Source organism: Cnephaeus nilssonii (genome assembly GCF_951640355.1).
Source record: "Cnephaeus nilssonii genome assembly, chromosome: 15".
Lineage (NCBI taxonomy): Eukaryota > Metazoa > Chordata > Mammalia > Chiroptera > Vespertilionidae > Cnephaeus > Cnephaeus nilssonii.
In genome coordinates this window covers 71,271,717-71,343,805 of record NC_137086.1, presented here as the reverse complement: position 1 = coordinate 71,343,805, position 72,089 = coordinate 71,271,717, and positions in this window count along the sequence as shown.

Here is a 72,089-nt window from a genome sequence, read left to right as displayed (position 1 = left end):
TACACTAGAAACTTACATTTTGATGTGCTTTCCACTTGTTCTCTCATAAGTCTGTGATATTCATTAGTATTTGCTCTGAATTACTACTGCTTTCTTGCAGTGTCCTATAATGAGCCTTCTTATCTACTTGTGGGACTTCACCACATGTAGAAGCAACTTTATACACTCTTCTCTGAACTTGCGAAGCTATATACACTTGTCTTTCAACTGTTTTACAGTTGAATACTACTTTTCAGTGAACTCTGGTGGTTTCAAACACTGGTTTCAAGTGAACTACCTCTATTTCAAGGATTTCTGCAGTGTACAACATCCTCTCTAGACGAGAGACTTACATTTTGATGTCTTTTACACTTGTTCTCTCACTATTCTGTGATATTCATTATTATTTGCTCTGAATGACTACTGATTTCTAGCTGTTTCCTATAATGGGCCTTCTCCTCTACTTGTTGGACTTCACCACATGTACAAACAAGCTTATACACTCTTCTCTGAACTTGCGAAGCTACATAAACTTGTCTTTCAACTGTTTTACACTGAAATACTACTTTTCAGTGAATTCCAGTGGGTTGAAACACTTGTTTCTTGTGAAGTAACTCTATTTCAAGGTTTCTGTAGTGTATAACATCCTTTCTAGACTAGAAACTTACATTTTGATGTCTTTTACACTTGTTCTCTCATAAGTCTGTGATATTCATTAGTATTTGCTCAGAATGACTACTGATTTCTAGCTGTTTCCTATAATGGGCCTTCTCCTCTACTTGTGGGACATCACCACATGTAGAAACAACATTATACACTCTTCTCAGAACTTGAGAAGCTATACACACTTGTCTTTCAACTGTTTTACAGTTGAATACTACTTTTCAGTGAATTCTGGTGGTACAAAAGACTGGTTTCATGTGAACTAACTCTATTTCAAGGATTTCTGCAGTGTACAACATCCTGTCTAGACTAGAGACTTACATTTTGATGTCTTTTACACTTGTTCTCTCACTATTCTGTGATATTCATTAGTATTTGCTCTGAATGACTACTGATTTCTAGCTGTTTCCTACAATGGGCCTTCTCCTCTACTTGTGGGACTTCCCACATGTAGAAGCAACTTTATACACTCTTCTCTGAACTTGCGAAGCTACATAAACTTGTCTTTCAACTGTTTTACAGTTGAATACTACTTTTCAGTGAACTCTGGTGGTTTCAAACACTGCTTTCATGTGAACTAACTCTATTTCAAGGATTTCTGTAGTGTAAAACATCCTGTCTAGACTAGAGACTTACATTTTGATGTCTTTTACACTTGTTCTCTCACTATTCTGTGATATTCATTAGTATTTGCTCTGAATGACTACTGATTTTTAGCTGTTTCCTATAATGGGCCTTCTCCTCTACTTGTGGGACTTCACCACATGTACAAAGAAGTTTATACACTCTTCTCTGAACTTGCGAAGCTACATAAACTTGTCTTTCAACTGTTTTACAGTTGAATACTACTTTTCAGTGAACTCTGGTGGTTTCAAACACTGGTTTCATGTGAACTAACTCTATTTCAAGGATTTCTGCAGTGTACAGCATCCTTTCTAGACTAGAAACTTACGTTTTGATGTCTTTTCCACTTGTTCTCTCATAAGTCTGTGATATTCATTAGTATTTCCTCAGAATTACTACTGATTTCTAGCTGTTTCCAATAATGGGCCTTCTCCTCTACTTGTGGGACTTCACCACATGTACAAACAACTTTATACACTCTTCTCTGAACTTGAGAAGCTATATATACTTCTCTTTCAACTGTTTTACAGTTGAATACTTCTTATCAGTGAATTCTGGTGGTTTTAAACACTGGTTTCATGTGAACTAACTCTATTTCAAGGATTTCTACAGTGTACAACATCCTTTCTAGACTAGAGACTTACATTTTGATGTCTTTTACACTTGATCTCTCAGTATTCTGTGATATTCATTAGTATTTTCTCAGAATTACTACTGATTTCTAGCAGTTTCCTATAATGGGCCTTCTCCTCTACTAGTGGGACTTCACCACATGTACAAACAAGTTTATACACTCTTCTCTGAACTTGCGAAGCTACATAAACTTGTCTTTCAACTGTTTTACAGTTGAATACTACTTATCAGTGAATTCTGGTGGTTTCAAACACTGGATTCATGTGAACTAACTCTATTTCAAGGATTTCTACAGTGTACAACATCCTTTCTACACTAGAAACTTACATTTTGATGTGCTTTCCACTTGTTCTCTCATAAGTCTGTGATATTCATTAGTATTTGCTCTGAATTACTACTGCTTTCTTGCAGTGTCCTATAATGAGCCTTCTTATCTACTTGTGGGACTTCACCACATGTAGAAGCAACTTTATACACTCTTCTCTGAACTTGCGAAGCTATATACACTTGTCTTTCAACTGTTTTACAGTTGAATACTACTTTTCAGTGAACTCTGGTGGTTTCAAACACTGGTTTCAAGTGAACTACCTCTATTTCAAGGATTTCTGCAGTGTACAACATCCTCTCTAGACGAGAGACTTACATTTTGATGTCTTTTACACTTGTTCTCTCACTATTCTGTGATATTCATTATTATTTGCTCTGAATGACTACTGATTTCTAGCTGTTTCCTATAATGGGCCTTCTCCTCTACTTGTTGGACTTCACCACATGTACAAACAAGCTTATACACTCTTCTCTGAACTTGCGAAGCTACATAAACTTGTCTTTCAACTGTTTTACAGTTGAATACTACTTATCAGTGAATTCTGGTGGTTTCAAACACTGGATTCATGTGAACTAACTCTATTTCAAGGATTTCTACAGTGTACAACATCCTTTCTACACTAGAAACTTACATTTTGATGTGCTTTCCACTTGTTCTCTCATAAGTCTGTGATATTCATTAGTATTTGCTCTGAATTACTACTGCTTTCTTGCAGTGTCCTATAATGAGCCTTCTTATCTACTTGTGGGACTTCACCACATGTAGAAGCAACTTTATACACTCTTCTCTGAACTTGCGAAGCTATATACACTTGTCTTTCAACTGTTTTACAGTTGAATACTACTTTTCAGTGAACTCTGGTGGTTTCAAACACTGGTTTCAAGTGAACTACCTCTATTTCAAGGATTTCTGCAGTGTACAACATCCTCTCTAGACGAGAGACTTACATTTTGATGTCTTTTACACTTGTTCTCTCACTATTCTGTGATATTCATTATTATTTGCTCTGAATGACTACTGATTTCTAGCTGTTTCCTATAATGGGCCTTCTCCTCTACTTGTTGGACTTCACCACATGTACAAACAAGCTTATACACTCTTCTCTGAACTTGCGAAGCTACATAAACTTGTCTTTCAACTGTTTTACACTGAAATACTACTTTTCAGTGAATTCCAGTGGGTTGAAACACTTGTTTCTTGTGAAGTAACTCTATTTCAAGGTTTCTGTAGTGTATAACATCCTTTCTAGACTAGAAACTTACATTTTGATGTCTTTTACACTTGTTCTCTCATAAGTCTGTGATATTCATTAGTATTTGCTCAGAATGACTACTGATTTCTAGCTGTTTCCTATAATGGGCCTTCTCCTCTACTTGTGGGACATCACCACATGTAGAAACAACATTATACACTCTTCTCAGAACTTGAGAAGCTATACACACTTGTCTTTCAACTGTTTTACAGTTGAATACTACTTTTCAGTGAATTCTGGTGGTACAAAAGACTGGTTTCATGTGAACTAACTCTATTTCAAGGATTTCTGCAGTGTACAACATCCTGTCTAGACTAGAGACTTACATTTTGATGTCTTTTACACTTGTTCTCTCACTATTCTGTGATATTCATTAGTATTTGCTCTGAATGACTACTGATTTCTAGCTGTTTCCTACAATGGGCCTTCTCCTCTACTTGTGGGACTTCACCACATGTAGAAGCAACTTTATACACTCTTCTCTGAACTTGCGAAGCTACATAAACTTGTCTTTCAACTGTTTTACAGTTGAATACTACTTTTCAGTGAACTCTGGTGGTTTCAAACACTGCTTTCATGTGAACTAACTCTATTTCAAGGATTTCTGTAGTGTAAAACATCCTGTCTAGACTAGAGACTTACATTTTGATGTCTTTTACACTTGTTCTCTCACTATTCTGTGATATTCATTAGTATTTGCTCTGAATGACTACTGATTTTTAGCTGTTTCCTATAATGGGCCTTCTCCTCTACTTGTGGGACTTCACCACATGTACAAACAAGTTTATACACTCTTCTCTGAACTTGCGAAGCTACATAAACTTGTCTTTCAACTGTTTTACAGTTGAATACTACTTTTCAGTGAACTCTGGTGGTTTCAAACACTGGTTTCATGTGAACTAACTCTATTTCAAGGATTTCTGCAGTGTACAGCATCCTTTCTAGACTAGAAACTTACGTTTTGATGTCTTTTCCACTTGTTCTCTCATAAGTCTGTGATATTCATTAGTATTTCCTCAGAATTACTACTGATTTCTAGCTGTTTCCAATAATGGGCCTTCTCCTCTACTTGTGGGACTTCACCACATGTACAAACAACTTTATACACTCTTCTCTGAACTTGAGAAGCTATATATACTTCTCTTTCAACTGTTTTACAGTTGAATACTTCTTATCAGTGAATTCTGGTGGTTTCAAACACTGGTTTCATGTGAACTAACTCTATTTCAAGGATTTCTACAGTGTACAACATCCTTTCTAGACTAGAGACTTACATTTTGATGTCTTTTACACTTGATCTCTCAGTATTCTGTGATATTCATTAGTATTTTCTCAGAATTACTACTGATTTCTAGCAGTTTCCTATAATGGGCCTTCTCCTCTACTAGTGGGACTTCACCACATGTACAAACAAGTTTATACACTCTTCTCTGAACTTGCGAAGCTACATAAACTTGTCTTTCAACTGTTTTACAGTTGAATACTACTTATCAGTGAATTCTGGTGGTTTCAAACACTGGATTCATGTGAACTAACTCTATTTCAAGGATTTCTACAGTGTACAACATCCTTTCTACACTAGAAACTTACATTTTGATGTGCTTTCCACTTGTTCTCTCATAAGTCTGTGATATTCATTAGTATTTGCTCTGAATTACTACTGCTTTCTTGCAGTGTCCTATAATGAGCCTTCTTATCTACTTGTGGGACTTCACCACATGTAGAAGCAACTTTATACACTCTTCTCTGAACTTGCGAAGCTATATACACTTGTCTTTCAACTGTTTTACAGTTGAATACTACTTTTCAGTGAACTCTGGTGGTTTCAAACACTGGTTTCAAGTGAACTACCTCTATTTCAAGGATTTCTGCAGTGTACAACATCCTCTCTAGACGAGAGACTTACATTTTGATGTCTTTTACACTTGTTCTCTCACTATTCTGTGATATTCATTATTATTTGCTCTGAATGACTACTGATTTCTAGCTGTTTCCTATAATGGGCCTTCTCCTCTACTTGTTGGACTTCACCACATGTACAAACAAGCTTATACACTCTTCTCTGAACTTGCGAAGCTACATAAACTTGTCTTTCAACTGTTTTACACTGAAATACTACTTTTCAGTGAATTCCAGTGGGTTGAAACACTTGTTTCTTGTGAAGTAACTCTATTTCAAGGTTTCTGTAGTGTATAACATCCTTTCTAGACTAGAAACTTACATTTTGATGTCTTTTACACTTGTTCTCTCATAAGTCTGTGATATTCATTAGTATTTGCTCAGAATGACTACTGATTTCTAGCTGTTTCCTATAATGGGCCTTCTCCTCTACTTGTGGGACTTCACCACATGTACAAAGAAGTTTATACACTCTTCTCTGAACTTGCGAAGCTACATAAACTTGTCTTTCAACTGTTTTACAGTTGAATACTACTTTTCAGTGAACTCTGGTGGTTTCAAACACTGGTTTCATGTGAACTAACTCTATTTCAAGGATTTCTGCAGTGTACAGCATCCTTTCTAGACTAGAAACTTACGTTTTGATGTCTTTTCCACTTGTTCTCTCATAAGTCTGTGATATTCATTAGTATTTCCTCAGAATTACTACTGATTTCTAGCTGTTTCCAATAATGGGCCTTCTCCTCTACTTGTGGGACTTCACCACATGTACAAACAACTTTATACACTCTTCTCTGAACTTGAGAAGCTATATATACTTCTCTTTCAACTGTTTTACAGTTGAATACTTCTTATCAGTGAATTCTGGTGGTTTCAAACACTGGTTTCATGTGAACTAACTCTATTTCAAGGATTTCTACAGTGTACAACATCCTTTCTAGACTAGAGACTTACATTTTGATGTCTTTTACACTTGATCTCTCAGTATTCTGTGATATTCATTAGTATTTTCTCAGAATTACTACTGATTTCTAGCAGTTTCCTATAATGGGCCTTCTCCTCTACTAGTGGGACTTCACCACATGTACAAACAAGTTTATACACTCTTCTCTTAACTTGCGAAGCTACATAAACTTGTCTTTCAACTGTTTTACAGTTGAATACTACTTATCAGTGAATTCTGGTGGTTTCAAACACTGGATTCATGTGAACTAACTCTATTTCAAGGATTTCTACAGTGTACAACATCCTTTCTACATTAGAAACTTACATTTTGATGTGCTTTCCCCTTGTTCTCTCATAAGTCTGTGATATTCATTAGTATTTGCTCTGAATTACTACTGCTTTCTTGCAGTGTCCTATAATGAGCCTTCTTATCTACTTGTGGGACTTCACCACATGTAGAAGCAACTTTATACACTCTTCTCTGAACTTGCGAAGCTATATACACTTGTCTTTCAACTGTTTTACAGTTGAATACTACTTTTCAGTGAACTCTGGTGGTTTCAAACACTGGTTTCAAGTGAACTACCTCTATTTCAAGGATTTCTGCAGTGTACAACATCCTTTCTACACTAGAAACTTACATTTTGATGTGCTTTCCACTTGTTCTCTCATAAGTCTGTGATATTCATTAGTATTTGCTCTGAATTACTACTGCATTCTTGCAGTGTCCTATAATGAGCCTTCTTATCTACTTGTGGGACTTCACCACATGTAGAAGCAACTTTATACACTCTTCTCTGAACTTGCGAAGCTACATAAACTTGTCTTTCAACTGTTTTACACTGAAATACTCCTTTTCAGTGAATTCCAGTGGGTTGAAACACTTGTTTCTTGTGAAGTAACTCTATTTCAAGGATTTCTGTAGTGTATAACATCCTTTCTAGACTAGAAACTTACATTTTGATGTCTTTTACACTTGTTCTCTCATAAGTCTGTGATATTCATTAGTATTTGCTCAGAATGAGTACTGATTTCTAGCTGTTTCCTACAATGGGCCTTCTCCTCTACTTGTGGGACTTCACCACATGTAGAAACAACATTATACACTCTTCTCAGAACTTGAGAAGCTATACACACTTGTCTTTCAACTGTTTTACAGTTGAATACTACTTTTCAGTGAATTCTGGTGGTATAAAAGACTGGTTTCATGTGAAGTAACTCTATTTCAAGGATTTCTGCAGTGTACAACATCCTGTCTAGACTAGAGACTTACATTTTGATGTCTTTTACACTTGTTCTCTCACTATTCTGTGATATTCATTAGTATTTGCTCTGAATGACTACTGATTTCTAGCTGTTTCCTATAATGGGCCTTCTCCTCTACTTGTGGGACTTCACCACATGTAGAAGCAACTTTATACACTCTTCTCTGAACTTGCGAAGCTACATAAACTTGTCTTAAAACTGTTTTACAGTTGAATACTACTTTTCAGTGAACTCTGGTGGTTTCAAACACTGCTTTCATGTGAACTAACTCTATTTCAAGGATTTCTGTAGTGTAAAACATCCTGTCTAGACTAGAGACTTACATTTTGATGTCTTTTAAACTTGTTCTCTCACTATTCTGTGATATTCATTAGTATTTGCTCTGAATGACTACTGATTTCTAGCTGTTTCCTATAATGGGCCTTCTCCTCTACTTGTGGGACTTCACCACATGTACAAACAAGTTTATACACTCTTCTCTGAACTTGCGAAGCTACATAAACTTGTCTTTCAACTGTTTTACAGTTGAATACCACTTTTCAGTGTATTCTGGTGGTATAAAACACTGGTTTCATGTGAACTAACTTTATTTCAAAGATTTCTGCAGTGTAAAACATCCTGTCTAGACTAGAGACTTACATTTTGATGTCTTTTACACTTGTTCTCTCACTATTCTGTGATATTCATTAGTATTTGCTCTGAATGACTACTGATTTCTAGCTGTTTCCTATAATGGGCCTTCTCCTCTACTTGTGGAACTTCACCACATGTAGAAGCAACTTTATACATTCTTTTCTGAACTTGCGAAGCTACATAAACTTGTCTTTCAACTGTTTTACAGTTGAATACTACTTTTCAGTGAACTCTGGTGGTTTCAAACACTGCTTTCATGTGAACTAACTCTATTTCAAGGATTTCTGCAGTGTACAGCATCCTTTCTAGACTAGAAACTTACGTTTTGATGTCTTTTCCACTTGTTCTCTCATAAGTCTGTGATATTCATTAGTATTTCCTCAGAATTACTACTGATTTCTAGCTGTTTCCAATAATGGGCCTTCTCCTCTACTTGTGGGACTTCACCACATGTACAAACAACTTTATACACTCTTCTCTGAACTTGAGAAGCTATATATACTTCTCTTTCAACTGTTTTACAGTTGAATACTACTTTTCAGTGAATTCTGGTGGTATAAAAGACTGGTTTCATGTGAACTAACTCTATTTCCAGGATTTCTGCAGTGTACAACATCCTGTCTAGACTAGAGACTTACATTTTGATGTCTTTTACACTTGTTCTCTCACTATTCTGTGATATTCATTAGTATTTGCTCTGAATGACTACTGATTTCTAGCTGTTTCCTATAATGGGCCTTCTCCTCTACTTGTGGGACTTCACCACATGTAGAAGCAACTTTATACACTCTTCTCTGAACTTGCGAAGCTACATAAACTTGTCTTAAAACTGTTTTACAGTTGAATACTACTTTTCAGTGAACTCTGGTGGTTTCAAACACTGCTTTCATGTGAACTAACTCTATTTCAAGGATTTCTGTAGTGTAAAACATCCTGTCTAGACTAGAGACTTACATTTTGATGTCTTTTACACTTGTTCTCTCACTATTCTGTGATATTCATTAGTATTTGCTCTGAATGACTACTGATTTCTAGCTGTTTCCTATAATGGGCCTTCTCCTCTACTTGTGGGACTTCACCACATGTACAAACAAGTTTATACACTCTTCTCTGAACTTGCGAAGCTACATAAACTTGTCTTTCAACTGTTTTACAGTTGAATACCACTTTTCAGTGTATTCTGGTGGTATAAAACACTGGTTTCATGTGAACTAACTTTATTTCAAAGATTTCTGCAGTGTAAAACATCCTGTCTAGACTAGAGACTTACATTTTGATGTCTTTTACACTTGATCTCTCAGTATTCTGTGATATTCATTAGTATTTTCTCAGAATTACTACTGATTTCTAGCAGTTTCCTATAATGGGCCTTCTCCTCTACTTGTGGGACTTCACCACATGTACAAACAAGTTTATACACTCTTCTCTGAACTTGCGAAGCTACATAAACTTGTCTTTCAACTGTTTTACAGTTGAATACTACTTATCAGTGAATTCTGGTGGTTTCAAACACTGGATTCATGTGAACTAACTCTATTTCAAGGATTTCTACAGTGTACAACATCCTTTCTACACTAGAAACTTACATTTTGATGTGCTTTCCACTTGTTCTCTCATAAGTCTGTGATATTCATTAGTATTTGCTCTGAATTACTACTGCTTTCTTGCAGTGTCCTATAATGAGCCTTCTTATCTACTTGTGGGACTTCACCACATGTAGAAGCAACTTTATACACTCTTCTCTGAATTTGCGAAGCTACATAAACTTGTCTTTCAACTGTTTTACACTGAAATACTCCTTTTCAGTGAATTCCAGTGGGTTGAAACACTTGTTTCTTGTGAAGTAACTCTATTTCAAGGATTTCTGTAGTGTATAACATCCTTTCTAGACTAGAAACTTACATTTTGATGTCTTTTACACTTGTTCTCTCATAAGTCTGTGATATTCATTAGTATTTGCTCAGAATGACTACTGATTTCTAGCTGTTTCCTATAATGGGCCTTCTCCTCTACTTGTGGGACTTCACCACATGTAGAAACAACATTATACACTCTTCTCAGAACTTGAGAAGCTATATACACTTGTCTTTCAACTGTTTTACAGTTGCATACTACTTTTCAGTGAATTCTGGTGGTATAAAACACTGGTTTCATGTGAACTAACTCTATTTCAAAGATTTCTGCAGTGTAAAACATTCTGTCTAGACTAGAGACTTACATTTTGATGTCGTTTACACTTGTTCTCTCACTATTCTGTGATATTCATTAGTATTTGCTCTGAATGACTACTGATTTCTAGCTGTTTCCTATAATGGGCCTTCTCCTCTACTTGTGGGACTTCACCACATGTAGAAGCAACTTTATACATTGTTCTCTGAACTTGCGAAGCTACATAAACTTGTCTTTCAACTGTTTTACAGTTGAATACTACTTTTCAGTGAACTCTGGTGGTCTCAAACACTGCTTTCATGTGAACTAACTCTATTTCAAGGATTTCTGCAGTGTACAGCATCCTTTCTAGACTAGAAACTTACGTTTTGATGTCTTTTCCACTTGTTCTCTCATAAGTCTGTGATATTCATTAGTATTTCCTCAGAATTACTACTGATTTCTAGCTGTTTCCTATAATGGGCCTTCTCCTCTACTTGTGGGACTTCACCGCATGTACAAACAACTTTATACACTCTTCTCTGAACTTGAGTAGCTATATATACTTCTCTTTCCACTGTTTTACAGTTGAATACTTCTTATCAGTGAATTCTGGTGGTTTCAAACACTGGTTTCATGTGAACTAACTCTATTTCAAGGATTTCTACAGTGTACAACATCCTTTCTTGACTAGAGACTTACATTTTGATGTCTTTTACACTTGATCTCTCACTATTCTGTGATATTCGTTAGTATTTGCTCAGAATTACTACTGATTTCTAGCTGTTTCCTATAATGGGCCTTCTCCTCTACTTGTGGGACTTCACCACATGTACAAACAAGTTTATACACTCTTCTCTGAACTTGTGAAGCTACATAAACTTGTCTTTCAACTGTTTTACAGATGAATACTACTTATCAGTGAATTCTGGTGGTTTCAAACACTGGATTCATGTGAACTAACTCTATTTCAAGGATTTCTACAGTGTACAACATCCTTTCTACACTAGAAACTTACATTTTGATGTGCTTTCCACTTGTTCTCTCATAAGTCTGTGATATTCATTAGTATTTGCTCTGAATTACTACTGCTTTCTTGCAGTGTCCTATAATGAGCCTTCTTATCTACTTGTGGGACTTCACCACATGTAGAAGCAACTTTATACACTCTTCTCTGAACTTGCGAAGCTACATAAACTTGTCTTTCAACTGTTTTACACTGAAATACTCCTTTTCAGTGAATTCCAGTGGGTTGAAACACTTGTTTCTTGTGAAGTAACTCTATTTCAAGGATTTCTGTAGTGTATAACATCCTTTCTAGACTAGAAACTTACATTTTGATGTCTTTTACACTTGTTCTCTCATAAGTCTGTGATATTCATTAGTATTTGCTCAGAATGACTACTGATTTCTAGCTGTTTCCTATAATGGGCCTTCTCCTCTACTTGTGGGACTTCACCACATGTAGAAACAACATTATACACTCTTCTCAGAACTTGAGAAGCTATATACACTTGTCTTTCAACTGTTTTACAGTTGCATACTACTTTTCAGTGAATTCTGGTGGTATAAAACACTGGTTTCATGTGAACTAACTCTATTTCAAAGATTTCTGCAGTGTAAAACATTCTGTCTAGACTAGAGACTTACATTTTGATGTCATTTACACTTGTTCTCTCACTATTCTGTGATATTCATTAGTATTTGCTCTGAATGACTACTGATTTCTAGCTGTTTCCTATAATGGGCCTTCTCCTCTACTTGTGGGACTTCACCACATGTAGAAGCAACTTTATACATTGTTCTCTGAACTTGCGAAGCTACATAAACTTGTCTTTCAAGTGTTTTACAGTTGAATACTACTTTTCAGTGAACTCTGGTGGTCTCAAACACTGCTTTCATGTGAACTAACTCTATTTCAAGGATTTCTGCAGTGTACAGCATCCTTTCTAGACTAGAAACTTACGTTTTGATGTCTTTTCCACTTGTTCTCTCATAAGTCTGTGATATTCATTAGTATTTCCTCAGAATTACTACTGATTTCTAGCTGTTTCCTATAATGGGCCTTCTCCTCTACTTGTGGGACTTCACCGCATGTACAAACAACTTTATACACTCTTCTCTGAACTTGAGTAGCTATATATACTTCTCTTTCCACTGTTTTACAGTTGAATACTTCTTATCAGTGAATTCTGGTGGTTTCAAACACTGGTTTCATGTGAACTAACTCTATTTCAAGGATTTCTACAGTGTACAACATCCTTTCTTGACTAGAGACTTACATTTTGATGTCTTTTACACTTGATCTCTCACTATTCTGTGATATTCGTTAGTATTTGCTCAGAATTACTACTGATTTCTAGCTGTTTCCTATAATGGGCCTTCTCCTCTACTTGTGGGACTTCACCACATGTACAAACAAGTTTATACACTCTTCTCTGAACTTGTGAAGCTACATAAACTTGTCTTTCAACTGTTTTACAGATGAATACTACTTATCAGTGAATTCTGGTGGTTTCAAACACTGGATTCATGTGAACTAACTCTATTTCAAGGATTTCTACAGTGTACAACATCCTTTCTACACTAGAAACTTACATTTTGATGTGCTTTCCACTTGTTCTCTCATAAGTCTGTGATATTCATTAGTATTTGCTCTGAATTACTACTGCTTTCTTGCAGTGTCTTATAATGAGCCTTCTTATCTACTTGTGGGACTTCACCACATGTAGAAGCAACTTAATACACTCTTCTCTGAACTTGCGAAGCTACATAAACTTGTCTTTAACTGTTTTACACTGAAATACTCCTTTTCAGTGAATTCCAGTGGGTTGAAACACTTGTTTCTTGTGAAGTAACTCTATTTCAAGGATTTCTGTAGTGTATAACATCCTTTCTAGACTAGAAACTTACATTTTGATGTCTTTTACACTTGTTCTCTCATAAGTCTGTGATATTCATTAGTATTTGCTCAGAATTACTACTGATTTCTAGCTCTTTCCTATAATGGGCCTTCTCCTCTACTTGTGGGACTTCACCACATGTAGAAACAACATTATACACTCTTCTCAGAACTTGAGAAGCTATATACACTTGTCTTTCAACTGTTTTACAGTTGCATACTACTTTTCAGTGAATTCTGGTGGTATAAAACACTGGTTTCATGTGAACTAACTCTATTGCAAGGATTTCTGCAGTGTACAACATCCTTTCTAGACTAGAGACTTACATTTTGATGTCTTTTACACTTGTTCTCTCACTATTCTGTGATATTCATTAGTATTTCCTCTGAATGACTACTGATTTCTAGCTGTTTCCTATAATGGGCCTTCTCCTCTACTTGTGGAACATCACCACATGTAGAAGCAACTTTATACACTATTCTCTGAACTTGCGAAGCTATATACACTTGTCTTTCAACTGTTTTACAGTTGAATACTACTTTTCAGTGAACTCTGGTGGTTTAAAACACTGGTTTCATGTGAACAACCTCTATTTCAAGGATTTCTGCAGTGTACAACATCCTCTCTAGACGAGAGACTTACATTTTGATGTCTTTTACACTTGTTCTCTCACTATTCTGTGATATTCATTATTATTTGCTCTGAATGACTACTGATTTCTAGCTGTTTCCTATAATGGGCCTTCTCCTCTACTTGTGGGACTTCACCACATGTACAAACAAGCTTATACACTCTTCTCTGAACTTGCGAAGCTACATAAACTTGTCTTTCAACTGTTTTACACTGAAATACTACTTTTCAGTGAATTCCAGTGGGTTGAAACACTTGTTTCTTGTGAAGTAACTCTATTTCAAGGTTTCTGTAGTGTATAACATCCTTTCTAGACTAGAAACTTACATTTTGATGTCTTTTACACTTGTTCTCTCATAAGTCTGTGATATTCATTAGTATTTGCTCAGAATGACTACTGATTTCTAGCTGTTTCCTATAATGGGCCTTCTCCTCTACTTCTGGGACTTCACCACATATAGAAACAACATTATACACTCTTCTCAGAACTTGAGAAGCTATATACACTTGTCTTTCAACTGTTTTACAGTTGCATACTACTTTTCAGTGAATTCTGGTGGTATAAAACACTGGTTTCATGTGAACTAACTCTATTTCAAGGATTTCTGCAGTGTACAACATCCTGTCTAGACTAGAGACTTACATTTTGATGTCCTTTACACTTGTTCTCTCATAAGTCTGTGATATTCATTAGTATTTGCTCAGAATGACTACTGATTTCTAGCTGTTTCCTATAATGGGCCTTCTCCTCTACTTGTGGGACTTCACCACATGTAGAAACAACATTATACACTCTTCTCAGAACTTGAGAAGCTATATACACTTGTCTTTCAACTGTTTTACAGTTGCATACTACTTTTCAGTGAATTCTGGTGGTATAAAACACTGGTTTCATGTGAACTAACTCTATTTCAAAGATTTCTGCAGTGTAAAACATTCTGTCTAGACTAGAGACTTACATTTTGATGTCGTTTACACTTGTTCTCTCACTATTCTGTGATATTCATTAGTATTTGCTCTGAATGACTACTGATTTCTAGCTGTTTCCTATAATGGGCCTTCTCCTCTACTTGTGGGACTTCACCACATGTAGAAGCAACTTTATACATTGTTCTCTGAACTTGCGAAGCTACATAAACTTGTCTTTCAACTGTTTTACAGTTGAATACTACTTTTCAGTGAACTCTGGTGGTCTCAAACACTGCTTTCATGTGAACTAACTCTATTTCAAGGATTTCTGCAGTGTACAGCATCCTTTCTAGACTAGAAACTTACGTTTTGATGTCTTTTCCACTTGTTCTCTCATAAGTCTGTGATATTCATTAGTATTTCCTCAGAATTACTACTGATTTCTAGCTGTTTCCTATAATGGGCCTTCTCCTCTACTTGTGGGACTTCACCGCATGTACAAACAACTTTATACACTCTTCTCTGAACTTGAGTAGCTATATATACTTCTCTTTCCACTGTTTTACAGTTGAATACTTCTTATCAGTGAATTCTGGTGGTTTCAAACACTGGTTTCATGTGAACTAACTCTATTTCAAGGATTTCTACAGTGTACAACATCCTTTCTTGACTAGAGACTTACATTTTGATGTCTTTTACACTTGATCTCTCACTATTCTGTGATATTCGTTAGTATTTGCTCAGAATTACTACTGATTTCTAGCTGTTTCCTATAATGGGCCTTCTCCTCTACTTGTGGGACTTCACCACATGTACAAACAAGTTTATACACTCTTCTCTGAACTTGTGAAGCTACATAAACTTGTCTTTCAACTGTTTTACAGATGAATACTACTTATCAGTGAATTCTGGTGGTTTCAAACACTGGATTCATGTGAACTAACTCTATTTCAAGGATTTCTACAGTGTACAACATCCTTTCTACACTAGAAACTTACATTTTGATGTGCTTTCCACTTGTTCTCTCATAAGTCTGTGATATTCATTAGTATTTGCTCTGAATTACTACTGCTTTCTTGCAGTGTCTTATAATGAGCCTTCTTATCTACTTGTGGGACTTCACCACATGTAGAAGCAACTTAATACACTCTTCTCTGAACTTGCGAAGCTACATAAACTTGTCTTTAACTGTTTTACACTGAAATACTCCTTTTCAGTGAATTCCAGTGGGTTGAAACACTTGTTTCTTGTGAAGTAACTCTATTTCAAGGATTTCTGTAGTGTATAACATCCTTTCTAGACTAGAAACTTACATTTTGATGTCTTTTACACTTGTTCTCTCATAAGTCTGTGATATTCATTAGTATTTGCTCAGAATTACTACTGATTTCTAGCTCTTTCCTATAATGGGCCTTCTCCTCTACTTGTGGGACTTCACCACATGTAGAAACAACATTATACACTCTTCTCAGAACTTGAGAAGCTATATACACTTGTCTTTCAACTGTTTTACAGTTGCATACTACTTTTCAGTGAATTCTGGTGGTATAAAACACTGGTTTCATGTGAACTAACTCTATTTCAAGGATTTCTGCAGTGTACAACATCCTTTCTAGACTAGAGACTTACATTTTGATGTCTTTTACACTTGTTCTGTCACTATTCTGTGATATTCATTAGTATTTCCTCTGAATGACTACTGATTTCTAGCTGTTTCCTATAATGGGCCTTCTCCTCTACTTGTGGAACATCACCACATGTAGAAGCAACTTTATACACTATTCTCTGAACTTGCGAAGCTATATACACTTGTCTTTCAACTGTTTTACAGTTGAATACTACTTTTCAGTGAACTCTGGTGGTTTAAAACACTGGTTTCATGTGAACAACCTCTATTTCAAGGATTTCTGCAGTGTACAACATCCTCTCTAGACGAGAGACTTACATTTTGATGTCTTTTACACTTGTTCTCTCACTATTCTGTGATATTCATTATTATTTGCTCTGAATGACTACTGATTTCTAGCTGTTTCCTATAATGGGCCTTCTCCTCTACTTGTGGGACTTCACCACATGTACAAACAAGCTTATACACTCTTCTCTGAACTTGCGAAGCTACATAAACTTGTCTTTCAACTGTTTTACACTGAAATACTACTTTTCAGTGAATTCCAGTGGGTTGAAACACTTGTTTCTTGTGAAGTAACTCTATTTCAAGGTTTCTGTAGTGTATAACATCCTTTCTAGACTAGAAACTTACATTTTGATGTCTTTTACACTTGTTCTCTCATAAGTCTGTGATATTCATTAGTATTTGCTCAGAATGACTACTGATTTCTAGCTGTTTCCTATAATGGGCCTTCTCCTCTACTTCTGGGACTTCACCACATGTAGAAACAACATTATACACTCTTCTCAGAACTTGAGAAGCTATATACACTTGTCTTTCAACTGTTTTACAGTTGCATACTACTTTTCAGTGAATTCTGGTGGTATAAAACACTGGTTTCATGTGAACTAACTCTATTTCAAGGATTTCTGCAGTGTACAACATCCTGTCTAGACTAGAGACTTACATTTTGATGTCTTTTACACTTGTTCTCTCACTATTCTGTGATATTCATTAGTATTTGCTCTGAATGACTACTGATTTCTAGCTGTTTCCTATAATGGGCCTTCTCCTCTACTTGTGGGACTTCACCACATCTACAAACAAGTTTATACACTCTTCTCTGAACTTGCGAAGCTACATAAACTTGTCTTTCAACTGTTTTACAGTTGAATACCACTTTTCAGTGTATTCTGGTGGTATAAAACACTGGTTTCATGTGAACTAACTTTATTTCAAAGATTTCTGCAGTGTAAAACATCCTGTCTAGACTAGAGACTTACATTTTGATGTCTTTTACACTTGTTCTCTCACTATTCTGTGATATTCATTAGTATTTGCTCTGAATGACTACTGATTTCTAGCTGTTTCCTATAATGGGCCTTCTCCTCTACTTGTGGAACTTCACCACATGTAGAAGCAACTTTATACATTCTTCTCTGAACTTGCGAAGCTACATAAACTTGTCTTTCAACTGTTTTACAGTTGAATACTACTTTTCAGTGAACTCTGGTGGTTTCAAACACTGGTTTCATGTGAACTAACTCTATTTCAAGGATTTCTGCAGTGTACAGCATCCTTTCTAGACTAGAAACTTACGTTTTGATGTCTTTTCCACTTGTTCTCTCATAAGTCTGTGATATTCATTAGTATTTCCTCAGAATTACTACTGATTTCTAGCTGTTTCCAATAATGGGCCTTCTCCTCTACTTGTGGGACTTCACCACATGTACAAACAACTTTATACACTCTTCTCTGAACTTGAGAAGCTATATATACTTCTCTTTCAACTGTTTTACAGTTGAATACTTGTTATCAGTGAATTCTGGTGGTTTCAAACACTGGTTTCATGTGAACTAACTCTATTTCAAGGATTTCTACAGTGTACAACATCCTTTCTAGACTAGAGACTTACATTTTGATGTCTTTTACACTTGATCTCTCAGTATTCTGTGATATTCATTAGTATTTTCTCAGAATTACTACTGATTTCTAGCAGTTTCCTATAATGGGCCTTCTCCTCTACTTGTGGGACTTCACCACATGTACAAACAAGTTTATACACTCTTCTCTGAACTTGCGAAGCTACATAAACTTGTCTTTCAACTGTGTTACACTGAAATACTCCTTTTCAGTGAATTCCAGTGGGTTGAAACACTTGTTTCTTGTGAAGTAACTCTATTTCAAGGATTTCTGTAGTGTATAACATCCTGTCTAGACTAGAGACTTACATTTTGATGTCTTTTACACTTGTTCTCTCACTATTCTGTGATATTCATTAGTATTTGCTCTGAATGACTACTGATTTCTAGCTGTTTCCTATAATGGACCTTCTCCTCTACTTGTGGGACTTCACCACATGTAGAAGCAAGTTTATACACTCTTCTCTGAACTTGCGAAGCTACATAAACTTGTCTTTCAACTGTTTTACAGTTGAATACTACTTTTCAGTATATTCTGGTGGTATAAAACACTGGTTTCATGTGAACTAACACTATTTCAAGGATTTCTGCAGTGTACAACATCCTGTCTAGACTAGAGACTTACATTTTGATGTCTTTTACACTTGTTCTCTCACTATTCTGTGATATTCATTAGTATTTCCTCTGAATGACTACTGATTTCTAGCTGTTTCCTATAATGGGCCTTCTCCTCTACTTGTGGAACATCACCACATGTAGAAGCAACTTTATACACTATTCTCTGAACTTGCGAAGCTATATACACTTGTCTTTCAACTGTTTTACAGTTGAATACTACTTTTCAGTGAACTCTGGTGGTTTAAAACACTGGTTTCATGTGAACAACCTCTATTTCAAGGATTTCTGCAGTGTACAACATCCTCTCTAGACGAGAGACTTACATTTTGATGTCTTTTACACTTGTTCTCTCACTATTCTGTGATATTCATTATTATTTGCTCTGAATGACTACTGATTTCTAGCTGTTTCCTATAATGGGCCTTCTCCTCTACTTGTGGGACTTCACCACATGTACAAACAAGCTTATACACTCTTCTCTGAACTTGCGAAGCTACATAAACTTGTCTTTCAACTGTTTTACACTGAAATACTACTTTTCAGTGAATTCCAGTGGGTTGAAACACTTGTTTCTTGTGAAGTAACTCTATTTCAAGGTTTCTGTAGTGTATAACATCCTTTCTAGACTAGAAACTTACATTTTGATGTCTTTTACACTTGTTCTCTCATAAGTCTGTGATATTCATTAGTATTTGCTCAGAATGACTACTGATTTCTAGCTGTTTCCTATAATGGGCCTTCTCCTCTACTTCTGGGACTTCACCACATATAGAAACAACATTATACACTCTTCTCAGAACTTGAGAAGCTATATACACTTGTCTTTCAACTGTTTTACAGTTGCATACTACTTTTCAGTGAATTCTGGTGGTATAAAACACTGGTTTCATGTGAACTAACTCTATTTCAAGGATTTCTGCAGTGTACAACATCCTGTCTAGACTAGAGACTTACATTTTGATGTCCTTTACACTTGTTCTCTCATAAGTCTGTGATATTCATTAGTATTTGCTCAGAATGACTACTGATTTCTAGCTGTTTCCTATAATGGGCCTTCTCCTCTACTTGTGGGACTTCACCACATGTAGAAACAACATTATACACTCTTCTCAGAACTTGAGAAGCTATATACACTTGTCTTTCAACTGTTTTACAGTTGCATACTACTTTTCAGTGAATTCTGGTGGTATAAAACACTGGTTTCATGTGAACTAACTCTATTTCAAAGATTTCTGCAGTGTAAAACATTCTGTCTAGACTAGAGACTTACATTTTGATGTCGTTTACACTTGTTCTCTCACTATTCTGTGATATTCATTAGTATTTGCTCTGAATGACTACTGATTTCTAGCTGTTTCCTATAATGGGCCTTCTCCTCTACTTGTGGGACTTCACCACATGTAGAAGCAACTTTATACATTGTTCTCTGAACTTGCGAAGCTACATAAACTTGTCTTTCAACTGTTTTACAGTTGAATACTACTTTTCAGTGAACTCTGGTGGTCTCAAACACTGCTTTCATGTGAACTAACTCTATTTCAAGGATTTCTGCAGTGTACAGCATCCTTTCTAGACTAGAAACTTACGTTTTGATGTCTTTTCCACTTGTTCTCTCATAAGTCTGTGATATTCATTAGTATTTCCTCAGAATTACTACTGATTTCTAGCTGTTTCCTATAATGGGCCTTCTCCTCTACTTGTGGGACTTCACCGCATGTACAAACAACTTTATACACTCTTCTCTGAACTTGAGTAGCTATATATACTTCTCTTTCCACTGTTTTACAGTTGAATACTTCTTATCAGTGAATTCTGGTGGTTTCAAACACTGGTTTCATGTGAACTAACTCTATTTCAAGGATTTCTACAGTGTACAACATCCTTTCTTGACTAGAGACTTACATTTTGATGTCTTTTACACTTGATCTCTCACTATTCTGTGATATTCGTTAGTATTTGCTCAGAATTACTACTGATTTCTAGCTGTTTCCTATAATGGGCCTTCTCCTCTACTTGTGGGACTTCACCACATGTACAAACAAGTTTATACACTCTTCTCTGAACTTGTGAAGCTACATAAACTTGTCTTTCAACTGTTTTACAGATGAATACTACTTATCAGTGAATTCTGGTGGTTTCAAACACTGGATTCATGTGAACTAACTCTATTTCAAGGATTTCTACAGTGTACAACATCCTTTCTACACTAGAAACTTACATTTTGATGTGCTTTCCACTTGTTCTCTCATAAGTCTGTGATATTCATTAGTATTTGCTCTGAATTACTACTGCTTTCTTGCAGTGTCTTATAATGAGCCTTCTTATCTACTTGTGGGACTTCACCACATGTAGAAGCAACTTAATACACTCTTCTCTGAACTTGCGAAGCTACATAAACTTGTCTTTAACTGTTTTACACTGAAATACTCCTTTTCAGTGAATTCCAGTGGGTTGAAACACTTGTTTCTTGTGAAGTAACTCTATTTCAAGGATTTCTGTAGTGTATAACATCCTTTCTAGACTAGAAACTTACATTTTGATGTCTTTTACACTTGTTCTCTCATAAGTCTGTGATATTCATTAGTATTTGCTCAGAATTACTACTGATTTCTAGCTCTTTCCTATAATGGGCCTTCTCCTCTACTTGTGGGACTTCACCACATGTAGAAACAACATTATACACTCTTCTCAGAACTTGAGAAGCTATATACACTTGTCTTTCAACTGTTTTACAGTTGCATACTACTTTTCAGTGAATTCTGGTGGTATAAAACACTGGTTTCATGTGAACTAACTCTATTTCAAGGATTTCTGCAGTGTACAACATCCTTTCTAGACTAGAGACTTACATTTTGATGTCTTTTACACTTGTTCTGTCACTATTCTGTGATATTCATTAGTATTTCCTCTGAATGACTACTGATTTCTAGCTGTTTCCTATAATGGGCCTTCTCCTCTACTTGTGGAACATCACCACATGTAGAAGCAACTTTATACACTATTCTCTGAACTTGCGAAGCTATATACACTTGTCTTTCAACTGTTTTACAGTTGAATACTACTTTTCAGTGAACTCTGGTGGTTTAAAACACTGGTTTCATGTGAACAACCTCTATTTCAAGGATTTCTGCAGTGTACAACATCCTCTCTAGACGAGAGACTTACATTTTGATGTCTTTTACACTTGTTCTCTCACTATTCTGTGATATTCATTATTATTTGCTCTGAATGACTACTGATTTCTAGCTGTTTCCTATAATGGGCCTTCTCCTCTACTTGTGGGACTTCACCACATGTACAAACAAGCTTATACACTCTTCTCTGAACTTGCGAAGCTACATAAACTTGTCTTTCAACTGTTTTACACTGAAATACTACTTTTCAGTGAATTCCAGTGGGTTGAAACACTTGTTTCTTGTGAAGTAACTCTATTTCAAGGTTTCTGTAGTGTATAACATCCTTTCTAGACTAGAAACTTACATTTTGATGTCTTTTACACTTGTTCTCTCATAAGTCTGTGATATTCATTAGTATTTGCTCAGAATGACTACTGATTTCTAGCTGTTTCCTATAATGGGCCTTCTCCTCTACTTCTGGGACTTCACCACATGTAGAAACAACATTATACACTCTTCTCAGAACTTGAGAAGCTATATACACTTGTCTTTCAACTGTTTTACAGTTGCATACTACTTTTCAGTGAATTCTGGTGGTATAAAACACTGGTTTCATGTGAACTAACTCTATTTCAAGGATTTCTGCAGTGTACAACATCCTGTCTAGACTAGAGACTTACATTTTGATGTCTTTTACACTTGTTCTCTCACTATTCTGTGATATTCATTAGTATTTGCTCTGAATGACTACTGATTTCTAGCTGTTTCCTATAATGGGCCTTCTCCTCTACTTGTGGGACTTCACCACATCTACAAACAAGTTTATACACTCTTCTCTGAACTTGCGAAGCTACATAAACTTGTCTTTCAACTGTTTTACAGTTGAATACCACTTTTCAGTGTATTCTGGTGGTATAAAACACTGGTTTCATGTGAACTAACTTTATTTCAAAGATTTCTGCAGTGTAAAACATCCTGTCTAGACTAGAGACTTACATTTTGATGTCTTTTACACTTGTTCTCTCACTATTCTGTGATATTCATTAGTATTTGCTCTGAATGACTACTGATTTCTAGCTGTTTCCTATAATGGGCCTTCTCCTCTACTTGTGGAACTTCACCACATGTAGAAGCAACTTTATACATTCTTCTCTGAACTTGCGAAGCTACATAAACTTGTCTTTCAACTGTTTTACAGTTGAATACTACTTTTCAGTGAACTCTGGTGGTTTCAAACACTGGTTTCATGTGAACTAACTCTATTTCAAGGATTTCTGCAGTGTACAGCATCCTTTCTAGACTAGAAACTTACGTTTTGATGTCTTTTCCACTTGTTCTCTCATAAGTCTGTGATATTCATTAGTATTTCCTCAGAATTACTACTGATTTCTAGCTGTTTCCAATAATGGGCCTTCTCCTCTACTTGTGGGACTTCACCACATGTACAAACAACTTTATACACTCTTCTCTGAACTTGAGAAGCTATATATACTTCTCTTTCAACTGTTTTACAGTTGAATACTTGTTATCAGTGAATTCTGGTGGTTTCAAACACTGGTTTCATGTGAACTAACTCTATTTCAAGGATTTCTACAGTGTACAACATCCTTTCTAGACTAGAGACTTACATTTTGATGTCTTTTACACTTGATCTCTCAGTATTCTGTGATATTCATTAGTATTTTCTCAGAATTACTACTGATTTCTAGCAGTTTCCTATAATGGGCCTTCTCCTCTACTTGTGGGACTTCACCACATGTACAAACAAGTTTATACACTCTTCTCTGAACTTGCGAAGCTACATAAACTTGTCTTTCAACTGTGTTACACTGAAATACTCCTTTTCAGTGAATTCCAGTGGGTTGAAACACTTGTTTCTTGTGAAGTAACTCTATTTCAAGGATTTCTGTAGTGTATAACATCCTGTCTAGACTAGAGACTTACATTTTGATGTCTTTTACACTTGTTCTCTCACTATTCTGTGATATTCATTAGTATTTGCTCTGAATGACTACTGATTTCTAGCTGTTTCCTATAATGGACCTTCTCCTCTACTTGTGGGACTTCACCACATGTAGAAGCAAGTTTATACACTCTTCTCTGAACTTGCGAAGCTACATAAACTTGTCTTTCAACTGTTTTACAGTTGAATACTACTTTTCAGTATATTCTGGTGGTATAAAACACTGGTTTCATGTGAACTAACACTATTTCAAGGATTTCTGCAGTGTACAACATCCTGTCTAGACTAGAGACTTACATTTTGATGTCTTTTACACTTGTTCTCTCACTATTCTGTGATATTCATTAGTATTTGCTCTGAATGACTACTGATTTCTAGCTGTTTCCTATAATGGGCCTTCTCCTCTACTTGTGGGACTTCACCACATGTACAAACAAGTTTATACACTCTTCTCTGAACTTGCGAAGCTACATAAAGTTGTCTTTCAACTGTTTTACAGTTGAATACTACTTTTCAGTGTATTCTGGTGGTATAAAACACTGGTTTCATGTGAACTAACACTATTTCAAGGATTTCTACAGTGTACAACATCCTTTCTACACTAGAAACTTACATTTTGATGTCTTTTACACTTGTTCTCTCATAAGTCTGTGATATTCATTAGTATTTGCTCTGAATTACTACTGCTTTCTTGCAGTGTCCTATAATGAGCCTTCTTTTCTACTTGTGGGACTTCACCACATGTAGAAGCAACTTTATACACTCTTCTCTGAACTTGCGAAGCTACATAAACTTGTCTTTCAACTGTTTTACAGTTGAATACTACTTTTCAGTGAATTCCAGTGGGTTGAAACACTTGTTTCTTGTGAAGTAACTCTATTTCAAGGATTTCTGTAGTGTATAACATCCTTTCTAGACTAGAAACTTACATTTTGATGTCTTTTACACTTGTTCTCTCATAAGTCTGTGATATTCATTAGTATTTTCTCAGAATTACTACTGATTTCTAGCTGTTTCCTATAATGGGCCTTCTCCTCTACTTGTGGGACTTCACCACATGTAGAAACAACATTATACACTCTTCTCAGAACTTGCGAAGCTACATAAACTTGTCTTTCAACTGTTTTACAATTGAATACTACTTTTCAGTGAATTCTGGTGGTATAAAACACTGGTTTCATGTGAACTAACTCTATTTCAAGGATTTCTACAGTGTACAACATCCTTTCTAGACTAGAGACTTACATTTTGATGTCTTTTACACTTGTTCTGTCACTATTCTGTGATATTCATTAGTATTTGCTCTGAATGACTACTGATTTCTAGCTGTTTCCTATAATGGGCCTTCTCCTCTACTTGTGGAACATCACCCCATGTAGAAGCAAGTTTATACACTCTTCTCTGAACTTGCGAAGCTACATAAACTTGTCTTTCAACTGTTTTACAGTTGAATACTACTTTTCAGTGAATTCTGGTGGTATAAAACACTGGTTTCATGTGAACTAACACTATTTCAAGGATTTCTGCAGTGTACAACATCCTGTCTAGACTAGAGACTTACATTTTGATGTCTTTTACACTTGTTCTCTCACTATTCTGTGATATTCATTAGTATTTGCTCTGAATGACTACTGATTTCTAGCTGTTTCCTATAATGGGCCTTCTCCTCTACTTGTGGGACTTCACCACATGTAGAAGCAACTTTATACACTCTTCTCTGAACTTGCGAAGCTACAGAAACTTGTCTTTCAACTGTTTTACAGTTGAATACTACTTTTCAGTGAACTCTGGTGGTCTCAAACACTGCTTTCATGTGAACTAACTCTATTTCAAGGATTTCTGCAGTGTACAGCATCCTTTCTAGACTAGAAACTTACGTTTTGATGTCTTTTCCACTTGTTCTCTCATAAGTCTGTGATATTCATTAGTATTTCCTCAGAATGACTACTGATTTCTAGCTGTTTCCTATAATGGGCCTTCTCCTCTACTTGTGGGACTTCACCGCATGTACAAACAACTTTATACACTCTTCTCTGAACTTGAGTAGCTATATATACTTCTCTTTCAACTGTTTTACAGTTGAATACTTCTTATCAGTGAATTCTGGTGGTTTCAAACACTGGTTTCATGTGAACTAACTCTATTTCAAGGATTTCTGCAGTGTACAACATCCTGTCTAGACTAGAGACTTACATTTTGATGTCTTTTACACTTGTTCTCTCACTATTCTGTGATATTTATTAGTATTTGCTCTGAATGACTACTGATTTCTAGCTGTTTCCTATAATGGGCCGTCTCCTCTACTTGTGGGACTTCACCACATGTACAAACAAGTTTATACACTCTTCTCTGAACTTGCGAAGCTACATAAACTTGTCTTTCAACTCTTTTACACTTGAATACTACTTATCAGTGAATTCTGGTGGTTTCAAACACTGGATTCATGTGAACTAACTCTATTTCAAGGATTTCTACAGTGTACAACATCCTTTCTACACTAGAAACTTACATTTTGATGTGCTTTCCACTTGTTCTCTCATAAGTCTGTGATATTCATTAGTATTTGCTCTGAATTACTACTGCTTTCTTGCAGTGTCCTATAATGAGCCTTCTTATCTACTTGTGGGACTTCACCACATGTAGAAGCAACTTTTTACACTCTTCTCTGAACTTGCGAAGCTACATAAACTTGTCTTTCAACTGTTTTACACAGAAATACGCCTTTTCAGTGAACTCTGGTGGTTTCAAACACTGGTTTCATGTGAACTAACTCTATTTCAAGGATTTCTGTAGTGTAAAACATCCTGTCTAGACTAGAGACTTACATTTTGATGTCTTTTACACTTGTTCTCTCACTATTCTGTGATATTCATTAGTATTTGCTCTGAATGACTACTGATTTCTAGCTGTTTCCTATAATGGGCCTTCTCCTCTACTTGTGGGACTTCACCACATGTACAAACAAGTTTATACACTCTTCTCTGAACTTGCGAAGCTACATAAACTTGTCTTTCAGCTGTTTTACAGTTGAATACTACTTTTCAGTGAACTCTGGTGGTTTCAAACACTGGTTTCATGTGAACTAACTCTATTTCAAGGATTTCTGCAGTGTACAACATCCTTTCCAGACTAGAGACTTACATTTTGATGTCTTTTACACTTGTTCTGTCACTATTCTGTGATATTCATTAGTATTTGCTCTGAATGACTACTGATTTCTAGCTGTTTCCTATAATGGGCCTTCTCCTCTACTTGTGGAACATCACCCCATGTAGAAGCAAGTTTATACACTCTTCTCTGAACTTGCGAAGCTACATAAACTTGTCTTTCAACTGTTTTACAGTTGAATACTACTTTTCAGTGAATTCTGGTGGTATAAAACACTGGTTTCATGTGAACTAACACTATTTCAAGGATTTCTGCAGTGTACAACATCCTGTCTAGACTAGAAACTTACATTTTGATGTCTTTTACACTTGTTCTCTCATAAGTCTGTGATATTCATTAGTATTTGCTCAGAATTACTACTGATTTCTAGCTCTTTCCTATAATGGGCCTTCTCCTCTACTTGTGGGACTTCACCACATGTAGAAACAACATTATACACTCTTCTCAGAACTTGAGAAGCTATATACACTTGTCTTTCAACTGTTTTACAGTTGCATACTACTTTTCAGTGAATTCTGGTGGTATAAAACACTGGTTTCATGTGAACTAACTCTATTGCAAGGATTTCTGCAGTGTACAACATCCTTTCTAGACTAGAGACTTACATTTTGATGTCTTTTACACTTGTTCTCTCACTATTCTGTGATATTCATTAGTATTTCCTCTGAATGACTACTGATTTCTAGCTGTTTCCTATAATGGGCCTTCTCCTCTACTTGTGGAACATCACCACATGTAGAAGCAACTTTATACACTATTCTCTGAACTTGCGAAGCTATATACACTTGTCTTTCAACTGTTTTACAGTTGAATACTACTTTTCAGTGAACTCTGGTGGTTTCAAACACTGGTTTCATGTGAACAACCTCTATTTCAAGGATTTCTGCAGTGTACAACATCCTCTCTAGACGAGAGACTTACATTTTGATGTCTTTTACACTTGTTCTCTCACTATTCTGTGATATTCATTATTATTTGCTCTGAATGACTACTGATTTCTAGCTGTTTCCTATAATGGGCCTTCTCCTCTACTTGTGGGACTTCACCACATGTACAAACAAGCTTATACACTCTTCTCTGAACTTGCGAAGCTACATAAACTTGTCTTTCAACTGTTTTACACTGAAATACTACTTTTCAGTGAATTCCAGTGGGTTGAAACACTTGTTTCTTGTGAAGTAACTCTATTTCAAGGTTTCTGTAGTGTATAACATCCTTTCTAGACTAGAAACTTACATTTTGATGTCTTTTACACTTGTTCTCTCATAAGTCTGTGATATTCATTAGTATTTGCTCAGAATGACTACTGATTTCTAGCTGTTTCCTATAATGGGCCTTCTCCTCTACTTCTGGGACTTCACCACATGTAGAAACAACATTATACACTCTTCTCAGAACTTGAGAAGCTATTTACACTTGTCTTTCAACTGTTTTACAGTTGCATACTACTTTTCAGTGAATTCTGGTGGTATAAAACACTGGTTTCATGTGAACTAACTCTATTTCAAGGATTTCTGCAGTGTACAACATCCTGTCTAGACTAGAGACTTACATTTTGATGTCTTTTACACTTGTTCTCTCACTATTCTGTGATATTCATTAGTATTTGCTCTGAATGACTACTGATTTCTAGCTGTTTCCTATAATGGGCCTTCTCCTCTACTTGTGGGACTTCACCACATCTACAAACAAGTTTATACACTCTTCTCTGAACTTGCGAAGCTACATAAACTTGTCTTTCAACTGTTTTACAGTTGAATACCACTTTTCAGTGTATTCTGGTGGTATAAAACACTGGTTTCATGTGAACTAACTTTATTTCAAAGATTTCTGCAGTGTAAAACATCCTGTCTAGACTAGAGACTTACATTTTGATGTCTTTTACACTTGTTCTCTCACTATTCTGTGATATTCATTAGTATTTGCTCTGAATGACTACTGATTTCTAGCTGTTTCCTATAATGGGCCTTCTCCTCTACTTGTGGAACTTCACCACATGTAGAAGCAACTTTATACATTCTTCTCTGAACTTGCGAAGCTACATAAACTTGTCTTTCAACTGTTTTACAGTTGAATACTACTTTTCAGTGAACTCTGGTGGTTTCAAACACTGGTTTCATGTGAACTAACTCTATTTCAAGGATTTCTGCAGTGTACAGCATCCTTTCTAGACTAGAAACTTACGTTTTGATGTCTTTTCCACTTGTTCTCTCATAAGTCTGTGATATTCATTAGTATTTCCTCAGAATTACTACTGATTTCTAGCTGTTTCCAATAATGGGCCTTCTCCTCTACTTGTGGGACTTCACCACATGTACAAACAACTTTATACACTCTTCTCTGAACTTGAGAAGCTATATATACTTCTCTTTCAACTGTTTTACAGTTGAATACTTGTTATCAGTGAATTCTGGTGGTTTCAAACACTGGTTTCATGTGAACTAACTCTATTTCAAGGATTTCTACAGTGTACAACATCCTTTCTAGACTAGAGACTTACATTTTGATGTCTTTTACACTTGATCTCTCAGTATTCTGTGATATTCATTAGTATTTTCTCAGAATTACTACTGATTTCTACCAGTTTCCTATAATGGGCCTTCTCCTCTACTTGTGGGACTTCACCACATGTACAAACAAGTTTATACACTCTTCTCTGAACTTGCGAAGCTACATAAACTTGTCTTTCAACTGTGTTACACTGAAATACTCCTTTTCAGTGAATTCCAGTGGGTTGAAACACTTGTTTGTTGTGAAGTAACTCTATTTCAAGGATTTCTGTAGTGTATAACATCCTGTCTAGACTAGAGACTTACATTTTGATGTCTTTTACACTTGTTCTCTCACTATTCTGTGATATTCATTAGTATTTGCTCTGAATGACTACTGATTTCTAGCTGTTTCCTATAATGGGCCTTCTCCTCTACTTGTGGGACTTCACCACATGTAGAAGCAAGTTTATACACTCTTCTCTGAACTTGCGAAGCTACATAAACTTGTCTTTCAACTGTTTTACAGTTGAATACTACTTTTCAGTATATTCTGGTGGTATAAAACACTGGTTTCATGTGAACTAACACTATTTCAAGGATTTCTGCAGTGTACAACATCCTGTCTAGACTAGAGACTTACATTTTGATGTCTTTTACACTTGTTCTCTCACTATTCTGTGATATTCATTAGTATTTGCTCTGAATGACTACTGATTTCTAGCTGTTTCCTATAATGGGCCTTCTCCTCTACTTGTGGGACTTCACCACATGTACAAACAAGTTTATACACTCTTCTCTGAACTTGCGAAGCTACATAAAGTTGTCTTTCAACTGTTTTACAGTTGAATACTACTTTTCAGTGTATTCTGGTGGTATAAAACACTGGTTTCATGTGAACTAACACTATTTCAAGGATTTCTACAGTGTACAACATCCTTTCTACACTAGAAACTTACATTTTGATGTCTTTTACACTTGTTCTCTCATAAGTCTGTGATATTCATTAGTATTTGCTCTGAATTACTACTGCTTTCTTGCAGTGTCCTATAATGAGCCTTCTTTTCTACTTGTGGGACTTCACCACATGTAGAAGCAACTTTATACACTCTTCTCTGAACTTGCGAAGCTACATAAACTTGTCTTTCAACTGTTTTACAGTTGAATACTACTTTTCAGTGAATTCCAGTGGGTTGAAACACTTGTTTCTTGTGAAGTAACTCTATTTCAAGGATTTCTGTAGTGTATAACATCCTTTCTAGACTAGAAACTTACATTTTGATGTCTTTTACACTTGTTCTCTCATAAGTCTGTGATATTCATTAGTATTTTCTCAGAATTACTACTGATTTCTAGCTGTTTCCTATAATGGGCCTTCTCCTCTACTTGTGGGACTTCACCACATGTAGAAACAACATTATACACTCTTCTCAGAACTTGCGAAGCTACATAAACTTGTCTTTCAACTGTTTTACAGTTGAATACTACTTTTCAGTGAATTCTGGTGGTATAAAACACTGGTTTCATGTGAACTAACTCTATTTCAAGGATTTCTACAGTGTACAACATCCTTTCTAGACTAGAGACTTACATTTTGATGTCTTTTACACTTGTTCTGTCACTATTCTGTGATATTCATTAGTATTTGCTCTGAATGACTACTGATTTCTAGCTGTTTCCTATAATGGGCCTTCTCCTCTACTTGTGGAACATCACCCCATGTAGAAGCAAGTTTATACACTCTTCTCTGAACTTGCGAAGCTACATAAACTTGTCTTTCAACTGTTTTACAGTTGAATACTACTTTTCAGTGAATTCTGGTGGTATAAAACACTGGTTTCATGTGAACTAACACTATTTCAAGGATTTCTGCAGTGTACAACATCCTGTCTAGACTAGAGACTTACATTTTGATGTCTTTTACACTTGTTCTCTCACTATTCTGTGATATTTATTAGTATTTGCTCTGAATGACTACTGATTTCTAGCTGTTTCCTATAATGGGCCGTCTCCTCTACTTGTGGGACTTCACCACATGTACAAACAAGTTTATACACTCTTCTCTGAACTTGCGAAGCTACATAAACTTGTCTTTCAACTGTTTTACACTGAAATACTCCTTTTCAGTGAATTCCAGTGGGTTGAAACACTTGTTTCTTGTGAAGTAACTCTATTTCAAGGATTTCTGTAGTGTATAACATCCTTTCTAGACTAGAAACTTACATTTTGATGTCTTTTACACTTGTTCTCTCATAAGTCTGTGATATTCATTAGTATTTGCTCAGAATGACTACTGATTTCTAGCTGTTTCATATAATGGGCCTTCTCCTCTACTTGTGGGACTTCACCACATGTAGAAACAACATTATACACTCTTCTCAGAACTTGAGAAGCTATATACACTTGTCTTTCAACTGTTTTACAGTTGCATACTACTTTTCAGTGAATTCTGGTGGTATAAAACACTGGTTTCATGTGAACTAACTCTATTGCAAGGATTTCTGCAGTGTACAACATCCTTTCTAGACTAGAGACTTACATTTTGATGTCTTTTACACTTGTTCTCTCACTATTCTGTGATATTCATTAGTATTTGCTCTGAATGACTACTGATTTCTAGCTGTTTCCTATAATGGGCCTTCTCCTCTACTTGTGGAACATCACCACATGTAGAAGCAACTTTATAAACTCTTCTCTGAACTTGCGAAGCTATATACACTTGTCTTTCAACTGTTTTACAGTTGAATACTACTTTTCAGTGAACTCTGGTGGTTTAAAACACTGGTTTCATGTGAACAACCTCTATTTCAAGGATTTCTGCAGTGTACAACATCCTCTCTAGACGAGAGACTTACATTTTGATGTCTTTTACACTTGTTCTCTCACTATTCTGTGATATTCATTATTATTTGCTCTGAATGACTACTGATTTCTAGCTGTTTCCTATAATGGGCCTTCTCCTCTACTTGTGGGACTTCACCACATGTACAAACAAGCTTATACACTCTTCTCTGAACTGGCGAAGCTACATAAACTTGTCTTTCAACTGTTTTACACTGAAATACTACTTTTCAGTGAATTCCAGTGGGTTGAAACACTTGTTTCTTGTGAAGTAACTCTATTTCAAGGTTTCTGTAGTGTATAACATCCTTTCTAGACTAGAAACTTACATTTTGATGTCTTTTACACTTGTTCTCTCATAAGTCTGTGATATTCATTAGTATTTGCTCAGAATGACTACTGATTTCTAGCTGTTTCCTATAATGGGCCTTCTCCTCTACTTGTGGTTCTTCACCACATGTAGAAACAACATTATACACTCTTCTCAGAACTTGAGAAGCTATATACACTTGTCTTTCAACTGTTTTACAGTTGCATACTACTTTTCAGTGAATTCTGGTGGTATAAAACACTGGTTTCATGTGAACTAACTCTATTTCAAGGATTTCTGCAGTGTACAACATCCTGTCTAGACTAGAGACTTACATTTTGATGTCTTTTACACTTGTTCTCTCACTATTCTGTGATATTCATTAGTATTTGCTCTGAATGACTACTGATTTCTAGCTGTTTCCTATAATGGGCCTTCTCCTCTACTTGTGGGACTTCACCACATCTACAAACAAGTTTATACACTCTTCTCTGAACTTGCGAAGCTACATAAAATTGTCTTTCAACTGTTTTACAGTTGAATACCACTTTTCAGTGTATTCTGGTGGTATAAAACACTGGTTTCATGTGAACTAACTTTATTTCAAAGATTTCTGCAGTGTAAAACATCCTGTCTAGACTAGAGACTTACATTTTGATGTCTTTTACACGTGTTCTCTCACTATTCTGTGATATTCATTAGTATTTGCTCTGAATGACTACTGATTTCTAGCTGTTTCCTATAATGGGCCTTCTCCTCTACTTGTGGAACTTCACCACATGTAGAAGCAACTTTATACATTCTTCTCTGAACTTGCGAAGCTACATAAACTTGTCTTTCAACTGTTTTACAGTTGAATACTACTTTTCAGTGAACTCTGGTGGTTTCAAACACTGGTTTCATGAGAACTAACTCTATTTCAAGGATTTCTGCAGTGTACAGCATCCTTTCTAGACTAGAAACTTACGTTTTGATGTCTTTTACACTTGTTCTCTCATAAGTCTGTGATATTCATTAGTATTTCCTCAGAATTACTACTGATTTCTAGCTGTTTCCAATAATGGGCCTTCTCCTCTACTTGTGGGACTTCACCACATGTACAAACAACTTTATACACTCTTCTCTGAACTTGAGAAGCTATATATACTTCTCTTTCAACTGTTTTACAGTTGAATACTTCTTATCAGTGAATTCTGGTGGTTTCAAACACTGGTTTCATGTGAACTAACTCTATTTCAAGGATTTCTACAGTGTACAACATCCTTTCTAGACTAGAGACTTACATTTTGATGTCTTTTACACTTGATCTCTCAGTATTCTGTGATATTCATTAGTATTTTCTCAGAATTACTACTGATTTCTAGCAGTTTCCTATAATGGGCCTTCTCCTCTACTTGTGGGACTTCACCACATGTACAAACAAGTTTATACACTCTTCTCTGAACTTGCGAAGCTACATAAACTTGTCTTTCAACTGTTTTACACTGAAATACTCCTTTTCAGTGAATTCCAGTGGGTTGAAACACTTGTTTCTTGTGAAGTAACTCTATTTCAAGGATTTCTGTAGTGTATAACATCCTTTCTAGACTAGAAACTTACATTTTGATGTCTTTTCCACTTGTTCTCTCATAAGTCTGTGATATTCATTAGTATTTCCTCAGAATTACTACTGATTTCTAGCTGTTTCCTATAATGGGCCTTCTCCTCTACTTGTGGGACTTCACCACATGTAGAAGCAACTTAATACACTCTTCTCTGAACTTGCGAAGCTACATAAACTTGTCTTTCAACTGTTTTACACTGAAATACTCCTTTTCAGTGAATTCCAGTGGGTTGAAACACTTGTTTCTTGTGAAGTAACTCTATTTCAAGGATTTCTGTAGTGTATAACATCCTTTCTAGACTAGAAACTTACATTTTGATGTCTTTTACACTTGTTCTCTCATAAGTCTGTGATATTCATTAGTATTTGCTCAGAATTACTACTGATTTCTAGCTGTTTCCTATAATGGGCCTTCTCCTCTACTTGTGGGACTTCACCACATGTAGAAACAACATTATACACTCTTCTCAGAACTTGAGAAGCTATATACACTTGTCTTTCAACTGTTTTACAGTTGCATACTACTTTTCAGTGAATTCTGGTGGTATAAAACACTGGTTTCATGTGAACTAACTCTATTGCAAGGATTTCTGCAGTGTACAACATCCTTTCTAGACTAGAGACTTACATTTTGATGTCTTTTACACTTGTTCTCTCACTATTCTGTGATATTCATTAGTATTTGCTCTGAATGACTACTGATTTCTAGCTGTTTCCTATAATGGGCCTTCTCCTCTACTTGTGGAACATCACCACATGTAGAAGCAACTTTATACACTCTTCTCTGAACTTGCGAAGCTATATACACTTGTCTTTCAACTGTTTTACAGTTGAATACTACTTTTCAGTGAACTCTGGTGGTTTAAAACACTGGTTTCATGTGAACAACCTCTATTTCAAGGATTTCTGCAGTGTACAACATCCTCTCTAGACGAGAGACTTACATTTTGATGTCTTTTACACTTGTTCTCTCACTATTCTGTGATATTCATTAGTATTTGCTCTGAATGACTACTGATTTCTAGCTGTTTCCTATAATGGGCCTTCTCCTCTACTTGTGGGACTTCACCACATCTACAAACAAGTTTATACACTCTTCTCTGAACTTGCGAAGCTACATAAAATTGTCTTTCAACTGTTTTACAGTTGAATACCACTTTTCAGTGTATTCTGGTGGTATAAAACACTGGTGTCATGTGAACTAACTTTATTTCAAAGATTTCTGCAGTGTAAAACATCCTGTCTAGACTAGAGACTTACATTTTGATGTCTTTTACACTTGTTCTCTCACTATTCTGTGATATTCATTAGTATTTGCTCTGAATGACTACTGATTTCTAGCTGTTTCCTATAATGGGCCTTCTCCTCTACTTGTGGAACTTCACCACATGTAGAAGCAACTTTATACATTCTTCTCTGAACTTGCGAAGCTACATAAACTTGTCTTTCAACTGTTTTACAGTTGAATACTACTTTTCAGTGAACTCTGGTGGTTTCAAACACTGGTTTCATGTGAACTAACTCTATTTCAAGGATTTCTGCAGTGTACAGCATCCTTTCTAGACTAGAAACTTACGTTTTGATGTCTTTTCCACTTGTTCTCTCATAAGTCTGTGATATTCATTAGTATTTCCTCAGAATTACTACTGATTTCTAGCTGTTTCCAATAATGGGCCTTCTCCTCTACTTGTGGGACTTCACCACATGTACAAACAACTTTATACACTCTTCTCTGAACTTGAGAAGCTATATATACTTCTCTTTCAACTGTTTTACAGTTGAATACTTCTTATCAGTGAATTCTGGTGGTTTCAAACACTGGTTTCATGTGAACTAACTCTATTTCAAGGATTTCTACAGTGTACAACATCCTTTCTAGACTAGAGACTTACATTTTGATGTCTTTTACACTTGATCTCTCAGTATTCTGTGATATTCATTAGTATTTTCTCAGAATTACTACTGATTTCTAGCAGTTTCCTATAATGGGCCTTCTCCTCTACTTGTGGGACTTCACCACATGTACAAACAAGTTTATACACTCTTCTCTGAACTTGCGAAGCTACATAAACTTGTCTTTCAACTGTTTTACACTGAAATACTCCTTTTCAGTGAATTCCAGTGGGTTGAAACACTTGTTTCTTGTGAAGTAACTCTATTTCAAGGATTTCTGTAGTGTATAACATCCTTTCTAGACTAGAAACTTACATTTTGATGTCTTTTCCACTTGTTCTCTCATAAGTCTGTGATATTCATTAGTATTTGCTCTGAATTACTACTGCTTTCTTGCAGTGTCCTATAATGAGCCTTCTTTTCTACTTGTGGCACTTCACCACATGTAGAAGCAACTTTATACACTCTTCTCTGAACTTGCGAAGCTACATAAACTTGTCTTTCAACTGTTTTACAGTTGAATACTACTTTTCAGTGAATTCCAGTGGGTTGAAACACTTGTTTCTTGTGAAGTAACTCTATTTCAAGGATTTCTGTAGTGTATAACATCCTTTCTAGACTAGAAACTTACATTTTGATGTCTTTTACACTTGTTCTCTCATAAGTCTGTGATATTCATTAGTATTTGCTCTGAATGACTACTGATTTCTAGCTGTTTCCTATAATGGGCCTTCTCCTCTACTTGTGGGACTTCACCACATGTAGAAGCAAGTTTATACACTCTTCTCTGAACTTGCGAAGCTACATAAACTTGTCTTTCAACTGTTTTACAGTTGAATGCTACTTTTCAGTGTATTCTGGTGGTATAAAACACTGCTTTCATGTGAACTAACTCTATTTCAAGGATTTCTGCAGTGTACAGCATCCTTTCTAGACTAGAAACTTACGTTTTGATGTCTTTTCCACTTGTTCTCTCATAAGTCTGTGATATTCATTAGTATTTCCTCAGAATTACTACTGATTTCTAGCTGTTTCCAATAATGGGCCTTCTCCTCTACTTGTGGGACTTCACCACATGTACAAACAACTTTATACACTCTTCTCTGAACTTGAGAAGCTATATATACTTCTCTTTCAACTGTTTTACAGTTGAATACTTCTTATCAGTGAATTCTGGTGGTTTCAAACACTGGTTTCATGTGAACTAACTCTATTTCAAGGATTTCTACAGTGTACAACATCCTTTCTAGACTAGAGACTTACATTTTGATGTCTTTTACACTTGATCTCTCAGTATTCTGTGATATTCATTAGTATTTTCTCAGAATTACTACTGATTTCTAGCAGTTTCCTATAATGGGCCTTCTCCTCTACTTGTGGGACTTCACCACATGTACAAACAAGTTTATACACTCTTCTCTGAACTTGCGAAGCTACATAAACTTGTCTTTCAACTGTTTTACACTGAAATACTCCTTTTCAGTGAATTGCAGTGGGTTGAAACACTTGTTTCTTGTGAAGTAACTCTATTTCAAGGATTTCTGTAGTGTATAACATCCTTTCTAGACTAGAATCTTACATTTTGATGTCTTTTCCACTTGTTCTCTCATAAGTCTGTGATATTCATTACTATTTCCTCAGAATTACTACTGATTTCTAGCTGTTTCCTATAATGGGCCTTCTCCTCTACTTGTGGGACTTCACCACATGTACAAACAAGTTTATACACTCTTCTCTGAACTTGCGAAGCTACATAAACTTGTCTTTCAACTGTTTTACAGATGAATACTACTTATCAGTGAATTCTGGTGGTTTCAAACACTGGATTCATGTGAACTAACTCTATTTCAAGGATTTCTACAGTGTACAACATCCTTTCTACACTAGAAACTTACATTTTGATGTGCTTTCCACTTGTTCTCTCATAAGTCTGTGATATTCATTAGTATTTCCTCAGAATTACTACTGATTTCTAGCTGTTTCCTATAATGGGCCTTCTCCTCTACTTGTGGGACTTCACCACATGTAGAAGCAACTTAATACACTCTTCTCTGAACTTGCGAAGCTACATAAACTTGTCTTTCAACTGTTTTACACTGAAATACTCCTTTTCAGTGAATTCCAGTGGGTTGAAACACTTGTTTCTTGTGAAGTAACTCTATTTCAAGGATTTCTGTAGTGTATAACATCCTTTCTAGACTAGAAACTTACATTTTGATGTCTTTTACACTTGTTCTCTCATAAGTCTGTGATATTCATTAGTATTTGCTCAGAATTACTACTGATTTCTAGCTGTTTCCTATAATGGGCCTTCTCCTCTACTTGTGGGACTTCACCACATGTAGAAACAACATTATACACTCTTCTCAGAACTTGAGAAGCTATATACACTTGTCTTTCAACTGTTTTACAGTTGCATACTACTTTTCAGTGAATTCTGGTGGTATAAAACACTGGTTTCATGTGAACTAACTCTATTGCAAGGATTTCTGCAGTGTACAACATCCTTTCTAGACTAGAGACTTACATTTTGATGTCTTTTACACTTGTTCTCTCACTATTCTGTGATATTCATTAGTATTTGCTCTGAATGACTACTGATTTCTAGCTGTTTCCTATAATGGGCCTTCTCCTCTACTTGTGGAACATCACCACATGTAGAAGCAACTTTATACACTCTTCTCTGAACTTGCGAAGCTATATACACTTGTCTTTCAACTGTTTTACAGTTGAATACTACTTTTCAGTGAACTCTGGTGGTTTAAAACACTGGTTTCATGTGAACAACCTCTATTTCAAGGATTTCTGCAGTGTACAACATCCTCTCTAGACGAGAGACTTACATTTTGATGTCTTTTACACTTGTTCTCTCACTATTCTGTGATATTCATTAGTATTTGCTCTGAATGACTACTGATTTCTAGCTGTTTCCTATAATGGGCCTTCTCCTCTACTTGTGGGACTTCACCACATCTACAAACAAGTTTATACACTCTTCTCTGAACTTGCGAAGCTACATAAAATTGTCTTTCAACTGTTTTACAGTTGAATACCACTTTTCAGTGTATTCTGGTGGTATAAAACACTGGTGTCATGTGAACTAACTTTATTTCAAAGATTTCTGCAGTGTAAAACATCCTGTCTAGACTAGAGACTTACATTTTGATGTCTTTTACACTTGTTCTCTCACTATTCTGTGATATTCATTAGTATTTGCTCTGAATGACTACTGATTTCTAGCTGTTTCCTATAATGGGCCTTCTCCTCTACTTGTGGAACTTCACCACATGTAGAAGCAACTTTATACATTCTTCTCTGAACTTGCGAAGCTACATAAACTTGTCTTTCAACTGTTTTACAGTTGAATACTACTTTTCAGTGAACTCTGGTGGTTTCAAACACTGGTTTCATGTGAACTAACTCTATTTCAAGGATTTCTGCAGTGTACAGCATCCTTTCTAGACTAGAAACTTACGTTTTGATGTCTTTTCCACTTGTTCTCTCATAAGTCTGTGATATTCATTAGTATTTCCTCAGAATTACTACTGATTTCTAGCTGTTTCCAATAATGGGCCTTCTCCTCTACTTGTGGGACTTCACCACATGTACAAACAACTTTATACACTCTTCTCTGAACTTGAGAAGCTATATATACTTCTCTTTCAACTGTTTTACAGTTGAATACTTCTTATCAGTGAATTCTGGTGGTTTCAAACACTGGTTTCATGTGAACTAACTCTATTTCAAGGATTTCTACAGTGTACAACATCCTTTCTAGACTAGAGACTTACATTTTGATGTCTTTTACACTTGATCTCTCAGTATTCTGTGATATTCATTAGTATTTTCTCAGAATTACTACTGATTTCTAGCAGTTTCCTATAATGGGCCTTCTCCTCTACTTGTGGGACTTCACCACATGTACAAACAAGTTTATACACTCTTCTCTGAACTTGCGAAGCTACATAAACTTGTCTTTCAACTGTTTTACACTGAAATACTCCTTTTCAGTGAATTCCAGTGGGTTGAAACACTTGTTTCTTGTGAAGTAACTCTATTTCAAGGATTTCTGTAGTGTATAACATCCTTTCTAGACTAGAAACTTACATTTTGATGTCTTTTCCACTTGTTCTCTCATAAGTCTGTGATATTCATTAGTATTTGCTCTGAATTACTACTGCTTTCTTGCAGTGTCCTATAATGAGCCTTCTTTTCTACTTGTGGCACTTCACCACATGTAGAAGCAACTTTATACACTCTTCTCTGAACTTGCGAAGCTACATAAACTTGTCTTTCAACTGTTTTACAGTTGAATACTACTTTTCAGTGAATTCCAGTGGGTTGAAACACTTGTTTCTTGTGAAGTAACTCTATTTCAAGGATTTCTGTAGTGTATAACATCCTTTCTAGACTAGAAACTTACATTTTGATGTCTTTTACACTTGTTCTCTCATAAGTCTGTGATATTCATTAGTATTTGCTCTGAATGACTACTGATTTCTAGCTGTTTCCTATAATGGGCCTTCTCCTCTACTTGTGGGACTTCACCACATGTAGAAGCAAGTTTATACACTCTTCTCTGAACTTGCGAAGCTACATAAACTTGTCTTTCAACTGTTTTACAGTTGAATGCTACTTTTCAGTGTATTCTGGTGGTATAAAACACTGCTTTCATGTGAACTAACTCTATTTCAAGGATTTCTGCAGTGTACAGCATCCTTTCTAGACTAGAAACTTACGTTTTGATGTCTTTTCCACTTGTTCTCTCATAAGTCTGTGATATTCATTAGTATTTCCTCAGAATTACTACTGATTTCTAGCTGTTTCCAATAATGGGCCTTCTCCTCTACTTGTGGGACTTCACCACATGTACAAACAACTTTATACACTCTTCTCTGAACTTGAGAAGCTATATATACTTCTCTTTCAACTGTTTTACAGTTGAATACTTCTTATCAGTGAATTCTGGTGGTTTCAAACACTGGTTTCATGTGAACTAACTCTATTTCAAGGATTTCTACAGTGTACAACATCCTTTCTAGACTAGAGACTTACATTTTGATGTCTTTTACACTTGATCTCTCAGTATTCTGTGATATTCATTAGTATTTTCTCAGAATTACTACTGATTTCTAGCAGTTTCCTATAATGGGCCTTCTCCTCTACTTGTGGGACTTCACCACATGTACAAACAAGTTTATACACTCTTCTCTGAACTTGCGAAGCTACATAAACTTGTCTTTCAACTGTTTTACACTGAAATACTCCTTTTCAGTGAATTGCAGTGGGTTGAAACACTTGTTTCTTGTGAAGTAACTCTATTTCAAGGATTTCTGTAGTGTATAACATCCTTTCTAGACTAGAATCTTACATTTTGATGTCTTTTCCACTTGTTCTCTCATAAGTCTGTGATATTCATTACTATTTCCTCAGAATTACTACTGATTTCTAGCTGTTTCCTATAATGGGCCTTCTCCTCTACTTGTGGGACTTCACCACATGTACAAACAAGTTTATACACTCTTCTCTGAACTTGCGAAGCTACATAAACTTGTCTTTCAACTGTTTTACAGATGAATACTACTTATCAGTGAATTCTGGTGGTTTCAAACACTGGATTCATGTGAACTAACTCTATTTCAAGGATTTCTACAGTGTACAACATCCTTTCTACACTAGAAACTTACATTTTGATGTGCTTTCCACTTGTTCTCTCATAAGTCTGTGATATTCATTAGTATTTGCTCTGAATTACTACTGCTTTCTTGCAGTGTCTTATAATGAGCCTTCTTTTCTACTTGTGGGACTTCACCACATGTAGAAGCAACTTTATACACTCTTCTCTGAACTTGCGAAGCTACATAAACTTGTCTTTCAACTGTTTTACACTGAAATACTACTTTTCAGTGAATTCCAGTGGGTTGAAACACTTGTTTCTTGTGAAGTAACTCTATTTCAAGGTTTCTGTAGTGTATAACATCCTTTCTAGACTAGAAACTTACATTTTGATGTCTTTTACACTTGTTCTCTCATAAGTCTGTGATATTCATTAGTATTTGCTCAGAATGACTACTGATTTCTAGCTGTTTCCTATAATGGGCCTTCTCCTCTACTTCTGGGACTTCTCCACATGTAGAAACAACATTATACACTCTTCTCAGAACTTGAGAAGCTATATACACTTGTCTTTCAACTGTTTTACAGTTGCATACTACTTTTCAGTGAATTCTGGTGGTATAAAACACTGGTTTCATGTGAACTAACTCTATTTCAAGGATTTCTGCAGTGTACAACATCCTGTCTAGACTAGAGACTTACATTTTGATGTCTTTTACACTTGTTCTCTCACTATTCTGTGATATTCATTAGTATTTGCTCTGAATGACTACTGATTTCTAGCTGTTTCCTATAATGGGCCTTCTCCTCTACTTGTGGGACTTCACCACATCTACAAACAAGTTTATACACTCTTCTCTGAACTTGCGAAGCTACATAAAATTGTCTTTCAACTGTTTTACAGTTGAATACCACTTTTCAGTGTATTCTGGTGGTATAAAACACTGGTGTCATGTGAACTAACTTTATTTCAAAGATTTCTGCAGTGTAAAACATCCTGTCTAGACTAGAGACTTACATTTTGATGTCTTTTACACTTGTTCTCTCACTATTCTGTGATATTCATTAGTATTTGCTCTGAATGACTACTGATTTCTAGCTGTTTCCTATAATGGGCCTTCTCCTCTACTTGTGGGACTTCACCACATGTAGAAGCAACTTTATACATTCTTCTCTGAACTTGCGAAGCTACATAAACTTGTCTTTCAACTGTTTTCCAGTTGAATACTACTTTTCAGTGAACTCTGGTGGTCTCAAACACTGCTTTCATGTGAACTAACTCTATTTCAAGGATTTCTGCAGTGTACAGCATCCTTTCTAGACTAGAAACTTACGTTTTGATGTCTTTTCCACTTGTTCTCTCATAAGTCTGTGATATTCATTAGTATTTCCTCAGAATTACTACTGATTTCTAGCTGTTTCCAATAATGGGCCTTCTCCTCTACTTGTGGGACTTCACCACATGTACAAACAACTTTATACACTCTTCTCTGAACTTGAGAAGCTATATATACTTCTCTTTCAACTGTTTTACAGTTGAATACCACTTTTCAGTGTATTCTGGTGGTATAAAACACTGGTTTCATGTGAACTAACTCTATTTCAAGGATTTCTACAGTGTACAACATCCTTTCTAGACTAGAGACTTACATTTTGATGTCTTTTACACTTGATCTCTCAGTATTCTGTGATATTCATTAGTATTTTCTCAGAATTACTACTGATTTCTAGCAGTTTCCTATAATGGGCCTTCTCCTCTACTTGTGGGACTTCACCACATGTACAAACAAGTTTATACACTCTTCTCTGAACTTGCGAAGCTACATAAACTTGTCTTTCAACTGTTTTACACTGAAATACTCCTTTTCAGTGAATTCCAGTGGGTTGAAACACTTGTTTCTTGTGAAGTAACTCTATTTCAAGGATTTCTGTAGTGTATAACATCCTTTCTAGACTAGAAACTTACATTTTGATGTCTTTTCCACTTGTTCTCTCATAAGTCTGTGATATTCATTAGTATTTGCTCTGAATTACTACTGCTTTCTTGCAGTGTCCTATAATGAGCCTTCTTTTCTACTTGTGGGACTTCACCACATGTAGAAGCAACTTTATACACTCTTCTCTGAACTTGCGAAGCTATATAAACTTGTCTTTCAACTGTTTTACAGTTGAATACTACTTTTCAGTGAATTCCAGTGGGTTGAAACACTTGTTTCTTGTGAAGTAACTCTATTTCAAGGATTTCTGTAGTGTATAACATCCTTTCTAGACTAGAAACTTACATTTTGATGTCTTTTACACTTGTTCTCTCATAAGTCTGTGATATTCATTAGTATTTGCTCTGAATGACTACTGATTTCTAGCTGTTTCCTATAATGGGCCTTCTCCTCTACTTGTGGGACTTCACCACATGTAGAAGCAAGTTTATACACTCTTCTCTGAACTTGCGAAGCTACATAAACTTGTCTTTCAACTGTTTTACAGTTGAATGCTACTTTTCAGTGTATTTTGGTGGTATAAAACACTGGTTTCATGTGAACTAACACTATTTCAAGGATTTCTGCAGTATACAACATCCTGTCTAGACTAGAGACTTACATTTTGATGTCTTTTACACTTGTTCTCTCACTATTCTGTGATATTCATTAGTATTTGCTCTGAATGACTACTGATTTCTAGCTGTTTCCTATAATGGGCCTTCTCCTCTACTTGTGGGACTTCACCACATGTAGAAGCAACTTTATACATTCTTCTCTGAACTTGCGAAGCTACATAAACTTGTCTTTCAACTGTTTTACAGTTGAATACTACTTTTCAGTGAACTCTGGTGGTCTCAAACACTGCTTTCATGTGAACTAACTCTATTTCAAGGATTTCTGCAGTGTACAGCATCCTTTCTAGACTAGAAACTTACGTTTTGATGTCTTTTCCACTTGTTCTCTCATAAGTCTGTGATATTCATTAGTATTTCCTCAGAATTACTACTGATTTCTAGCTGTTTCCTATAATGGGCCTTCTCCTCTACTTGTGGGATTTCACCGCATGTACAAACAACTTTATACACTCTTCTCTGAACTTGAGTAGCTATATATACTTCTCTTTCAACTGTTTTACAGTTGAATACTTCTTATCAGTGAATTCTGGTGGTTTCAAACACTGGTTTCATGTGAACTAACTCTATTTCAAGGATTTCTACAGTGTACAACATCCTTTCTTGAGTAGAGATTTACATTTTGATGTCTTTTACACTTGATCTCTCACTATTCTGTGATATTCATTAGTATTTGCTCAGAATTACTACTGATTTCTAGCTGTTTCCTATAATGGGCCTTCTCCTCTACTTGTGGGACTTCACCACATGTACAAACAAGTTTATACACTCTTCTCTGAACTTGCGAAGCTACATAAACTTGTCTTTCAACTGTTTTACAGATGAATACTACTTATCAGTGAATTCTGGTGGTTTCAAACACTGGATTCATGTGAACTAACTCTATTTCAAGGATTTCTACAGTGTACAACATCCTTTCTACACTAGAAACTTACATTTTGATGTGCTTTCCACTTGTTCTCTCATAAGTCTGTGATATTCATTAGTATTTGCTCTGAATTACTACTGCTTTCTTGCAGTGTCTTATAATGAGCCTTCTTAGATACTTGTGGGACTTCACCACATGTAGAAGCAACTTTATACACTCTTCTCTGAACTTGCGAAGCTACATAAACTTGTCTTTCAACTGTTTTACACTGAAATACTCCTTTTCAGTGAATTCCAGTGGGTTGAAACACTTGTTTCTTGTGAAGTAACTCTATTTCAAGGATTTCTGTAGTGTATAACATCCTTTCTAGACTAGAAACTTACATTTTGATGTCTTTTCCACTTGTTCTCTCATAAGTCTGTGATATTCATTAGTATTTCCTCAGAATTACTACTGATTTCTAGCTGTTTCCTATAATGGGCCTTCTCCTCTACTTGTGGGACTTCACCACATGTACAAACAACTTTATACACTCTTCTCTGAACTTGCGAAGCTATATATACTTGTCTTTCAACTGTTTTACAGTTGAATACTTCTTATCAGTGAATTCTGGTGGTTTCAAACACTGGTTTCATGTGAACTAACTCTATTTCAAGGATTTCTACAGTGTACAACATCTTTTCTAGACTAGAGACTTACATTTTGATGTCTTTTACACTTGTTCTGTCACTATTCTGTGATATTCATTAGTATTTGCTCTGAATGACTACTGATTTCTAGCTGTTTCCTATAATGGGCCTTCTCCTCTACTTGTGGAACATCACCCCATGTAGAAGCAACTTTATACACTCTTCTCTGAACTTGCGAAGCTATATACACTTGTTTTTCAACTGTTTTACAGTTGAATACTACTTTTCAGTGAACTCTGGTGGTTTCAAACACTGGTTTCAGGTGAACTAACTCTATTTCAAGGATTTCTGTAGTGTAAAACATCCTGTCTAGACTAGAGACTTACATTTTGATGTCTTTTACACTTGTTCTCTCACTATTCTGTGATATTCATTAGTATTTGCTCTGAATGCCTACTGATTTCTAGCTGTTTCCTATAATGGGCCTTCTCCTCTACTTGTGGAACTTCACCACATGTAGAAGCAAGTTTATACACTCTTCTCTGAACTTGCGAAGCTACATAAACTTGTCTTTCAACTGTTTTACAGTTGAATACTACTTTTCAGTGTATTCTGGTGGTATAAAACACTGGTTTCATGTGAACTAACACTATTTCAAGGATTTCTGCAGTGTACAACATCCTGTCTAGACTAGAGACTTACATTTTGATGTCTTTTACACTTGTTCTCTCACTATTCTGTGATATTCATTAGTATTTGCTCTGAATGACTACTGATTTCTAGCTGTTTCCTATAATGGGCCTTCTCCTCTACTTGTGGGACTTCACCACATGTACAAACAAGTTTATACACTCTTCTCTGAACTTGCGAAGCTACATAAACTTGTCTTTCAACTGTTTTACAGTTGAATACTACTTTTCAGTGTATTCTGGTGGTCTCAAACACTGCTTTCATGTGAACTAACTCTATTTCAAAGATTTCTGCAGTGTAAAACATCCTGTCTAGACTAGAGACTTACATTTTGATGTCTTTTACACTTGTTCTCTCACTATTCTGTGATATTCATTAGTATTTGCTCTGAATGACTACTGATTTCTAGATGTTTCCTATAATGGGCCTTCTCCTCTACTTGTGGGACTTCACCACATGTAGAAGCAACTTTATACATTCTTCTCTGAACTTGCGAAGCTACATAAACTTGTCTTTCAACTGTTTGACAGTTGAATACTACTTTTCAGTGAACTCTGGTGGTCTCAAACACTGCTTTCATGTGAACTAACTCTATTTCAAGGATTTCTGCAGTGTACAGCATCCTTTCTAGACTAGAAACTTACGTTTTGATGTCTTTTCCACTTGTTCTCTCATAAGTCTGTGATATTCATTAGTATTTCCTCAGAATTACTACTGATTTCTAGCTGTTTCCAATAATGGGCCTTCTCCTCTACTTGTGGGACTTCACCACATGTACAAACAACTTTATACACTCTTCTCTGAACTTGAGAAGCTATATATACTTCTCTTTCAACTGTTTTACAGTTGAATACTTCTTATCAGTGAATTCTGGTGGTTTCAAACACTGGTTTCATGTGAACTAACTCTATTTCAAGGATTTCTACAGTGTACAACATCCTTTCTAGACTAGAGACTTACATTTTGATGTCTTTTACACTTGATCTCTCAGTATTCTGTGATATTCATTAGTATTTTCTCAGAATTACTACTGATTTCTAGCAGTTTCCTATAATGGGCCTTCTCCTCTACTTGTGGGACTTCACCACATGTACAAACAAGTTTATACACTCTTCTCTGAACTTGCGAAGCTACATAAACTTGTCTTTCAACTGTTTTACACTGAAATACTCCTTTTCAGTGAATTGCAGTGGGTTGAAACACTTGTTTCTTGTGAAGTAACTCTATTTCAAGGATTTCTGTAGTGTATAACATCCTTTCTAGACTAGAATCTTACATTTTGATGTCTTTTCCACTTGTTCTCTCATAAGTCTGTGATATTCATTACTATTTCCTCAGAATTACTACTGATTTCTAGCTGTTTCCTATAATGGGCCTTCTCCTCTACTTGTGGGACTTCACCACATGTACAAACAAGTTTATACACTCTTCTCTGAACTTGCGAAGCTACATAAACTTGTCTTTCAACTGTTTTACAGATGAATACTACTTATCAGTGAATTCTGGTGGTTTCAAACACTGGATTCATGTGAACTAACTCTATTTCAAGGATTTCTACAGTGTACAACATCCTTTCTACACTAGAAACTTACATTTTGATGTGCTTTCCACTTGTTCTCTCATAAGTCTGTGATATTCATTAGTATTTGCTCTGAATTACTACTGCTTTCTTGCAGTGTCTTATAATGAGCCTTCTTTTCTACTTGTGGGACTTCACCACATGTAGAAGCAACTTTATACACTCTTCTCTGAACTTGCGAAGCTACATAAACTTGTCTTTCAACTGTTTTACACTGAAATACTACTTTTCAGTGAATTCCAGTGGGTTGAAACACTTGTTTCTTGTGAAGTAACTCTATTTCAAGGTTTCTGTAGTGTATAACATCCTTTCTAGACTAGAAACTTACATTTTGATGTCTTTTACACTTGTTCTCTCATAAGTCTGTGATATTCATTAGTATTTGCTCAGAATGACTACTGATTTCTAGCTGTTTCCTATAATGGGCCTTCTCCTCTACTTCTGGGACTTCTCCACATGTAGAAACAACATTATACACTCTTCTCAGAACTTGAGAAGCTATATACACTTGTCTTTCAACTGTTTTACAGTTGCATACTACTTTTCAGTGAATTCTGGTGGTATAAAACACTGGTTTCATGTGAACTAACTCTATTTCAAGGATTTCTGCAGTGTACAACATCCTGTCTAGACTAGAGACTTACATTTTGATGTCTTTTACACTTGTTCTCTCACTATTCTGTGATATTCATTAGTATTTGCTCTGAATGACTACTGATTTCTAGCTGTTTCCTATAATGGGCCTTCTCCTCTACTTGTGGGACTTCACCACATCTACAAACAAGTTTATACACTCTTCTCTGAACTTGCGAAGCTACATAAAATTGTCTTTCAACTGTTTTACAGTTGAATACCACTTTTCAGTGTATTCTGGTGGTATAAAACACTGGTGTCATGTGAACTAACTTTATTTCAAAGATTTCTGCAGTGTAAAACATCCTGTCTAGACTAGAGACTTACATTTTGATGTCTTTTACACTTGTTCTCTCACTATTCTGTGATATTCATTAGTATTTGCTCTGAATGACTACTGATTTCTAGCTGTTTCCTATAATGGGCCTTCTCCTCTACTTGTGGGACTTCACCACATGTAGAAGCAACTTTATACATTCTTCTCTGAACTTGCGAAGCTACATAAACTTGTCTTTCAACTGTTTTCCAGTTGAATACTACTTTTCAGTGAACTCTGGTGGTCTCAAACACTGCTTTCATGTGAACTAACTCTATTTCAAGGATTTCTGCAGTGTACAGCATCCTTTCTAGACTAGAAACTTACGTTTTGATGTCTTTTCCACTTGTTCTCTCATAAGTCTGTGATATTCATTAGTATTTCCTCAGAATTACTACTGATTTCTAGCTGTTTCCAATAATGGGCCTTCTCCTCTACTTGTGGGACTTCACCACATGTACAAACAACTTTATACACTCTTCTCTGAACTTGAGAAGCTATATATACTTCTCTTTCAACTGTTTTACAGTTGAATACCACTTTTCAGTGTATTCTGGTGGTATAAAACACTGGTTTCATGTGAACTAACTCTATTTCAAGGATTTCTACAGTGTACAACATCCTTTCTAGACTAGAGACTTACATTTTGATGTCTTTTACACTTGATCTCTCAGTATTCTGTGATATTCATTAGTATTTTCTCAGAATTACTACTGATTTCTAGCAGTTTCCTATAATGGGCCTTCTCCTCTACTTGTGGGACTTCACCACATGTACAAACAAGTTTATACACTCTTCTCTGAACTTGCGAAGCTACATAAACTTGTCTTTCAACTGTTTTACACTGAAATACTCCTTTTCAGTGAATTCCAGTGGGTTGAAACACTTGTTTCTTGTGAAGTAACTCTATTTCAAGGATTTCTGTAGTGTATAACATCCTTTCTAGACTAGAAACTTACATTTTGATGTCTTTTCCACTTGTTCTCTCATAAGTCTGTGATATTCATTAGTATTTGCTCTGAATTACTACTGCTTTCTTGCAGTGTCCTATAATGAGCCTTCTTTTCTACTTGTGGGACTTCACCACATGTAGAAGCAACTTTATACACTCTTCTCTGAACTTGCGAAGCTACATAAACTTGTCTTTCAACTGTTTTACAGTTGAATACTACTTTTCAGTGAATTCCAGTGGGTTGAAACACTTGTTTCTTGTGAAGTAACTCTATTTCAAGGATTTCTGTAGTGTATAACATCCTTTCTAGACTAGAAACTTACATTTTGATGTCTTTTACACTTGTTCTCTCATAAGTCTGTGATATTCATTAGTATTTGCTCTGAATGACTACTGATTTCTAGCTGTTTCCTATAATGGGCCTTCTCCTCTACTTGTGGGACTTCACCACATGTAGAAGCAAGTTTATACACTCTTCTCTGAACTTGCGAAGCTACATAAACTTGTCTTTCAACTGTTTTACAGTTGAATGCTACTTTTCAGTGTATTTTGGTGGTATAAAACACTGGTTTCATGTGAACTAACACTATTTCAAGGATTTCTGCAGTATACAACATCCTGTCTAGACTAGAGACTTACATTTTGATGTCTTTTACACTTGTTCTCTCACTATTCTGTGATATTCATTAGTATTTGCTCTGAATGACTACTGATTTCTAGCTGTTTCCTATAATGGGCCTTCTCCTCTACTTGTGGGACTTCACCACATGTAGAAGCAACTTTATACATTCTTCTCTGAACTTGCGAAGCTACATAAACTTGTCTTTCAACTGTTTTACAGTTGAATACTACTTTTCAGTGAACTCTGGTGGTCTCAAACACTGCTTTCATGTGAACTAACTCTATTTCAAGGATTTCTGCAGTGTACAGCATCCTTTCTAGACTAGAAACTTACGTTTTGATGTCTTTTCCACTTGTTCTCTCATAAGTCTGTGATATTCATTAGTATTTCCTCAGAATTACTACTGATTTCTAGCTGTTTCCTATAATGGGCCTTCTCCTCTACTTGTGGGATTTCACCGCATGTACAAACAACTTTATACACTCTTCTCTGAACTTGAGTAGCTATATATACTTCTCTTTCAACTGTTTTACAGTTGAATACTTCTTATCAGTGAATTCTGGTGGTTTCAAACACTGGTTTCATGTGAACTAACTCTATTTCAAGGATTTCTACAGTGTACAACATCCTTTCTTGAGTAGAGATTTACATTTTGATGTCTTTTACACTTGATCTCTCACTATTCTGTGATATTCATTAGTATTTGCTCAGAATTACTACTGATTTCTAGCTGTTTCCTATAATGGGCCTTCTCCTCTACTTGTGGGACTTCACCACATGTACAAACAAGTTTATACACTCTTCTCTGAACTTGCGAAGCTACATAAACTTGTCTTTCAACTGTTTTACAGATGAATACTACTTATCAGTGAATTCTGGTGGTTTCAAACACTGGATTCATGTGAACTAACTCTATTTCAAGGATTTCTACAGTGTACAACATCCTTTCTACACTAGAAACTTACATTTTGATGTGCTTTCCACTTGTTCTCTCATAAGTCTGTGATATTCATTAGTATTTGCTCTGAATTACTACTGCTTTCTTGCAGTGTCTTATAATGAGCCTTCTTATCTACTTGTGGGACTTCACCACATGTAGAAGCAACTTTATACACTCTTCTCTGAACTTGCGAAGCTACATAAACTTGTCTTTCAACTGTTTTACACTGAAATACTCCTTTTCAGTGAATTCCAGTGGGTTGAAACACTTGTTTCTTGTGAAGTAACTCTATTTCAAGGATTTCTGTAGTGTATAACATCCTTTCTAGACTAGAAACTTACATTTTGATGTCTTTTCCACTTGTTCTCTCATAAGTCTGTGATATTCATTAGTATTTCCTCAGAATTACTACTGATTTCTAGCTGTTTCCTATAATGGGCCTTCTCCTCTACTTGTGGGACTTCACCACATGTACAAACAACTTTATACACTCTTCTCTGAACTTGCGAAGCTATATATACTTGTCTTTCAACTGTTTTACAGTTGAATACTTCTTATCAGTGAATTCTGGTGGTTTCAAACACTGGTTTCATGTGAACTAACTCTATTTCAAGGATTTCTACAGTGTACAACATCTTTTCTAGACTAGAGACTTACATTTTGATGTCTTTTACACTTGTTCTGTCACTATTCTGTGATATTCATTAGTATTTGCTCTGAATGACTACTGATTTCTAGCTGTTTCCTATAATGGGCCTTCTCCTCTACTTGTGGAACATCACCCCATGTAGAAGCAACTTTATACACTCTTCTCTGAACTTGCGAAGCTATATACACTTGTTTTTCAACTGTTTTACAGTTGAATACTACTTTTCAGTGAACTCTGGTGGTTTCAAACACTGGTTTCATGTGAACTAACTCTATTTCAAGGATTTCTGTAGTGTAAAACATCCTGTCTAGACTAGAGACTTACATTTTGATGTCTTTTACACTTGTTCTCTCACTATTCTGTGATATTCATTAGTATTTGCTCTGAATGCCTACTGATTTCTAGCTGTTTCCTATAATGGGCCTTCTCCTCTACTTGTGGAACTTCACCACATGTAGAAGCAAGTTTATACACTCTTCTCTGAACTTGCGAAGCTACATAAACTTGTCTTTCAACTGTTTTACAGTTGAATACTACTTTTCAGTGTATTCTGGTGGTATAAAACACTGGTTTCATGTGAACTAACACTATTTCAAGGATTTCTGCAGTGTACAACATCCTGTCTAGACTAGAGACTTACATTTTGATGTCTTTTACACTTGTTCTCTCACTATTCTGTGATATTCATTAGTATTTGCTCTGAATGACTACTGATTTCTAGCTGTTTCCTATAATGGGCCTTCTCCTCTACTTGTGGGACTTCACCACATGTACAAACAAGTTTATACACTCTTCTCTGAACTTGCGAAGCTACATAAACTTGTCTTTCAACTGTTTTACAGTTGAATACTACTTTTCAGTGTATTCTGGTGGTCTCAAACACTGCTTTCATGTGAACTAACTCTATTTCAAAGATTTCTGCAGTGTAAAACATCCTGTCTAGACTAGAGACTTACATTTTGATGTCTTTTACACTTGTTCTCTCACTATTCTGTGATATTCATTAGTATTTGCTCTGAATGACTACTGATTTCTAGATGTTTCCTATAATGGGCCTTCTCCTCTACTTGTGGGACTTCACCACATGTAGAAGCAACTTTATACATTCTTCTCTGAACTTGCGAAGCTACATAAACTTGTCTTTCAACTGTTTGACAGTTGAATACTACTTTTCAGTGAACTCTGGTGGTCTCAAACACTGCTTTCATGTGAACTAACTCTATTTCAAGGATTTCTGCAGTGTACAGCATCCTTTCTAGACTAGAAACTTACGTTTTGATGTCTTTTCCACTTGTTCTCTCATAAGTCTGTGATATTCATTAGTATTTCCTCAGAATTACTACTGATTTCTAGCTGTTTCCTATAATGGGCCTTCTCCTCTACTTGTGGGATTTCACCACATGTACAAACAACTTTATACACTCTTCTCTGAACTTGAGTAGCTATATATACTTCTCTTTCAACTGTTTTACAGTTGAATACTTCTTATCAGTGAATTCTGGTGGTTTCAAACACTGGTTTCATGTGAACTAACTCTATTTCAAGGATTTCTACAGTGTACAACATCCTTTCTTGAGTAGAGATTTACATTTTGATGTCTTTTACACTTGATCTCTCACTATTCTGTGATATTCATTAGTATATGCTCAGAATTACTACTGATTTCTAGCTGTTTCCTATAATGGGCCTTCTCCTCTACTTGTGGGACTTCACCACATGTACAAACAAGTTTATACACTCTTCTCTGAACATGCGAAGCTACATAAACTTGTCTTTCAACTGTTTTACAGATGAATACTACTTATCAGTGAATTCTGGTGGTTTCAAACAATGGATTCATGTGAACTAACTCTATTTCAAGGATTTCTACAGTGTACAACATCCTTTCTACACTAGAAACTTACATTTTGATGTGCTTTCCACTTGTTCTCTCATAAGTCTGTGATATTCATTAGTATTTGCTCTGAATTACTACTGCTTTCTTGCAGTGTCCTATAATGAGCCTTCTTATCTACTTGTGGGACTTCACCACATGTAGAAGCAACTTTATACACTCTTCTCTGAACTTGCGAAGCTACATAAACTTGTCTTTCAACTGTTTTACACAGAAATACGTCTTTTCAGTGAACTCTGGTGGTTTCAAACACTGGTTTCATGTGAACTAACTCTATTTCAAAGATTTCTGCAGTGTAAAACATCCTGTCTAGACTAGAGACTTACATTTTGATGTCTTTTACACTTGTTCTCTCACTATTCTGTGATATTCATTAGTATTTGCTCTGAATGACTACTGATTTCTAGCTGTTTCCTATAATGGGCCTTCTCCTCTACTTGTGGGACTTCACCACATGTACAAACAAGTTTATACACTCTTCTCTGAACTTGCGAAGCTACATAAACTTGTCTTTCAGCTGTTTTACAGTTGAATACTACTTTTCAGTGAACTCTGGTGGTTTCAAACACTGGTTTCATGTGAACTAACTCTATTTCAAGGATTTCTGCAGTGTACAACATCCTTTTCAGACTAGAGACTTACAGTTTGATGTCTTTTCCACTTGTTCTCTCATAAGTCTGTGATATTCATTAGTATTTGCTCTGAATTACTACTGCTTTCTTGCAGTGTCCTATAATGAGCCTTCTTTTCTACTTGTGGGACTTCACCACATGTAGAAGCAACTTTATACACTCTTCTCTGAACTTGCTAAGCTACATAAACTTGTCTTTCAACTGTTTTACAGTTGAATACTACTTTTCAGTGAATTCCAGTGGGTTGAAACACTTGTTTCTTGTGAAGTAACTCTATTTCAAGGATTTCTGTAGTGCATAACATCCTTTCTAGACTAGAAACTTACATTTTGATGTCTTTTACACTTGTTCTCTCATAAGTCTGTGATATTCATTAGTATTTGCTCTGAATGACTACTGATTTCTAGCTGTTTCCTATAATGGGCCTTCTCCTCTACTTGTGGGACTTCACCACATGTAGAAGCAAGTTTATACACTCTTCTCTGAACTTGCGAAGCTACATAAACTTGTCTTTCAACTGTTTTACAGTTGAATGCTACTTTTCAGTGTATTTTGGTGGTATAAAACACTGGTTTCATGTGAACTAACACTATTTCAAGGATTTCTGCAGTGTACAACATCCTGTCTAGACTAGAGACTTACATTTTGATGTCTTTTACACTTGTTCTCTCACTATTCTGTGATATTCATTAGTATTTGCTCTGAATGACTACTGATTTCTAGCTGTTTCCTATAATGGGCCTTCTCCTCTACTTATGGGACTTCACCACATGTAGAAGCAACTTTATACATTCTTCTCTGAACTTGCGAAGCTACATAAACTTGTCTTTCAACTGTTTTACAGTTGAATACTACTTTTCAGTGAACTCTGGTGGTCTCAAACACTGCTTTCATGTGAACTAACTCTATTTCAAGGATTTCTGCAGTGTACAGCATCCTTTCTAGACTAGAAACTTACGTTTTGATGTCTTTTCCACTTGTTCTCTCATAAGTCTGTGATATTCATTAGTATTTCCTCAGAATTACTACTGATTTCTAGCTGTTTCCTATAATGGGCCTTCTCCTCTACTTGTGGGATTTCACCGCATGTACAAACAACTTTATACACTCTTCTCTGAACTTGAGTAGCTATATATACTTCTCTTTCAACTGTTTTACAGTTGAATACTTCTTATCAGTGAATTCTGGTGGTTTCAAACACTGGTTTCATGTGAACTAACTCTATTTCAAGGATTTCTACAGTGTACAACATCCTTTCTTGAGTAGAGATTTACATTTTGATGTCTTTTACACTTGATCTCTCACTATTCTGTGATATTCATTAGTATTTGCTCAGAATTACTACTGATTTCTAGCTGTTTCCTATAATGGGCCTTCTCCTCTACTTGTGGGACTTCACCACATGTACAAACAAGTTTATACACTCTTCTCTGAACTTGCGAAGCTACATAAACTTGTCTTTCAACTGTTTTACAGATGAATACTACTTATCAGTGAATTCTGGTGGTTTCAAACACTGGATTCATGTGAACTAACTCTATTTCAAGGATTTCTACAGTGTACAACATCCTTTCTACACTAGAAACTTACATTTTGATGTGCTTTCCACTTGTTCTCTCATAAGTCTGTGATATTCATTAGTATTTGCTCTGAATTACTACTGCTTTCTTGCAGTGTCTTATAATGAGCCTTCTTATCTACTTGTGGGACTTCACCACATGTAGAAGCAACTTTATACACTCTTCTCTGAACTTGCGAAGCTACATAAACTTGTCTTTCAACTGTTTTACACTGAAATACTCCTTTTCAGTGAATTCCAGTGGGTTGAAACACTTGTTTCTTGTGAAGTAACTCTATTTCAAGGATTTCTGTAGTGTATAACATCCTTTCTAGACTAGAAACTTACATTTTGATGTCTTTTCCACTTGTTCTCTCATAAGTCTGTGATATTCATTAGTATTTCCTCAGAATTACTACTGATTTCTAGCTGTTTCCTATAATGGGCCTTCTCCTCTACTTGTGGGACTTCACCACATGTACAAACAACTTTATACACTCTTCTCTGAACTTGCGAAGCTATATATACTTGTCTTTCAACTGTTTTACAGTTGAATACTTCTTATCAGTGAATTCTGGTGGTTTCAAACACTGGTTTCATGTGAACTAACTCTATTTCAAGGATTTCTACAGTGTACAACATCTTTTCTAGACTAGAGACTTACATTTTGATGTCTTTTACACTTGTTCTGTCACTATTCTGTGATATTCATTAGTATTTGCTCTGAATGACTACTGATTTCTAGCTGTTTCCTATAATGGGCCTTCTCCTCTACTTGTGGAACATCACCCCATGTAGAAGCAACTTTATACACTCTTCTCTGAACTTGCGAAGCTATATACACTTGTTTTTCAACTGTTTTACAGTTGAATACTACTTTTCAGTGAACTCTGGTGGTTTCAAACACTGGTTTCATGTGAACTAACTCTATTTCAAGGATTTCTGTAGTGTAAAACATCCTGTCTAGACTAGAGACTTACATTTTGATGTCTTTTACACTTGTTCTCTCACTATTCTGTGATATTCATTAGTATTTGCTCTGAATGCCTACTGATTTCTAGCTGTTTCCTATAATGGGCCTTCTCCTCTACTTGTGGGACTTCACCACATGTAGAAGCAAGTTTATACACTCTTCTCTGAACTTGCGAAGCTACATAAACTTGTCTTTCAACTGTTTTACAGTTGAATACTACTTTTCAGTGTATTCTGGTGGTATAAAACACTGGTTTCATGTGAACTAACACTATTTCAAGGATTTCTGCAGTGTACAACATCCTGTCTAGACTAGAGACTTACATTTTGATGTCTTTTACACTTGTTCTCTCACTATTCTGTGATATTCATTAGTATTTGCTCTGAATGACTACTGATTTCTAGCTGTTTCCTATAATGGGCCTTCTCCTCTACTTGTGGGACTTCACCACATGTACAAACAAGTTTATACACTCTTCTCTGAACTTGCGAAGCTACATAAACTTGTCTTTCAACTGTTTTACAGTTGAATACTACTTTTCAGTGTATTCTGGTGGTCTCAAACACTGCTTTCATGTGAACTAACTCTATTTCAAAGATTTCTGCAGTGTAAAACATCCTGTCTAGACTAGAGACTTACATTTTGATGTCTTTTACACTTGTTCTCTCACTATTCTGTGATATTCATTAGTATTTGCTCTGAATGACTACTGATTTCTAGATGTTTCCTATAATGGGCCTTCTCCTCTACTTGTGGGACTTCACCACATGTAGAAGCAACTTTATACATTCTTCTCTGAACTTGCGAAGCTACATAAACTTGTCTTTCAACTGTTTGACAGTTGAATACTACTTTTCAGTGAACTCTGGTGGTCTCAAACACTGCTTTCATGTGAACTAACTCTATTTCAAGGATTTCTGCAGTGTACAGCATCCTTTCTAGACTAGAAACTTACGTTTTGATGTCTTTTCCACTTGTTCTCTCATAAGTCTGTGATATTCATTAGTATTTCCTAAGAATTACTACTGATTTCTAGCTGTTTCCTATAATGGGCCTTCTCCTCTACTTGTGGGATTTCACCGCATGTACAAACAACTTTATACACTCTTCTCTGAACTTGAGTAGCTATATATACTTCTCTTTCAACTGTTTTACAGTTGAATACTTCTTATCAGTGAATTCTGGTGGTTTCAAACACTGGTTTCATGTGAACTAACTCTATTTCAAGGATTTCTACAGTGTACAACATCCTTTCTTGAGTAGAGATTTACATTTTGATGTCTTTTACACTTGATCTCTCACTATTCTGTGATATTCATTAGTATATGCTCAGAATTACTACTGATTTCTAGCTGTTTCCTATAATGGGCCTTCTCCTCTACTTGTGGGACTTCACCACATGTACAAACAAGTTTATACACTCTTCTCTGAACATGCGAAGCTACATAAACTTGTCTTTCAACTGTTTTACAGATGAATACTACTTATCAGTGAATTCTGGTGGTTTCAAACAATGGATTCATGTGAACTAACTCTATTTCAAGGATTTCTACAGTGTACAACAACCTTTCTACACTAGAAACTTACATTTTGATGTGCTTTCCACTTGTTCTCTCATAAGTCTGTGATATTCATTAGTATTTGCTCTGAATTACTACTGCTTTCTTGCAGTGTCCTATAATGAGCCTTCTTATCTACTTGTGTGACTTCACCACATGTAGAAGCAACTTTATACACTCTTCTCTGAACTTGCGAAGCTACATAAACTTGTCTTTCAACTGTTTTACACAGAAATACGTCTTTTCAGTGAACTCTGGTGGTTTCAAACACTGGTTTCATGTGAACTAACTCTATTTCAAAGATTTCTGCAGTGTAAAACATCCTGTCTAGACTAGAGACTTACATTTTGATGTCTTTTACACTTGTTCTCTCACTATTCTGTGATATTCATTAGTATTTGCTCTGAATGACTACTGATTTCTAGCTGTTTCCTATAATGGGCCTTCTCCTCTACTTGTGGGACTTCACCACATGTACAAACAAGTTTATACACTCTTCTCTGAACTTGCGAAGCTACATAAACTTGTCTTTCAGCTGTTTTACAGTTGAATACTACTTTTCAGTGAACTCTGGTGGTTTCAAACACTGGTTTCATGTGAACTAACTCTATTTCAAGGATTTCTGCAGTGTACAACATCCTTTTCAGACTAGAGACTTACAGTTTGATGTCTTTTACACTTGTTCTCTCACTATTCTGTGATATTCATTAGTATTTGCTCTGAGTGACTACTGATTTCTTGTAGTGTCCTATAATGGGCCTTCTGCTCTACTTGTGGGACTTCACCTCATGTAGAAACAACTTTATACACTCTTCTCTGAACTTGCGAAGCTATATACACTTGTCTTTCAACTGTTTTACAGTTGAATACTACTTTTCAGTGAACTCTGGTGGTTTCAAACACTGGATTCATGTGAACTAACTCTATTTCAAGGATTTCTACAGTGTACAACATCCTTTCTACACTAGAAACTTACATTTTGATGTGCTTTCCACTTGTTCTCTCATAAGTCTGTGATATTCATTAGTATTTGCTCTGAATTATTACTGCTTTCTTGCAGTGTCTTATAATGAGCCTTCTTATCTACTTGTGGGACTTCACCACATGTAGAAGCAACTTTATACACTCTTCTCTGAACTTGCGAAGCTACATAAACTTGTCTTTCAACTGTTTTACACTGAAATACTCCTTTTCAGTGAATTCCAGTGGGTTGAAACACTTGTTTCTTGTGAAGTAACTCTATTTCAAGGATTTCTGTAGTGTATAACATCCTTTCTAGACTAGAAACTTACATTTTGATGTCTTTTCCACTTGTTCTCTCATAAGTCTGTGATATTCATTAGTATTTCCTCAGAATTACTACTGATTTCTAGCTGTTTCCTATAATGGGCCTTCTCCTCTACTTGTGGGACTTCACCACATGTACAAACAACTTTATACACTCTTCTCTGAACTTGCGAAGCTATATATACTTGTCTTTCAACTGTTTTACAGTTGAATACTTCTTATCAGTGAATTCTGGTGGTTTCAAACACTGGTTTCATGTGAACTAACTCTATTTCAAGGATTTCTACAGTGTACAACATCTTTTCTAGACTAGAGACTTACATTTTGATGTCTTTTACACTTGTTCTGTCACTATTCTGTGATATTCATTAGTATTTGCTCTGAATGACTACTGATTTCTAGCTGTTTCCTATAATGGGCCTTCTCCTCTACTTGTGGAACATCACCCCATGTAGAAGCAACTTTATACACTCTTCTCTGAACTTGCGAAGCTATATACACTTGTTTTTCAACTGTTTTACAGTTGAATACTACTTTTCAGTGAACTCTGGTGGTTTCAAACACTGGTTTCATGTGAACTAACTCTATTTCAAGGATTTCTGTAGTGTAAAACATCCTGTCTAGACTAGAGACTTACATTTTGATGTCTTTTACACTTGTTCTCTCACTATTCTGTGATATTCATTAGTATTTGCTCTGAATGCCTACTGATTTCTAGCTGTTTCCTATAATGGGCCTTCTCCTCTACTTGTGGGACTTCACCACATGTAGAAGCAAGTTTATACACTCTTCTCTGAACTTGCGAAGCTACATAAACTTGTCTTTCAACTGTTTTACAGTTGAATACTACTTTTCAGTGTATTCTGGTGGTATAAAACACTGGTTTCATGTGAACTAACACTATTTCAAGGATGTCTGCAGTGTACAACATCCTGTCTAGACTAGAGACTTACATTTTGATGTCTTTTACACTTGTTCTCTCACTATTCTGTGATATTCATTAGTATTTGCTCTGAATGACTACTGATTTCTAGCTGTTTCCTATAATGGGCCTTCTCCTCTACTTGTGGGACTTCACCACATGTACAAACAAGTTTATACACTCTTCTCTGAACTTGCGAAGCTACATAAACTTGTCTTTCAACTGTTTTACAGTTGAATACTACTTTTCAGTGTATTCTGGTGGTCTCAAACACTGCTTTCATGTGAACTAACTCTATTTCAAAGATTTCTGCAGTGTAAAACATCCTGTCTAGACTAGAGACTTACATTTTGATGTCTTTTACACTTGTTCTCTCACTATTCTGTGATATTCATTAGTATTTGCTCTGAATGACTACTGATTTCTAGATGTTTCCTATAATGGGCCTTCTCCTCTACTTGTGGGACTTCACCACATGTAGAAGCAACTTTATACATTCTTCTCTGAACTTGCGAAGCTACATAAACTTGTCTTTCAACTGTTTGACAGTTGAATACTACTTTTCAGTGAACTCTGGTGGTCTCAAACACTGCTTTCATGTGAACTAACTCTATTTCAAGGATTTCTGCAGTGTACAGCATCCTTTCTAGACTAGAAACTTACGTTTTGATGTCTTTTCCACTTGTTCTCTCATAAGTCTGTGATATTCATTAGTATTTCCTCAGAATTACTACTGATTTCTAGCTGTTTCCTATAATGGGCCTTCTCCTCTACTTGTGGGATTTCACCGCATGTACAAACAACTTTATACACTCTTCTCTGAACTTGAGTAGCTATATATACTTCTCTTTCAACTGTTTTACAGTTGAATACTTCTTATCAGTGAATTCTGGTGGTTTCAAACACTGGTTTCATGTGAACTAACTCTATTTCAAGGATTTCTACAGTGTACAACATCCTTTCTTGAGTAGAGATTTACATTTTGATGTCTTTTACACTTGATCTCTCACTATTCTGTGATATTCATTAGTATATGCTCAGAATTACTACTGATTTCTAGCTGTTTCCTATAATGGGCCTTCTCCTCTACTTGTGGGACTTCACCACATGTACAAACAAGTTTATACACTCTTCTCTGAACATGCGAAGCTACATAAACTTGTCTTTCAACTGTTTTACAGATGAATACTACTTATCAGTGAATTCTGGTGGTTTCAAACAATGGATTCATGTGAACTAACTCTATTTCAAGGATTTCTACAGTGTACAACATCCTTTCTACACTAGAAACTTACATTTTGATGTGCTTTCCACTTGTTCTCTCATAAGTCTGTGATATTCATTAGTATTTGCTCTGAATTACTACTGCTTTCTTGCAGTGTCCTATAATGAGCCTTCTTATCTACTTGTGTGACTTCACCACATGTAGAAGCAACTTTATACACTCTTCTCTGAACTTGCGAAGCTACATAAACTTGTCTTTCAACTGTTTTACACAGAAATACGTCTTTTCAGTGAACTCTGGTGGTTTCAAACACTGGTTTCATGTGAACTAACTCTATTTCAAAGATTTCTGCAGTGTAAAACATCCTGTCTAGACTAGAGACTTACATTTTGATGTCTTTTACACTTGTTCTCTCACTATTCTGTGATATTCATTAGTATTTGCTCTGAATGACTACTGATTTCTAGCTGTTTCCTATAATGGGCCTTCTCCTCTACTTGTGGGACTTCACCACATGTACAAACAAGTTTATACACTCTTCTCTGAACTTGCGAAGCTACATAAACTTGTCTTTCAGCTGTTTTACAGTTGAATACTACTTTTCAGTGAACTCTGGTGGTTTCAAACACTGGTTTCATGTGAACTAACTCTATTTCAAGGATTTCTGCAGTGTACAACATCCTTTTCAGACTAGAGACTTACAGTTTGATGTCTTTTACACTTGTTCTCTCACTATTCTGTGATATTCATTAGTATTTGCTCTGAGTGACTACTGATTTCTTGTAGTGTCCTATAATGGGCCTTCTGCTCTACTTGTGGGACTTCACCTCATGTAGAAACAACTTTATACACTCTTCTCTGAACTTGCGAAGCTATATACACTTGTCTTTCAACTGTTTTACAGTTGAATACTACTTTTCAGTGAACTCTGGTGGTTTCAAACACTGGATTCATGTGAACTAACTCTATTTCAAGGATTTCTACAGTGTACAACATCCTTTCTACACTAGAAACTTACATTTTGATGTGCTTTCCACTTGTTCTCTCATAAGTCTGTGATATTCATTAGTATTTGCTCTGAATTATTACTGCTTTCTTGCAGTGTCTTATAATGAGCCTTCTTATCTACTTGTGGGACTTCACCACATGTAGAAGCAACTTTATACACTCTTCTCTGAACTTGCGAAGCTACATAAACTTGTCTTTCAACTGTTTTACACTGAAATACTCCTTTTCAGTGAATTCCAGTGGGTTGAAACACTTGTTTCTTGTGAAGTAACTCTATTTCAAGGATTTCTGTAGTGTATAACATCCTTTCTAGACTAGAAACTTACATTTTGATGTCTTTTCCACTTGTTCTCTCATAAGTCTGTGATATTCATTAGTATTTCCTCAGAATTACTACTGATTTCTAGCTGTTTCCTATAATGGGCCTTCTCCTCTACTTGTGGGACTTCACCACATGTACAAACAACTTTATACACTCTTCTCTGAACTTGCGAAGCTATATATACTTGTCTTTCAACTGTTTTACAGTTGAAGACTTCTTATCAGTGAATTCTGGTGGTTTCAAACACTGGTTTCATGTGAACTAACTCTATTTCAAGGATTTCTACAGTGTACAACATCCTTTCTGGACTAGAGACTTACATTTTGATGTCTTTTACACTTGTTCTGTCACTATTCTGTGATATTCATTAGTATTTGCTCTGAATGACTACTGATTTCTAGCTGTTTCCTATAATGGGCCTTCTCCTCTACTTGTGGAACATCACCCCATGTAGAAGCAAGTTTATACACTCTTCTCTGAACTTGCGAAGCTACATAAACTTGTCTTTCAACTGTTTTACAGTTGAATACTACTTTTCAGTGAATTCTGGTGGTATAAAACACTGGTTTCATGTGAACTAACACTATTTCAAGGATTTCTGCAGTGTACAACATCCTGTCTAGACTAGAGACTTACATTTTGATGTCTTTTACACTTGTTCTCTCACTATTCTGTGATATTCATTAGTATTTGCTCTGAATGACTACTGATTTCTAGCTGTTTCCTATAATGGGCCTTCTCCTCTACTTGTGGGACTTCACCACATGTAGAAGCAACTTTATACACTCTTCTCTGAACTTGCGAAGCTACATAAACTTGTCTTTCAACTGTTTTACAGTTGAATACTACTTTTCAGTGAACTCTGGTGGTCTCAAACACTGCTTTCATGTGAACTAACTCTATTTCAAGGATTTCTGCAGTGTACAGCATCCTTTCTAGACTAGAAACTTACGTTTTGATGTCTTTTCCACTTGTTCTCTCATAAGTCTGTGATATTCATTAGTATTTCCTCAGAATGACTACTGATTTCTAGCTGTTTCCTATAATGGGCCTTCTCCTCTACTTGTGGGACTTCACCGCATGTACAAACAACTTTATACACTCTTCTCTGAACTTGAGTAGCTATATATACTTCTCTTTCAACTGTTTTACAGTTGAATACTTCTTATCAGTGAATTCTGGTGGTTTCAAACACTGGTTTCATGTGAACTAACTCTATTTCAAGGATTTCTGCAGTGTACAACATCCTGTCTAGACTAGAGACTTACATTTTGATGTCTTTTACACTTGTTCTCTCACTATTCTGTGATATTTATTAGTATTTGCTCTGAATGACTACTGATTTCTAGCTGTTTCCTATAATGGGCCGTCTCCTCTACTTGTGGGACTTCACCACATGTACAAACAAGTTTATACACTCTTCTCTGAACTTGCGAAGCTACATAAACTTGTCTTTCAACTGTTTTACACTTGAATACTACTTATCAGTGAATTCTGGTGGTTTCAAACACTGGATTCATGTGAACTAACTCTATTTCAAGGATTTCTACAGTGTACAACATCCTTTCTACACTAGAAACTTACATTTTGATGTGCTTTCCACTTGTTCTCTCATAAGTCTGTGATATTCATTAGTATTTGCTCTGAATTACTACTGCTTTTTTGCAGTGTCCTATAATGAGCCTTCTTATCTACTTGTGGGACTTCACCACATGTAGAAGCAACTTTATACACTCTTCTCTGAACTTGCGAAGCTACATAAACTTCTCTTTCAACTGTTTTACACAGAAATACGCCTTTTCAGTGAACTCTGGTGGTTTCAAACACTGGTTTCATGTGAACTAACTCTATTTCAAGGATTTCTGTAGTGTAAAACATCCTGTCTAGACTAGAGACTTACATTTTGATGTCTTTTACACTTGTTCTCTCACTATTCTGTGATATTCATTAGTATTTGCTCTGAATGACTACTGATTTCTAGCTGTTTCCTATAATGGGCCTTCTCCTCTACTTGTGGGACTTCACCACATGTACAAACAAGTTTATACACTCTTCTCTGAACTTGCGAAGCTACATAAACTTGTCTTTCAGCTGTTTTACAGTTGAATACTACTTTTCAGTGAACTCTGGTGGTTTCAAACACTGGTTTCATGTGAACTAACTCTATTTCAAGGATTTCTGCAGTGTACAACATCCTTTCCAGACTAGAGACTTACATTTTGATGTCTTTTACACTTGTTCTCTCACTATTCTGTGATATTCATTAGTATTTGCTCTGAATGACTACTGATTTCTTGTAGCGTCCTATAATGGGCCTTCTGCTCTACTTGTGGGACTTCACCTCATGTAGAAACAACTTTATACACTCTTCTCTGAACTTGCGAAGCTATATACACTTGTCTTTCAACTGTTTTACAGTTGAATACTACTTTTCAGTGAACTCTGGTGGTTTCAAACACTGGATTCATGTGAACTAACTCTATTTCAAGGATTTCTATAGTGTACAACATCCTTTCTACACTAGAAACTTACATTTTGATGTGTTTTCCACTTGTTCTCTCATAAGTCTGTGATATTCATTAGTATTTGCTCTGAATTACTACTGCTTTCTTGCAGTGTCCTATAATGAGCCTTCTTTTCTACTTGTGGGACTTCACCACATGTAGAAGCAACTTTATGCACTCTTCTCTGAACTTGCGAAGCTACATAAACTTGTCTTTCAACTGTTTTACAGTTGAATACAACTTTTCAGTGAACTCTGGTGGTTTCAAACACTGCATTCATGTGAACTAACTCTATTTCAAGGATTTCTGTAGTGTAAAACATCCTGTCTAGACTAGAGACTTACATTTTGATGTCTTTTACACTTGTTCTCTCACTATTCTTTGATATTCTTTAGTATTTGCTCTGAATGACTACTGATTTCTAGCTGTTTCCTATAATGGGCCTTCTCCTCTACTTGTGGGACTTCACCACATGTACAAACAAGTTTATACACTCTTCTCTGAACTTGCGAAGCTACATAAACTTGTCTTTCAACTGTTTTACACAGAAATACGCCTTTTCAGTGAACTCTGGTGGTTTCAAACACTGGTTTCATGTGAACTAACTCTATTTCAAGGATTTCTGTAGTGTAAAACATCCTGTCTAGACTAGAGACTTACATTTTGATGTCTTTTACACTTGTTCTCTCACTATTCTGTGATATTCATTAGTATTTGCTCTGAATGACTACTGATTTCTAGCTGTTTCCTATAATGGGCCTTCTCCTCTACTTGTGGGACTTCACCACATGTACAAACAAGTTTATACACTCTTCTCTGAACTTGCGAAGCTACATAAACTTGTCTTTCAGCTGTTTTACAGTTGAATACTACTTTTCAGTGAACTCTGGTGGTTTCAAACACTGGTTTCATGTGAACTAACTCTATTTCAAGGATTTCTGCAGTGTACAACATCCTTTCCAGACTAGAGGCTTACATTTTGATGTCTTTTACACTTGTTCTCTCACTATTCTGTGATATTCATTAGTATTTGCTCTGAATGACTACTGATTTCTAGCTGTTTCCTATAATGGGCCTTCTCCTCTACTTGTGGGACTTCACCACATGTAGAAGCAACTATATACATTCTTCTCTGAACTTGCGAAGCTACATAAACTTGTCTTTCAACTGTTTTACAGTTGAATACTACTTTTCAGTGAACTCTGGTGGTCTCAAACACTGCTTTCATGTGAACTAACTCTATTTCAAGGATTTCTGCAGTGTACAGCATCCTTTCTAGACTAGAAACTTACGTTTTGATGTCTTTTCCACTTGTTCTCTCATACGTCTGTGATATTCATTAGTATTTCCTCAGAATTACTACTGATTTCTAGCTGTTTCCTATAATGGGCCTTCTCCTCTACTTGTGGGACTTCACCGCATGTACAAACAACTTTATACACTCTTCTCTGAACTTGAGTAGCTATATATACTTCTCTTTCAACTGTTTTACAGTTGAATACTTCTTATCAGTGAATTCTGGTGGTTTCAAACACTGGTTTCATGTGAACTAACTCTATTTCAAGGATTTCTACAGTGTACAACATCCTTTCTTGACTAGAGATTTACATTTTGATGTCTTTTACACTTGATCTCTCACTATTCTGTGATATTCATTAGTATTTGCTCAGAATTACTACTGATTTCTAGCTGTTTCCTATAATGGGCCTTCTCCTCTACTTGTGGGACTTCACCACATGTACAAACAAGTTTATACACTCTTCTCTGAACTTGCGAAGCTACATAAACTTGTCTTTCAACTGTTTTACAGATGAATACTACTTATCAGTGAATTCTGGTGGTTTCAAACACTGGATTCATGTGAACTAACTCTATTTCAAGGATTTCTACAGTGTACAACATCCTTTCTACACTAGAAACTTACATTTTGATGTGCTTTCCACTTGTTCTCTCATAAGTCTGTGATATTCATTAGTATTTGCTCTGAATTACTACTGCTTTCTTGCAGTGTCTTATAATGAGCCTTCTTATCTACTTGTGGGACTTCACCACATGTAGAAGCAACTTTATACACTCTTCTCTGAACTTGCGAAGCTACATAAACTTGTCTTTCAACTGTTTTACACTGAAATACTCCTTTTCAGTGAATTCCAGTGGGTTGAAACACTTGTTTCTTGTGAAGTAACTCTATTTCAAGGATTTCTGTAGTGTATAACATCCTTTCTAGACTAGAAACTTACATTTTGATGTCTTTTCCACTTGTTCTCTCATAAGTCTGTGATATTCATTAGTATTTCCTCAGAATTACTACTGATTTCTAGCTGTTTCCTATAATGGGCCTTCTCCTCTACTTGTGGGACTTCACCACATGTACAAACAACTTTATACACTCTTCTCTGAACTTGTGAAGCTATATATACTTATCTTTCAACTGTTTTACAGTTGAATACTTCTTATCAGTGAATTCTGGTGGTTTCAAACACTGGTTTCATGTGAACTAACACTATTTCAAGGATTTCTGCAGTGTACAACATCCTGTCTAGACTAGAGACTTACATTTTGATGTCTTTTACACTTGTTCTCTCACTATTCTGTGATATTCATTAGTATTTGCTCTGAATGACTACTGATTTCTAGCTGTTTCCTATAATGGGCCTTCTCCTCTACTTGTGGGACTTCACCACATGTACAAACAAGTTTATACACTCTTCTCTGAACTTGCGAAGCTACATAAACTTGTCTTTCAACTGTTTTACACTTGAATACTACTTATCAGTGAATTCTGGTGGTTTCAAACACTGGATTCATGTGAACTAACTCTTTTTCAAGGATTTCTACAGTGTACCACATCCTTTCTACACTAGAAACTTACATTTTGATGTGCTTTCCACTTGTTCTCTCATAAGTCTGTGATATTCATTAGTATTTGCTCTGAATTACTACTGCTTTCTTGCAGTGTCCTATAATGAGCCTTCTTATCTACTTGTGGGACTTCACCACATGTAGTAGCAACTTTATACACTCTTCTCTGAACTTGCGAAGCTACATAAACTTGTCTTTCAACTGTTTTACACGGAAATACGCCTTTTCAGTGAACTCTGGTGGTTTCAAACACTGGTTTCATGTGAACTAACTCTATTTCAAGGATTTCTGTAGTGTAAAACATCCTGTCTAGACTAGAGACTTACATTTTGATGTCTTTTACACTTGTTCTCTCACTATTCTGTGATATTCATTAGTATTTGCTCTGAATGACTACTGATTTCTAGCTGTTTCCTATAATGGGCCTTCTCCTCTACTTGTGGGACTTCACCACATGTACAAACAAGTTTATACACTCTTCTCTGAACTTGCGAAGCTACATAAACTTGTCCTTCAGCTGTTTTACAGTTGAATACTACTTTTCAGTGAACTCTGGTGGTTTCAAACACTGGTTTCATGTGAACTAACTCTATTTCAAGGATTTCTACAGTGTACAACATCCTTTCTACACTAGAAACTTACATTTTGATGTGTTTTCCACTTGTTCTCTCATAAGTCTGTGATATTCATTAGTATTTGCTCTGAATTACTACTGCTTTCTTGCAGTGTCCTATAATGGGCCTTCTCCTCTACTTGTGGGACTTCACCACATGTACAAACAAGTTTATACACTCTTCTCTGAACTTGCGAAGCTACATAAACTTGTCTTTCAGCTGTTTTACAGTTGAATACTACTTTTCAGTGAACTCTGGTGGTTTCAAACACTGGTTTCATGTGAACTAACACTATTTCAAGGATTTCTGCAGTGTACAACATCCTTTCCAGACTAGAGACTTACATTTTGATGTCTTTTACACATGTTCTCTCACTATTCTGTGATATTCATTAGTATTTGCTCTGAATGACTACTGATTTCTTGTAGCGTCCTATAATGGGCCTTCTGCTCTACTTGTGGGACTTCACCTCATGTAGAAACAACTTTATACACTCTTCTCTGAACTTGCGAAGCTATATACACTTGTCTTTCAACTGTTTTACAGTTGAATACTACTTTTCAGTGAACTCTGGTGGTTTCTAACACTGGATTCATGTGAACTAACTCTATTTCAAGGATTTCTACAGTGTACAACATCCTTTCTACACTAGAAACTTACATTTTGATGTGTTTTCCACTTGTTCTCTCATAAGTCTGTGATATTCATTAGTATTTGCTCTGAATTACTACTGCTTTCTTGCAGTGTCCTATAATGAGCCTTCTTTTCTACTTGTGGGACTTCACCACATGTAGAAGCAACTTTATACACTCTTCTCTGAACTTGCGAAGCTACATAAACTTGTCTTTCAACTGTTTTACAGTTGAATACTACTTTTCAGTGAACTCTGGTGGTTTCAAACACTGGTTTCATGTGAACTAACTCTATTTCAAGGATTTCTGCAGTGTACAATATCCTTTCCAGACTAGAGACTTACATTTTGATGTCTTTTACACTTGTTCTCTCACTATTCTGTGATATTCATTAGTATTTGCTCTGAATGACTAGTGATTTCTTGTATTGTCCTATAATGGGCCTTCTGCTCTACTTGTGAGACTTCACCTCATGTAGAAACAACTTTATACACTCTTCTCTGAACTTGCGAAGCTATATACACTTGTCTTTCAACTGTTTTACAGTTGAATACTACTTTTCAGTGAACTCTGGTGGTTTCAAACACTGGATTCATGTGAACTAACTCTATTTCAAGGATTTCTACACTGTACAACATCCTTTCTACACTAGAAACTTACATTTTGATGTGTTTTCCACTTGTTCTCTCATAAGTCTGTGATATTCATTAGTATTTGCTCAGAATTACTACTGCTTTCTTGCAGTGTCCTATAATGAGCCTTCTTTTCTACTTGTGGGACTTCACCACATGTAGAAGCAACTTTATACACTCTTCTCTGAACTTGCGAAGCTACATAAACTTGTCTTTCAACTGTTTTACACTGAAATACTACTTTTCAGTGAATTCCAGTGGGTTGAAACACTTGTTTCTTGTGAAGTAACTCTATTTCAAGGATTTCTGTAGTGTATAACATCCTTTCTAGACTAGAAACTTACATTTTGATGTCTTTTACACTTGTTCTCTCATAAGTCTGTGATATTCATTAGTATTTGCTCAGAATTACTACTGATTTCTAGCTGTTTCCTATAATGGGCCTTCTCCTCTACTTGTGGGACTTCACCACATGTTGAAACAACATTATACACTCTTCTCAGAACTTGAGAAGCTATACACACTTGTCTTTCAACTGTTTTACAGTTGAATACTACTTTTCAGTGAATTCTGGTGGTATAAAAGACTGGTTTCATGTGAACTAACTCTATTTCAAGGATTTCTACAGTGTACAACATCCTTTCTAGACAGGAGACTTACATTTTGATGTCTTTGACACTTGTTCTGTCACTATTCTGTGATATTCATTAGTATTTGCTCTGAATGACTACTGATTTCTAGCTGTTTCCTATAATGGGCCTTCTCCTCTACTTGTGGAACATCACCCCATGTAGAAGCAACTTTATACACTCTTCTCTGAACTTGCGAAGCTATATACACTTGTTTTTCAACTGTTTTACAGTTGAATACTACTTTTCAGTGAACTCTGGTGGTTTCAAACACTGGTTTCATGTGAACTAACTCTATTTCAAGGATTTCTGTAGTGTAAAACATCCTGTCTAGACTAGAGACTTACATTTTGATGTCTTTTACACTTGTTCTCTCACTATTCTGTG